The sequence below is a fragment of the Sardina pilchardus genome, chromosome 13 (assembly GCF_963854185.1).
Source record: "Sardina pilchardus chromosome 13, fSarPil1.1, whole genome shotgun sequence".
NCBI lineage: Eukaryota > Metazoa > Chordata > Actinopteri > Clupeiformes > Clupeidae > Sardina > Sardina pilchardus.
This window is the reverse complement of record NC_085006.1, coordinates 2,320,611-2,381,558: the sequence shown is the minus strand read 5'-3', so window position 1 is coordinate 2,381,558 and position 60,948 is coordinate 2,320,611. Positions and strand designations below refer to the sequence as shown.

At 40.0% G+C, this 60,948-nt stretch overlaps 3 protein-coding genes across 4 annotated transcripts; 2 read left to right on the top strand and 1 right to left on the bottom strand.

Moving 5' to 3' along the window:
• Positions 1-1,958: 1,958 nt before the first annotated feature.
• On the bottom strand, positions 1,959-15,439 carry eif3k (eukaryotic translation initiation factor 3, subunit K). 2 transcript variants are annotated; one of them, XM_062552930.1, is made up of 8 exons: positions 15,285-15,439; positions 14,705-14,803; positions 13,196-13,316; positions 12,538-12,615; positions 11,288-11,354; positions 9,590-9,667; positions 3,885-4,010; positions 1,959-2,081 (listed from the first exon to the last, which is right to left on the bottom strand). In XM_062552930.1, the coding sequence occupies exons 1-8, from the start codon at positions 15,344-15,346 to the stop codon at positions 2,050-2,052; spliced, it is 663 nt and encodes a 220-aa protein (XP_062408914.1). In that variant the 5' UTR covers positions 15,347-15,439; the 3' UTR covers positions 1,959-2,049. The 2 variants fall into 2 exon arrangements, with proteins under 2 accessions (XP_062408914.1, XP_062408915.1); XM_062552931.1 differs by having other exon boundaries at positions 12,538-12,612.
• A 1,185-nt stretch (positions 15,440-16,624) lies between these two features.
• Positions 16,625-36,629, top strand: LOC134099564 (mitogen-activated protein kinase kinase kinase kinase 5). The gene is made up of 32 exons (XM_062552472.1): positions 16,625-16,893; positions 22,094-22,151; positions 22,774-22,864; positions 23,215-23,279; positions 23,497-23,552; positions 23,767-23,814; positions 24,001-24,043; positions 24,168-24,240; positions 24,388-24,519; positions 24,727-24,789; positions 24,883-24,964; positions 25,161-25,277; positions 25,405-25,486; positions 25,606-25,664; positions 25,748-25,809; positions 25,902-25,946; positions 26,051-26,071; positions 26,251-26,296; positions 29,187-29,349; positions 29,462-29,562; positions 30,894-30,935; positions 31,214-31,292; positions 31,378-31,454; positions 31,583-31,643; positions 31,808-31,910; positions 32,034-32,092; positions 33,979-34,082; positions 34,191-34,368; positions 34,500-34,568; positions 34,902-34,994; positions 35,261-35,387; positions 35,536-36,629. The coding sequence occupies exons 1-32, from the start codon at positions 16,783-16,785 to the stop codon at positions 35,630-35,632; spliced, it is 2,607 nt and encodes an 868-aa protein (XP_062408456.1). The 5' UTR covers positions 16,625-16,782; the 3' UTR covers positions 35,633-36,629.
• A 2,756-nt stretch (positions 36,630-39,385) lies between these two features.
• Positions 39,386-54,024, top strand: zmp:0000000529 (WD repeat-containing protein 20). The gene is made up of 4 exons (XM_062552994.1): positions 39,386-39,766; positions 46,491-46,673; positions 48,675-50,054; positions 52,216-54,024. The coding sequence occupies exons 1-4, from the start codon at positions 39,386-39,388 to the stop codon at positions 52,273-52,275; spliced, it is 2,004 nt and encodes a 667-aa protein (XP_062408978.1). The 3' UTR covers positions 52,276-54,024.
• The last annotated feature ends 6,924 nt before the right edge of the window (positions 54,025-60,948 follow it).

Here is a 60,948-nt window from a genome sequence, read left to right as displayed (position 1 = left end):
TAGGTAATTGAGATTGTTAGGTGTTGCTAAGACATATATGGTGGTTGCTAGGTTGACGTGGTTTAATAAATGTTGATAGGCATATAGTTTAATAGACATAGTTAAAGGACTGTGTAGAGATAGACAGTTTAATGGATGTTGATGAGACAGATAGTTTAATGAATGTTGATAGACAAATAGTTAAATGGATGTATAGGTAGATTAATGGATGTTGATAGGAGGACACTAGTTTAATGAAAGAATAAATAGTTGGAAGTAAATGGATGGAGAGAAAGTGGAAATGGAAAGTTGAATTGAATGGAAAGTGGTCTTTGTTAACATTACTAGGGTGATTGCGATGATTTCTGTATTGTTGCAAGGGTAATTGAGATAGCTGTTAGGTTTATCATTGGGTATTCATAGTGGTTACTCTGCTATGTAGGTTGCTAAAGTAAGGTGGAGGTTCCTAGGTAGTAATTGAATTAGACATGAGTGTTGATAAACAGTAAGGACAATTTCCAAACTGATCATATATAGATAACACACCAGCATGGAGCTCGAACAGTCCAAAGGCAAACTAGGCCTAGTTTATTTTATAACCTAACATCGATATTATGTTGTGATATGAAGTCATGCATTTATGGTTTAACCATAAATGGTTGTTTTTTTGCTACAATCAACTCTGCAATTTAGGATGAGAGCACGAGGGATTACAGCAAGAGATAATTTGTGTGGATAAATGAACTTTTTTCGAAATGGTGAAATCTTCAGAGGTCATTATTTTACTGTCTATGGGTCACACAGGCTCACATTGCCTACGTTAAACATCATAATTGTATTGCATTATCGTGACTGTAGAAGAGCATTTAGCCAGTTAGGGTGCGCATTGCACACAAAAATCACAGTTTGAGTATAGGCGACGCCGACATTATTGGCTGAATGATTAGTTCTATATTTTTCAAACTGATAAAATATTCAATGGTCATTTCAGCAGACTGTGTAGCCGAATTACATTGATATCATATTGTGATATCCTCTTAAGTGTGTGTGATGTGTTCTGTTACCTGTTGAGTTCCTGAAATAGTTGTGTCCCTTTAAGGGGAACTTGGGGTGGAGTTTTAGGTTGTTTGCGTGTGTGTTTGTTTGCGCAGGTCCGAGAGTGAAGGAGTTGGACATACTGTAGTTAGGTCTGTTAATGAATGCTCTGATAAAAGCGTGAGTTGTGGCTAAAACAGCAACTCTGCTGTGATATAAGCTACTTGGTTGATAAATAAAGCACGGGAAGTTTCCCTCAAGCGTGACAAAGTGTCTGGAGTATCACAATATTCACCCTGGCTGTAGCCTAACTTTAGATGAAGCAGTAGGCTATATGAGTTTCACAGGCTATTAACGGTGGTAAACATTTAAATGTTATGCCTAATTGCCTGCCAAAAGACGGGGATCAACACCGGGAGTTGACATTGATTCAGTGAAGTTAGCTTTATTTACAGCTGAACTATCTAGGTCTCACGTGGTCTGCATTATTTTAATTCAAGTAGCCTAGGCTAGCAATTTTGCCTGGCTTGATAACGTTAGGCCAGGGATTCCCAAACTGTGGTGTGCGAGCTGCTTCTAGGGGGTGCGCGAGATGAAAAGGGCAATTGCGGACAGGTGTTAAAAAAATCTATCAGACACAGTATTTACTTGTAATGTCTTTGCTCTACCTCCATGGCACACACACTACCTTAAAATCTCACTTCCACTTATGCATATTGCATATGTCTGTTCCCAGTCTATAATCTGGTGATATGCATCTCATGACCATGTATGACCATCCTTTTAGTGTATTGCTCTATATGTGTCTATTATAACCTACTGGATATCTAAATTTCCCTCCTGCCTGCCTGTCTGTCTGTCAAAAACGTATATACAAATAGAAATAATTGTAATGCAACAAAACAAATAATCTTGTCAAAGCAACACAAAATAAAAAATCAAAACACTGTCAAACTGTAATGTTTATTGAAAAGATTTGTTTTCTTGATGAGGGCAAAATAGTTAAAAAGTCCAGAGATTTGTTGTAAGTGGGGTTCACTGTGATGTTGCCATTATGCTTGAGACACCTGTAGAGAGAGATTGGAATGGAGCATTATCAAACTGTACATTTAACATGTGCATCTGTACAGAAATGTCAGATGTAGCAGGCGGCGAGCTAGATAGTCCTACTGTGCATCCCCTAAATAATATCTACCATGCTGCATATCTAGGTTGAGGCCTGTACATGAAATGAGCTCATATCAATATAAGGCCTTACCTATGTCAATTTTAGACACCTACCAATATGCAGCATGGTAGATATTTGACTTAAGTCTTCATATGTGAAGTTTGAGTATGTAATAGGTAATCTAAAAGTTTGTAGGGTTTCCCTATTTTCAGGGCTACAACCCAACATTTTCAATGTTAACATTCATATTCATATTCTACACATCCAGACCTTTCAAAAAAGCATGATTTTGTTGCAAAAAGTGGTTGGGGGTAGCCTAGAAATCTAGACGCACCCTAGCAGCAAAAAAAATATTTTGCCTAGCGGGATAGTCTAGTGTCACACCGTTAAGGCCAATCCTGCGTCCGGCACCAAGTCAGCCGGTCCAATCAGAACGTTCTATCTGTGTACCGAGTCCTTGAGCCCGCCTTAGCGCGGTGACGACAGAGCTGCGCTACAGCGAGATAGCAGAACAACCATAGAGAACAACGAAGAGCGCTCGTTTGAATCGGTTGTGTCATTGACTTTGGAAGAGTTAGACTTGCACTCAAGTCATTAGTTTAAAAGAAGGATGTATTTGCCATTTTGCCGACCGGCTACGATTGGTCACAAGTGCTGGCCTATTACGTGCAGAGGCAGTTTGAAAGACAACGATTCATCCCACCCACAGGCTTGAGCTCTGAGAGTGGTCCGACTCCAGACTATACATTTAATGTATAGTTTGGCTTGCCAGGCTAGGTTGGGTGTGCATGATAGGTGTATCTAGGTTGTGAAAAAATCCTAGAATGTGCAGTGGTGATCCATTGATTTCTGCAGCGACTCTAGAATGATTTATAAGACTGAAAGGGCAGGAAATGTCAATTAACATTAATTTCAATGTGAGCGGTGGCTACGGTGGAGTCTCACATCAAGTCTCAACTCATATACGCAGCAGTAAATCAGCAGAGGATTGGACAGTTGAAGAGTTGAATTCATGAAATATCTTAGACTTAAGACTTTTCCTGCACTTTTGTAGCCTACTTGCCTTAATGTAGCCTGTTATGTTCACACATTTGATGGCTTAGGGATAGCCATAGGCTATGTGGAGAGAATCACTTTCTCTCTGGAAAGCGCAACAGTCAATTACTTTTTTCAAGGGGCAAATGACAGTGTCGTATGGTTGTGTAATTAATGTATTTGTAGTAGCCTATGAATCACTAGAGACCCAGCTTTCCCTTGACATTTTGAAACATCGACATATTAATGCCCCTGAAGCTACAGCATTTAGCTTTAGCGTTTGCTCAAATCAATGGTCCACAACTAAAGATGACCTCCTCATGGATTTAGGTTGTGTGTGTGTGTGTGTGTGTGTGTGTGTGTGTGTGTGTGCGTTCAATAAAACATAAACAATGTTTTATTGAACATTTTGCAAATAATTTCACCATTGGGATTTAAGTGTAAATCTTGTTGCTATTATTAAACAAATTAAGAAAAATGATTGAACTTCTACCGCAAAATTCAACACTTGCAAACATACCGGTGCATATAACATAAGTAACGTAATTACCCTAGTTAAAGTGAAAAATCGATTTTACATTTTTAACATCGTTCTAAACACATAATCGCGATTACGATTTAAAACCAATTAATAGCACAGCCCTTGTATGAGGCAGATGACACTCACTTTCAAAGTCAATCTTCTCCACAATGTTCTTGGGTTTGATGCTCTCTTCCTGGTTGAAGATGAAAATCATACCCTCTTCATCCTCTGTCCAGCCATATTTACTCATCCACACTTTCACCTGAGTGTCTGGAGATCAAAGAGAGGACAAAGGACTCAAATTAAAGCAAAAGAGGTGTCACTATAAATTACAAGTTAGTTTTTGAAAGAGAAAGAGCACTACATATGAAGTTTTCGGTTTCAATATGGTTTAATCTAGAGTTAAGTCGTGATTTTACATTGACTTATAGCAAGTAGGTTATAAAAATGATGGTTATGGTTATTGTTATTTAGCAGACGCCTTTGTCCAAAGCGTCATACAAATAAATAACAATGCAAATTAATTCAACAGTGAACAATTACAAAAAAAAATAGGGAGGAAGCAATATTATCAATAAATAATACAAGTTCAAGCAATAACCTAATGAGAAATAAACAATGAATATATAGGAGAATAGCAATTAAACAATAAGTCATTCAATCAATCATATAATAACAATAACTATGGCATTGTAAGGCTAAATTTAAGGAGAACAGCAAAAATAAAAACAACAGTGTCAAATTCAATCAATGGACTAATTATAACAAAAACAATACTATTATACAAACCATATACACATAAGAAACGCTCAATAGACTAAGTGCATATTGAACAAATATGCCTTAAGACCCCTCTTGAAAGATCCGAAACTGTTGCTAGAACAGAGGGTACTGGGCAACTCATCCCACCAATATGGAACCACTGATGAAAATAATCTAGAAATCGACCTAGCGTTTATGGTTGGTGGACACAACAGACGATCATCAGAAGACCGCAGTGGGCGGTTGGGAATATACATCTTGATCAATGAACTAAAGTAGCCGGGAGCAGATCCAGTCAGTGTCCTATTGGCCAAAGTGAGAGATTTAAATTTAATTCAGTCCACAATAGGGAGCCAGTGGAGAGTAGGAGAGGAGTTACATGTGTCCTCTTTGGCTGATTGAAGACCAGTCGTGCCGCAGCAACATTCTGAATCAATTGTAATGGTCTTAATACACAATCAGGTAGGCCAGCTAACAGCGAATTACAATAGCCCAACTTGGAGATAACCATGGCCTGTACAAGAAGCTGTGTAGAATCTTGTGTCAGATAAGGTCTGATCTTCCTAATGTTGTAAAGGGTATACCGACATGATTTTGCAAATGAGGCTACATGCTCAGAGAAATTAAGTAGGTCATCAATTATGACACCAAAGTTACGTGCTGATTAGGGGTGTCACGATTCTCCAAATCCTCGATTCGATTTAATTTTGGATTTTAAAGCCACGATTCGATTCTATTTTATCTTTTTTATTAATGCATTCCTTGTGTCATTATTATTATTATATTAATTTTTATTTTTTGCCCTCTTCCTAATCTGTTTGAGGGGGCTTTTATTTTGAAAGCAAGTTTTATTTTGAAACCGTTCCATCCGTGAGGTTGTAAACAAAAGAAACGTGACTTGATTGAACGCAAAAATACTTCCACACCCGTGATTTCAGAGTAACAAGAGGTTGATGTGCATTTTTTAACTGGCTGCAGCCTAAAATTAGAGGAGTGTTGATGCTTCAGTATAACACGTGTGTGGTTTTGCATCATGGGCATACATGCTGGACGTCACGTTGGGGGTGTGGCTGCATCGTCGATTCTACTTTTCAGTTCGAAGTTCGAGATTGAGATGTAATTTCGATCGATTTCGATTTAAAATCGAGATCGTGACACCCTTAGTGCTGATCTACACTGTAGTTGGAGTCAGTGAAGATGAGTCAAGCTGGATGTTAATCTGTTGGGGAATAGCTGTTTTTGCTGGAAACACCAAGAACTCAGTTTTAGAAAGATTAAGCTGAAGGTGCTGATCCTTCATCCAGATTGAAATATCCTGTAGGCATAGAGACCCGATGCAGAAATTACTATGGGGGGGGAATTCTTCCCTTCGCGCGTAAATAGCATGTAAGCTTTTTTTCACGTGTGTCTGTTGCGCACCTATGTTTTACACGCATTCTCCCATCTCCGCTTCTGTCACACCCACACCGCGCAAATTCGGAATCAAGGCGGGCTTATGAAAGAGGCGTGATTTATTTAAAAAAGAACCAGACTAATCTACCACCTCCTTAATTTAGGTTGATATGAAAACGTGGAACGTGGACTTTCTCATTGACCTTCTGAACGCCATTTAAGTCCAGAAAGAACACCAACCAGTCTTTGATTTTGAAAACGTATGCAAGGTGAACTGGATAAAGAACTGCCTACAGTAAAATGGTGTGTCATCACATAGTTTAACCCTATGAGCCCTACACTGTTTTAAGGGCATTTTCACTACCTCTAGTTAGAAGCGTTTATCCTGGTCATTGTAAGTGCCATTCACACATGCTATATATTGTTTTTTTTTCAGCACAGTCTAGGCTACCCAGATCTGCCATAATATCATGTATAAAAACTTGCATTGATTTGATTTAGATTTTTAAATAATAAAAATGTAAAAAGCATACTATACAAATTCTTACATTTTGACGTATATCTCACCACAGCAAGCTGACAGCTCAACCTGCCTTGCATGGTTGTGTAGGCCTGACTGCCCTGAGAATGTCAATATAAGAACCATGGTGGAGGTATACTTTGGGGCTGAGCAATTTACAGAAATATGTGGTGTGTGCCTTCCAGAAATAAATGGCAATTTTTATTTAGTGATGAGAAATGACTTTTTGACACTTTTTGCGCTCCATATTTGTGACACTAGCTGATCTGACCTGACTTGTTTGCGTGGTAGCACACATGAAGTGCACAGATGATGATTCTCTATAATATTTTTTTTTTACTGCATTGCAATAAACAAAGTGAAGGCAAAAAGTGTTTATTTGTCAAACAAATGTGGATGCAATATGAGTCTTGAATTGGATACCATACAGGAGTTAGCTAGGATCTCAAAACCATATTATGAACGTGACTTGCCATAGAGAAACACATGAGAACATTGGATTATGAACATCTATTATGCCACACAAAAACATGGGGTAAGTGGAGCTAAATGAAGTTGTTATTTTGCGGTCACTTCGTCTGTTTTATGGCCTAGAAGGTTGTATTTGGTATCTGTGGATAGCTCTAGCTCTCCTCTTTCATCTGAGATGCGTTCCATATCTTTCTGATGGCGGTTTCACGAGGAAATCAAACGAAAGTAATGGTAGCCAAAGCTATATGACATTATTATTTGTTTGTCACTTCGTCTGTTTTCATAACACAAAAGGATCGATGTCTTTGGTATCAATGGAAAGCTCTGTTTCTCCTCTTTCGTTTGATATGCGTGTCATGTCTGTGCGATGCCGGGGCCGTGAGTAATTCAAGCGAGAATCCCGGATGCGCGGGTGAACTAGAGATGCGCGGATGGACTATTATTCTATCCGCAACCGCATCATACAACTCATCATCCATCCGCCATCCATCCGCACTTACGTTTTTTATGTGTTTTTCAGAACCGCACCCGCCCGCCATCCGCTATTTGTTTAAAGCAAAGATCTCTGTTAAAAGGTCTATGGGTGATCCAAGACGCTGATGCGACGCGATAAAGCTCTTGTTCTAGAAAGATGCAGCTATTTAGTCTAATTAATGGCAATTACACTTTATTCTTTATACAAAAAGAAAGAAAGTCCGAATAGAATAACAACAAGCCATTCGCATTACAGGCCAATTAACTCTGCAGCTTGTCAGGGTGACGACTAGGACGAGCCTGTTCTGAAGACTCCCGTTAATTTTGATTGTACGAGTGCACGTCTTTTCCAGGCAGACAGTGCAATCCATATCAGCAGGCCTTACGTACAAGTTAAACTTCTTCTTTCTTATTGCACATTGCAGACGAAAACATAGGCTACATAGGCAACTTAATTTAAACTTGTTGTTACCTTTGAGTCACGCACATTCACTGGCGGCGTTGCCATCTCTGATAGTAAACAAAGCAGCATGCATTGCATAGACACAACTAGATCAAATTACTGCCTGATGAGAAAAGTGTGCATGTTTTTATCGGATGTAAGTAACAGTATTTAACAATGTAGCTTATATATTTTTTTTTCCATTTGATCGGTTCAACCGCCACCCGCCCGAATCTAATTAAAATATTATTTTTTGTAAGGTCATCCGCCCGATCCGCGGTTTAACCGCGGAGTCCGCGGCTGTAACCGCCATCCGCGCATCTCTAGGGTGAACGCAGAGCAATATAGACTGTAAATATGATATACTTTGATATAACTTCATGATTTTATTTTATTTTCATACTTGATCGTACAGACAAGTGTCTAGTCTCGTTGGAAAGCCCTGGTTCTGCTCTTTTGTGCAATATAGGTCTCATCTCGCTGTGACTAACAATCGCGGAGCAATGTAACAGAGAAGAATGGGTGTGTTTTTTGACGCACTTTGCGTCCGTCGGGCTCATAGGGTTAACAAAGAAATTACTTCACAAAATTTCACTTTTGCTTTGATGTTTGTTTATAAAGAGTCAAGACGTGCTTGAGGTGTGTAGATTTATAATTCAAAAACTCACGGTTGACAAAAAGGTTCAGCTGGCAGCTGCCTCGCATAATATCAATTTATCTATACTAAGACATATGTAGACTGACATCTGCAGCTTCGAACACAGCAGAGAGACTGACGTAACGAGTTCGATCTCCATTACAAACGAATTAAAAGACGAGAGAATAAACTGCTGCTCCACTTTACTGCAGACGTCTGTGCAAATGTATGGATGTCTTCAGTGAAGTTGGAAAGAACGAAGTATGCTATGGGATTATGACTTCTCGTCAAAACTGAAGATACATAATCGGTAAGATCCAATACTGAAAGTGGGTGATTATAACGGGATTTTCACTATGTAACAATGTAACCTATGAAGCCAGTGAAGGTAATGGTGCGAAATATGCCACTGTGTGACACTGTAATGCGGAAAACATGAAGCTGTATCAGCTTATAAGCATCACATTTGATACTGTAATGTCAATTTGTAAATTCCGTGTTGCCTACATGTATTTAGAACTAGGCCTTCTGCCGATATGAGCAATATGTTGTTTCACCTTGTAGTGGCGCTCGACCTTATTCCAGCCCTCCAGAGTGCGTAGCTGGAAAAGTGCTTAAGCCATGGCAGAATGCGCGCAAGAGTTGTATATATAAGAAACACCCAGATTTTGGGGTTGCTCCGCCCAAAACGCGCAACTCTCTACCACGCGTAAATGGCCGATTTAAGTGGATGGCAGAATTCACTTAGAGGGAAATGTGCGTAGTTGCGCGTTTTTTTGGACTTAAGCACCCTTACGCTCATGGGAGAATTCCCCCCTATGTGTACAAGCACATATAGCTGCTCACACTGAACTTGGCTGTCGAGTGAAGAGTTGTCACTTGGCAACAGGAGATGCCAAGGAAAAAATTGGAACTATTTTTTGTAGACGAACAATGAACGAACAAAAATCAAAACAAATAATGGAAAACACAATTTGGTTAACAATTTGGTTGGTATTAGAACTGAGGCACGTCCCATATTGCTTATACAATTTTCACAGAACTTTCACAGAACAAAGACCTTACTCAAATTGTTTGAACAATGATCTACATCGATTTGACCTAATAAATTGAGAAATAAGGACATCTATGTTCAGGTTGAGTCTTCTTACCCAATGGATCACCCAACATTTCAGCCAAAAGCCTGTGTTCAATGTTCTGGTAGGTGATCCCCACAACATGGCAGATAACTGAAAAATAACACAAAAAAATGGTACAAGTGTGTTAATATTTCCCAAGATCGGCTAAGATGATGTCAACTACCAGTGATAATCTTGCAGACTATATCAAATGTTCAAAATATAATCTTCCTAGCTGCTATACAGTTCTTCACACAGTTTGTGCACATATCACTCAGCTGTGGCATGTGACATCAACACTCAAACGTAAGGTGTAGGGCCTACTACAACAAGCATGCATGCCGCCATCTAGAGTTTAGGAGGGCAAGAGAGAAATGTTATGTGGCGAAAATGTTGGCGCAAAAATAAACATGAATCGATGCATCGCATTGTTTGCTATTAGGTCAGTGTTACACCCCTATTGTGACTAAAAAACTTGCTGTTGACTAATTTTCATGGTTGAATACGTTGACAAAATTGCGGCAGCTCTACTACTTACAAACTTTCCTATGCCTCATTTTATGAGCACAGACCCTTTTTGCACTACTGTAGAAGTTTCATACCATTCCAGGCATTATTAGTGGGGTAATTTACGAGACACAGCACTGGTTCTGTTAACACCTGCTCTTAGTTATCCGGCTGAAAGTGCAAACTCGACCAAGAGAAAAAAGTTTCCGGGGGAATGTTTGGCTCGAGGTCATGGTACAAAGAACCCTAAGGTGAAATTACTCCAAACTATTCAGCTATACTATATCAGCTGTGGCATGTGACATCCCAATGGCAATGCACCGAGCGAACCACAAGAGCAATTCACTTCATCTAGTCAAGGCCTGGGCATGCCTTCACACCACACCCTGCACATATGCCGTCTCTAGGAACACTACGTTTCCTGTTAATTTGTGTTCTCAGGGATTCAAACACATGTGTAGTGAAAAAAGAGACACAAATTACAGTCTCAGTGATCTAAGCGCTTGTGTCTAGCAGGATAAATGGAATTAACCTAATGGGAGTCTGCAAATATAGTGCCACTAGCTGACAAAAAATTGGCCTATAATTTTAAAATGTTCACATTTCACAGAATGTTTAATTTACTTTCTAATAGTTTGTGGTCCACCCACAATTAATTTAAGCAATAAGCCCAGAGAGGCCGTGGGTTATACTGTATAATCGAACAGCTAAGGGGCGTTGTTCTAATTCAACTCAAAGGTGTTCTGTTTGGTTTAGGCAACTGAAGAGCTCTTATCCAAAACAATATATCCACCATTTTAATGCCTTTTCATACATTTTTTTTTTTTTTTTTTCATTTTGTTTTCCAAGTAATTTCAGTGGAACGGTATTTGGGTTATTGTTATTTGATTTATCTTTCCTCAATCAAAACACAAAAACTACACTTTTATTGATATTACTCGAAATACACAATTAAATAACATGATTTATTAATGTTTTGAAAAAATGGATTTATAGCATTTTGGAAAAGAGCTCTTCAACTATACAAGTGTAAATACCACCCAGTCCATTACAGACCATTTTAATTACATTCTGTATGGCATTATGTAATTTAGTAATAATAATAATAATAATAATACCTTGGACTTATATAGCGCCTTTGATAGTACCCCAATGTTTTGAGGTGCTTTAGTAACTTAAACTAAATCAAGATAGACTACCAGAATTAGCAAAATTGTAACTCACACTTCCGTACTGAATCTTCAAATCCAGTGATGCCATCAATAAGCTCCCTGTTCTCCTCCAGACTAGTCTGTGATGTATTCACAGACAGACAGCATCCATGTCAAACAACAAGACAATATTTAAGAGAAAAATCCACAGAAAAATATTTTTAGACAACAGACGGGCATTTTGACAAGCATTAGCGCATGGAAATAAGTCGCTTTATGTTTTTTGTCTAAGCATTTTAACTTATCAGAGGCCTCCAACCTTTTCCCCCAGAGATGTACCGTAAAAATAAAAATAAAAAACATGGCCAAAAGCTACTAATGCTTAATATGAGTAGAACAGGGTTTTTTCATTTTTAAACAAATCTAACTGAAAAACGTTCTGAAGGCCAAATTAAATGGGACGCAGTCAGGATTGTTTGGGAGGCCCTGTGTGTGTGTGTGTGTGTGTGGACTGAAAGCATACTCTAAGCTGGCAACAAGATTTTAGGTCATCTGCTATCATAATGCAACTATACCCTACTCTGGCAATAGTTTTCATATTAATATCTATTGCTACTAGTAGTAAAGAGTGCATAGCAAGTATCAATCTGATGAACATTGCAAGCAGCATTAAAGTGCACATTTGTGTATATTCATCAAATAAACTTTGAACGTCTATTTTCTCTTCAGCAGAACTGCAGCATAAGGTAAGCCGTCTAATATCATTACCGCTCACAGAGCTACCCTAATTGCTACATTTTAAGAACTCTCAATGTTTTAACAATCTCACCTCTCCCTAGACATCTCTCCTCACCTATTACAGCTGACTATTTGGATGCACCTATCTCCACTAGTGGTGTTCTGATATATAAATGTTATGAAAATGTATTAAAATATGAAAATATGCACATCATGTTAACAAACAGGCTTGTTAGTGCTCATTTCTTACGCGTCTTCTCTCTCCCTCACTCCTTTTCAAAGTCACACACACAAATCATAGTAACATCAGTTTGGTTTGGTAACTTGAAAAGATTATGGACGTGATTGAGAATGCAGCCGTGTATTCCAAATCCATCCAAATGCAGTGCATTTTATGGCTCCCTTCAACTCCTTTACCTTCTGCGTTTGTATACTGGGACTTTAATTTGATAGAAGTTTTACAGATTTAACATCTTCCTTGAGCCTTTTGGAGAGCTACTCAGATAGAGGTGGAGAGCTACTGTATCAGTTGGAGACCCCTGACTTAAACATTGGCAGTGTGCAGGTACTTATGCAATGACGTACCCAGAATGCCTGGAAATGGCATGTCTCCAGAAGGTTACCCAGGTAGAGTATCTGTCTGATCGGCCGTTCCTCCTGCTGCGACACTGTAGTCAAGGAAATCAAACATCTGGAAAAGACTAAACTTTTCTCCAAGCAGTGTGGATACAGCTGTGTTTCCATCTAAATGATTAAGACATTTTAAGCGCATTGCTGAAAATGTGAGTATACACATTTCCATCCACCAATTAAAAAATTGACATTCTTCTTGGGAAAGCTGTTCAATCACAACCGTAAGGATGTCAGTTTATGACAACAGTAAAATCCAAATAACTGGGTTTATGCAAATGAACCAATTTCCATCCGCCTTAGTCACATTACACTTCCAACAAATAGCAACTGTATCCACCCTCCAACAGCTTCAAATTTGCACATTTTGTACATTTGAAATGGTTGATCAAAATACAAACTAGTTGGATGGAAACACACCTCCTAGGTAGTTTTGGGTGACATAAATAACAGATAAATAGCATGCCCCTCTATAAGTATAAGCACATTAACAGTATTCTTTTTAGTAATAGTGTTATGATATTTAATGATACTAAATACATTTAAAAGATGTTAACTTGTAGAGAAACATAACCACAAGAGCACACAGTATAAATAGGCTCCAAAAAGATACATGTGTCTGGTCAATCATGCATTTGCATAGGGTGAAGTCTGTGTGGGGGAGATTTGTCAGAGCCTTGAGTAAGACTTGCGAGGTGACTGTGGTCTGAAAATACGCTGGGTTGAACTGGTAGCTAAAAAGAGAAAACATTCAAGTTAATCAAACACATACAAAAATATAAATACAAAGTATTTCTTCCCCCAATTTTTCACAAATTACCAGAATTGTTCTAGTGTTACACCAGTTAAATTGACACCTGGGCAGCATATCTTAAAGGTGAAGTGATCATTAACATTATTGAACAAAATAAATGTTAGAAATAAGCATTTTGTGCATTAATTCATGAAAAATAGGAGAATGGTAACGTCACTTCTGTTGACGTTCAAACAAAACCTCAAAACCACCAGCAAAATGCACCATTGAGATCTATTGAGAAATGTGTTGTATAGAGTAACCACAGATGGCACTAAAATCACTGAATCACTGATAATGCAGGGGTGGGGACAAAACATATTGATCTCAATGGTGCATTTTCTCCATGTTCAGGGTGGGAAATAAAAAAGAAAGATTTGCATAAGAAAAGTCTAATTTGTAGCAACCATAAACTCTGAACGGGATGGTAGACTACCAAGCAAGGACTAGTGTTCATCAGTCTATGGTAAAATCTGAATGTAAATGGATAATCCCGTTCAAGTGTTTTCCATTCTTTAACTTTAGAGATGTAAAGCCTACTTTTTTCATATTTATTTTATTACGAATATACTATTTATGCAATTCAGACGCTTGGGGAAGGTTATAATAAGATATCACAAAGCTTATCGAATCCAAAATGTGCAGACTTCAGATCTTACTGTCTTGGGGCTATGACAGAATCATAACACCTCTGCCATGTTTATGACTGCCAAATCCTGATCAGAGCAATACAGAGTAATGTGTTCACTTCATCATAATGTAATATGCTGTAGGCTACATCTCCTATCTTTTTGTCGTCAAGTTCTGCATGGGGCAGTCACAGACGGTTGATCAGCTGAACTGATTGAAGTTCAGCATGTGTCAAACTATTTGTTTCTCAGCAAAAGCCACAAGAATCGGTAACAAATACATGTAAAGAGACAAAGTGGTCCACATGATGTGGATTCTATTTTTTCGTTTTGGCTAATAGTTCTATAATAATGGGATAATGTATGGAACACCGGTCATCCGCTGGTCCATTTCGCCCTGTCAGGATAATATGCTGCATTTTAGATGTCAGATTCAATTCCAACCTTGAAGCTGGGGTAGATGGACTTATCCCGAATTCAAAAGTGGGAACTCTGACCTCTAGTGCCGTTCTATTGTACCTTTTCCCCAGTAGGACGTTAGAATTATTGACACCCGAGGTTTTCTGGAATGAAACTGGGAGATTCCGACTAAAAAATATCTGTCTGGAATGATGCATTATTTTCCCGATAATGGCCGGTGTTGCTTTCCATACATTATCCCTTAAGTGATAACGTTGCAGGTAGTTGTTGAGGAACTTACAGTTTGAGAACAGCAAGATTGGCTTCCAGGTCATACGCGTTTTCTCTTGCTTGCGTTTCTACATACCGCTCCAGAGTCGCAAGATTCTCCGGGTTGTACCTGAGGATAACGTTTACGTTAGCTTACAAAACATACCAGTTGAAATGTGAGTAACATGCTGATTTAATTTAACTTATTCATTACCTCTAAAACATACATCACTAATGAGCACAGCAGAAACTGAAGTCACCACCCATCATCATACAAACTGTGATGAGAACGTTGACGTTATGCTGAAGAAACACATACATAGCCTAGGCGCAGATAACAGATAGCGTTATGAATGGTCTGAATGGTTGAATGGTTGTCTGAATGTCTGAATGGTTCAAATAATTCTGTTAACGTTAGTGTTTTCAAAGCTCGTATCACCTAATTAATTAAACAGCATACAAAGATTACAGCAGCGAGCTATTTAACTGTTACTGTCTCATGGCAGCTGGATCTAACTACCCTGGATGAGCTTTCATTTGAGCAGTTAGCTAACTAGCAGTCAATAGTTAGTTAATAAAATATTTTCTTCCATTTGTAACAAGAAAGTTACCTGTCAATACCACGAAGTAGCTTGGCTACATTTGCTCGCATCTGTTCGAACGACGTGCCCATGTTATCAAGAATGTGTTTTTGGTGAACGTTAGAATAAAATCCACACGTGTAACCACTGATACATGAGTAAAGCGACTCGCTTAGAGGAAACGTAACTGGAACGGAAGGATGTACTGCTGGATTTCACCGGAAGTTAGAGTACCTCCTTGGTGAACTTCTGAAGTTGTCGCCCCCGCCTGGATAACAGTGCAATTAAGCATTTGTGGTGGTCTGTTGAAAGGGGAACTTATTGGGAGCAAAGGAGTGAGGGATTATCTAAGAACCTGATTCATGTTGGAGATGAGTAGGCTATGTTGTTTAGTAAATTGATTGGATTACACTATTAAAACCTTCATCTATTTGTCATAGGACAAATTTAGGCATAGGCTGCAGGTGGATGGAACAGCAACAATCATAAATGAATTCATTTGATCTATATAATGTAATATAATTTGTATTGTTATTTATTTGTATGTCGCTTTGGACAAAGGCGTCTGCTAAATAACCATAGCCATAGCCATAATGTGTATAATATATATATATATATATATATATATATGTATATATATATATATGTATATATATATATATATATATATATATGGAGGAATGTTTTGAATAATGAAGCATTGAAGCAATGAAACATTACAGTATTCAAATTAAAGACGTAAAATGTTTTAAAGGTTTTTCTCCCTCAATGAACAGATATGTCCATGTACAGATATTGATGCAGAACCGTGTGTGTGTGTGTGTGTGTGTGTGTGTGTGTGTGTGTTTGTGTTAATAATATGAGTTATATGGAGTTATATGAATTCTTATTCCATTTTCATGTTTTTTCTTCTTTCTTCAGGTGGAGCTTGAGAGTAGGCTAGTTACAACCTTCCATTCTGCATGTGTGGACGAGAAGCTCCGGGACTAGAGCAATATTTCAAGTTGGCTATTTCAATCTTGTCAGTGTCACATTTCTCAGTGATGAAAAATTACAGGAAGTTAGAACGCTGCCATGTTCATTACAAACCTGTGCAGCCTTGCAGCAATTGGACGTTGTCTTCTGCAGACATGCATAACTATCACCAGAAAACCCACAGATTCACATCACAAGTAAGCAAGCACACACACACACACACACACACACACACACACACACATGCACGCACGCGCGCGGATGCACGGACACACACACACACACACACACACACACACACACACACACACACACACACAAGCAGGAAATAGACTGTAAATGAGCCATACAGAAACCATGTGAAAGGCAGAACAAGGGAGGGAACTCGTTAAAAGAAGAAGGAAGGTGAATGTGTGAGAGTGAAGCTCACACTTCAGTGCGTCGGGTAAGCACACATACACACACACACACACACACACACACACATACATTTACACAAACCCACATGCTTGGAGCTCTGATAAGTGTAGCAGTGTAGTATCATGAGCGAGAAATGATGGACTCCCACAACCGAGCTGCCTTGGACATCTCCACCAGAAACCCCCAGGAGGACTTTGAAATTCAGTTGCGAGTTGGTGGAGGAACCTATGGCGAGGTTTATAAGGTTAGATATCTTTTTTTAATTTTGTTTTTCTATGTGTAAGTGGAGACAAAGATAACTACTATATACGTTTTGTATGGTTTTGTTAAATTTTTTTTTTAAAAAAAAACAGTAAACCTGTGAGGTAATATTTTTATTCTGCTTTTGTCATCACGTTACCTTTGTTTGAATTTATAGGATTTGTAGAAACAAGATGTGACATGAGTACATATGCAGACTGATCAATATCCATTGGCCTCTCTCTTCACCATGGTTTGTGTGCTTTAGGGAAATCTGAGTATTTTCAGCCTTTGCAGAATTTGAATGACTGAATTGGATTAAGGTGCTAAAGGGCCTTGGCCCTTTGTTATATATTTCCCCTTTCTTTCACTTTTCCTTCACCTCAGTTGCTTCATGCATTATGGCTGCCAGTGCTGGATCAGAAATCATACCAGTCAAGAAATATGGCACAATAAATATCTGTAAAGAAAGAAATGTCATGGTTTTGGTATTTGGCAGACACTTTTGTCCAAAGTCCACATGATATAAATAGTTCATAAGTTATTACAAAAATGATTTCAACTGAAGTTGAAAAAGTGTACAAGTTACATGCCAAAATGTCTGTAATATTAGTCAATGATAAGTTATTCATTTTGTTTTGCATCATTTGAGAACCTTTACCTTTTACACAATGTCCTAGGCCTTATCCTAGGCATGTAGCAGTTAAAGAACCACATTTTTAAAAAACCTTTTGATATTTCAACATGATACTGTGGTGTATTGAGGTGATCTATCTTTCAACAATGTGAGCTTTTTAAAAGACAGTCACAAAGTCACTTGCACATACTGTTATAAGCAATACATTTATTCTGACTCCAACATCTCAGTTTTTTTTTAACTGAATCCAGGAAGGTCAAACCATGTAGATAAATAACTACTTCCTGCTTTTGCAAAAGAGATTGCTTTCAACTTTTGGCATGTAATGAACCTGGCACTGTTTCTTCTACAAATCTTATTAGAGCCAGGTTGACTTGAATTCACATTTACTACAGTGTAGTGCTTGAAAGGATCATTAATGGAAGACGTATGAGTAAACAATTGACAGCTACTATTAGTAAAACGTTGCAATGTGACATTGGCACCTTTAGAACAGCAGCTGTATGTCAGATGACAAGTAGATGCATTGAACTGAGTTGAAGTGCAGATGAGGCAGATGGAAGACTTCTGCAAAGTTAGTGAGTCAGAACTGAAATGGCTTTGATTAAGGCACAGTGTGACTTGGCTATATGTTGTTACATTCAAAGTGAATGTTGCCATTGAAATGTGACAGAGTTTGAAACAGGTACTTACAAGGAGTTTGAAACAGGTACTTACAAGGTTTTATGACCTTGGCATTTATACATCAAGTGGTGTGTGTGTGTGTGTGTGTGTGTGTGTGTGTGTGTGTGTGTGTGTGTGTGTGTTTTGTGTGCTATGCATCTGGTCTAAGCGAGATGGTCATGAATAAAATTGGTATGATTTTTTATGGCATGTTGATATTATACAAGTAGGCATCATATTATAGTGATATGCATGAAAATGAACTGATGGGATCTCAGTAGCAAGGCATACCTGTTTATCATACCGGTTTGTCCTGTTTAGGAGCAATGCACTGTCAGAATCAATGACATGCTTGATCAGAAAAAAACTTGGCTTATTCATTGTCATTGCACTTATGCGGTATAGCTTATATGGATTGTGTGGGTGTGTGTGTGTGTGTGTGTGTGTGTGTGGGGGGGGGGGGGTTCTTTGAGAGGGTCAGGGTCCCCACGGCAGAGTAAGACGGCTCAACTCTGTCAGTGGTTCCATTTCCCTTACACGCCCACCATGTTTTGTTTTGAGTAAATAACCATGGGGAAGCCATGTGGAGAGTTCCAACACAATGAGTGTCATTATAGGTGTGAATGTACATAAGACAGCAGAACAGAAGAAGATAATATAATTTCACATATAACATGACATAACATAACAGAACTTGATATGATAACATGACATAACATAACATGTGGAAAATCATACACTAAGTTAAGATTACTTTATTGTGTCCCAAGGGAAATTTGTCTTGGACAAACAGGCTGCTACATCACATATAACATAACACCAGAAAGTGCTGGCAGTGCAATCATAAAGTGCATACATACATACATACATACATACTGTACATACATTGCATTACAGAACAGGAAACCTCCGCTGACTGCCTTAGTTCAAGAGGTTAACAGAGAGTGGAATGAATGAGAATTTGTACCGGTTCAAATACCTTTTCTTATTTTTAACTGGAATGTTGTCACGTCTGCCAGAGGGTAGTAGTTTATATTCTGTGTTTAAGACATGAGAGGGATCTGCAATGATTTTTTTTAGCTTTTCTCAGTACAGTTTCCTCAAATATTGTTTGAATAGTGGGTTGATCCTTCACTCCCATCACTTTAAATGCAGTGTGAACTAGTCCATTGATTTGGGACTTCAACTTTACTGTTAAGTTGCCAAACCAGGCAGGGATTGCGTAACGAAATACACTTTCAATTACAGCATGATAGAAAACCAACATCACCTTCTGTTGTACACCAAACACCCTTAGTCTACGTAGAAAGTGAAGTCTCTGCTGGATATTTCAGAAGAACAGCAAATGAAAATTGAGGCATTGAAAAAAATCTGAATCACTTGACAGAGTTTATGTTCATGAACATTTAAGCATTTAGATCCGTTCTTTGTGTTAAACCACTGGGGATTTTTTCTAAGCTGGCAAAGCCCACTCTTGAAACAGACTGACTCAGTAGCAGGTGCACCTCTGAATTTAATGCAAAGTGCAAACACAGAAGTGAGAGAGGCTGCGATGTTAATCTGCGCTTCAGTGCACTGTGGGGGGTGGGGAGAGAGACGGAGAGAGATTCACTATCACCAACAGTCTGCTTCAATTTTCTATTTTAATAATTATCTAAAAGACCCACACCCGTAGACTTTTTAGATAAGACTGTGTCACAGAGTAGTTGAAAGTGATTCCTATAATGTTTACCCTGCCAATACATTTACTTCAGTGCTTGTTTGACGTCATCATTGAAACCACTGCACTGAGAGGCGGCCTCTTCGACCATGTAAACAGGTGTGGTCATGTCTATGCTGCTTTGACCACGGCCTAAGCTCAGGCGTCTGTAGCCCACATTTGTCTCCAGCCCCCACTGGGTTTGTTTTGACCCCAAAAACATGACTATACTTTCCATCGTTTGCATCTTTAGGCCCTTTGCACTCTGCTGTTTTGTAGAAGTTCCAGTTTATAAATAGCAGCTGTAAAACAGCGGTAACTCAGTTGCAGTTGGAGAAATGGGCGCTCATAGTATGAAACTTAAGCTACTCTCAACATTTCCAACCAGTTTCCAATGTACAGACAAAGCCTAACTTAGAAATAGAGATAGAAAGAAAGTTTTCTTTATATATAGTGTGTAGTGCATTAGAGAATGTATCAAGGGCAGTGGGGTCTCACTTAAATACCCTACAATTAACAAATCAATTATATTTAAACAAGACATCTAAAAGATTGTGGGCCAAAGAAGTCTTTTTTGCAAGTTTAATTGTCATGCCCTTGTTAGGTTAGGTCACATACACTGCCGGCATGATACATCAGGTGCAGCTGAAGCTCAAATCGCTGAAAATTGAGACATTACACAGCCATCATGCACACACACATAACACATTACCAGCAGTGATTAGGTCTAGTGGGTATATGGTCACTTTAAACAGGTTTTTATTTAGTACAGTGTGTATGTTCAATATTAAAGTATTTCAAGATCATGACATGCTACGAACAGTTATCGTTATGTGTCATCAATCCTATGAGGGAGGTGTGTGGGGTGGAGGGGGGGTAAACACCTTTGCTTAACACCTTTGTTAATTCAGATTCAGATACTTTTATTGTCATTATAAAAGGATACAACGAGATTCCATTGCACCAAGTGAGGATGGATCTCAAGCAATAAAAAAGTGAAAATATGGTTGATGTTTTCTGGAGGCAGCGGGAGGTGAAGATATCTTCCAAAGCAGGCATGTGTGTTGGTTATTCTCTGTGCAGCTCTGATTACCCTCTACAGGGCCTTTTTGTCAGCTGCAGAGCTTGTGCTGTACCACACCAGGATGTTGTAGGTCAGGACACTTTCAATGGAACAGCGATAGAAGCATACTAACAGATGTTGTGATAGATTGACCTCCTGAGAACCCTCAGAAAGTAGCCTGGGTGCAGCCGAAGTTTAGCCCTGCCCACAACATTTGAGGACGGGAAGTTCAGTCTGGCATTTCTCCGTTGTGGCGCTATTATGCTAAAACCAGATCTGTTAGGCCTGATCAAATTGTCAGGGCGGGCTTTAGACATGCTGTTAAAGGTAAAACAGCATGTTTGCATCCATATAGACTTTACCAAGTCATTGACCTCTTTGATAATATTTTCATGTGTTTCATAAATCATGTGGTATCCACTATGACTATCCTTTAATTCTAATAACACTGATGACCAATGATAACTTGCATTTAGTAGGCTACTATTTATCTGGTTACTTTTGTTTAGGCAGTTATGGGCGTACTAGCCATAGTGTAGTTGCTACAGCCTACACTTCTACACTTCTATATCTATCTGTGTGTATGCTTCAGATGTACAATGTTATTTAAGATAACAAGGAAGGGAATGGGAATGGGATATTATTAATGCACCAAAAAAATAATTAATAAAGACTTTGATGAGTCCTATATCTCGAGGCCCAAGTCTTCTGGGTATGATTCAGAATAGAATAGAATAGAATAGAATATATACTTTTTTGATCCTGTGAGGGAAATTCGTTTCTCTGCATTTAACCCAATTTAACCGAATTAGTGAACATAGTGAAGTGAATCACACATTAACCCTGAGCAGTGAGCTGCCTGCCCAACCAGCGGCGCTCGGGGAGCAGTGAGGGGTTAGGTACCTTGCTCAAGGGCACTTCAGCCGTGGACTGGTCGGGGATCGAACCGGCAACCCTCTGGTTACAAGCCCGAAGCCCTAACCAGTAGGCCACGGCTGCCTCAAGTCAGGTCTCAAGTTACTGTGTGTGCAACTGTGTCACTGTGGGTGCAAGTGTGACTCTAGTCCAAGTCGCCAGTGGCAGCTTTCATTTCCTGTGACCTTCAATCAAAAATGATTCATCGCTATGGTCTTATATTCTAGGCTCGAAATAAACAAACAGGTGAGCTGGCAGCTATCAAGGTCATCAAAATGGAACCAGGTAAGTGACTGATCTCAGCTTGTCTTGTCTCAGATGTCACACTCTGTCCTCTGGATGAATATGGTATGGATTAATTGTATTGTTTCAAGGGAATTATATGAGAATGTGCATATTTTCTACATTGTGTGTTTTCTACAATGTTTGCTTACATTGCTTCAGTCAGCCAGAAGGCAAACTTGAAGTTGAACACAGAGATGTGAGTGTTTAGATTGTGGCTGGAACAGCTTCCTTGAGATGTCCCATACGTCTAGCTCATCAGTTATATCTCACCGTATATCCCTCTGATGTAAAGCTTTCCCAACTCTTTCTGATGACTTTGTGAAAAGTGTTTCCATGGAGTAACTGATTACACTGACATGTGTGGTCACTGTAAAGTGAGAAACAGAGAGCACAATGTGGGAGCTGTGAGTTAAAGAAGGTTTTATAATAAGTTGCAAAAGCTGGCCAGGCCCTCGAAGGTTTTGGCTTTTACAGACAGTTAGCCTACTCATGGTCATGGACATACTCGTGGTCTTCTAACTAAACTGTATCTATCAGTGGAAAGAACAAACTGTACCATTATAATTTGCCTGCATGATGGAATGACTGTTAGAACATTCAGGGTCTTTGTGTCACTCTGCAGAGGATGACTTCTCAGTGATCCAGCAGGAGATTGTTATGGTGAAGACATGTAAGCACCATAACATTGTGGCATACTATGGAAGTTACATAAGGTAATACTTACAGCTTTATTTGACCAATATTTGTCATATCAGTGTTTTAACGGTTACTATAACTACTTCAGCGACATTTCATTTGCGGTGTTCCTTAAAGGAATTCTTTTAAACACAGTTTATTATCATTTTATGTTTGTATTTTTAGTACTGGCATTTTAGTATTGTTTATCACAATAATATATAACTACCTTATAACATCTTCACATTCTTTTTAAGGATATGTTCATGTGAATGAAATTTATGTAATTTTCAATATCTGTTGTATGCTACTATTTTCACAAAGAAATATCTTTAACAGCCAAACTGTTGACCGACCAAGCCAACATCCATCCACCTTCTCTGTTTAGGGCCAACAAATTGTGGATCTGTATGGAGTACTGTGGGGGTGGATCTCTACAGGACATCTATCATGGTGAGTGATCTAGGGTCTACTGGGCAGCTGACCAACGTCCTCTTAGACTAGAGGATAGAGGAAAAAGGAACCAGGCATGTGGCTGAAGAAAGAACACCTTCTCATTGTAGAACTTGTCATATCAAATCCATCATGCTTCCATCCTCCTTTGTGTTGCAACATGTCATTACTGCAATGCCTTACACATGTCTAATCAGGTATCATGTTGTGCTCTTAGTAACGGGGCCACTGTCAGAGAGCCAGATTGCATATGTGTGCCGGGAGATGCTTCAGGTGAGCCCTGCATTCACTCATAAGATATCAAAAGGACACTTCTCCACTTAGTGACTTAGGTAGACAGAAATGCACAATCAAGAAGTCAGTTTTTTTTTCTGATATTAGTTGTACCGCACTCTGCCATGACAGCCTTTGCTTTGGCATGCAGTAAACAGAAAATCACTTTGATGGAATGTATAATATCTAATCACTGTCATTTAATGTTTAATAGGGCCTTGATTATTTGCATGGACAGAAAAAGATTCACAGAGATATAAAGGTGGGTTGACATGGACAAATTGTATTGCTGACATGTACCAAATGTTGATTATGCAAAGGAAGCCTCACTGAAACCTTACAACTTGAGTACTCACTCACATATTTCCCTTTGGTTAAATATATCTGGTTATGTCATTTAAACCAAATGGCTTACTTTTACATTACATCATGTGCTCTGTCTTTCCAGGGTGCCAACATCCTTTTGAATGACCAAGGAGAGGTCAAACTAGGTAATAATGTGTGTGTGTGTGTGTGTGTGTGTGTGTGTGTGTGTGTGTGTGTGTGTGTGTGTGTGTGTGTGAAGGCACAAAAAATGTGTGTATCCTGAAATCTGCTTGTCTTCTTTGTGTGCAGCTGATTTTGGCATTGCTGCACAGATCACTGCCACATTTGCCCGCCGCATGTCATTCATTGGGACTCCCTATTGGTGAGATCAAGCCTACATTGACTGTAGACCATTTCCAACTCTGACACTGACCTTGATTGTAGTGTACCTACAAGCATAATATGGTGGGTCTCTTGCAGCAAAGTTGGTTAATAATTGAGTGTCTGTTTCTTTGACTGCACCTCACAGGATGGCACCAGAGGTGGCTGCAGTGGAGATTAAGGGTGGCTACAATGAACTTTGTGATATCTGGTCAGTTGGTATCACCGCCATTGAGTTGGCAGAATTACAGCCACCGTTGTTTGATGTCCACCCTCTACGGTACATTGTCCCTCTAACAGTGTATCTGTGTACAGTGTCAGTGTGTGTGTGTGTGTGTGCTTGACTGTGTGCCTACATGTTCATACATACCTGTATAGGGAATATCAAAAGTTGAGTTTTGAGTATGTGTCATTAGTGTGCATTCATGTGTGGGTATGCTGACACCAATAGACCTCTGAACCCATTAATGTACTTCCTTCACTTTAGGGTGCTCTTTCTTATGTCTAAGAGTGGATACCAGCCTCCAAAGCTCAAGGATAAGACCAAATGGTGAGGACCAAAAAATACAAATCTTAGTAGTGTACTTTTTTATTGATATGGCCTTCCCTATCGCCATGTACTTTTGTTGTGTGTTTGGCATAGGTCTCCCATGTTTTACAATTTTGTGAAAGCCATGCTCATCAGAAACCCAAAGAAGAGGCCGAGTGCAGCAAAAATGCTCACAGTAAGATCAGTCAGTTACCACAATAAGCCCAAGAAAACGCTGTGTTTGGTTTTGTGTGGTTGAGTCTGAGTGCACATGTCCCACTTTCTGCTTTCAGTGTTAAATCAGCATCAACCAGCTTTTACAGAGCTTTGCTCTTATCCAGTTGTTTTAACAATATCAACATCTTCACACAATGCATTATGTGTCCACGTAGCACCAGTTTGTGGTTCAGCCGGGCCTGAGGCAGGAGCTTACCCTGGACTTGCTAGAGAAGCTACAGCATCCAGAAAAGTTGAAGGACTGCTTACTAACAGAAGAGGAGGACATGGAGGTGCTCTTCCCCAAATATATTTTAGTTTTACATTATATTATATTATATTATATTATGGTTATTTAGCAGACACTTTTATTCTAAAGCGACTTATATTCTAATAATGATCAATAATAACATTATTCAGATACATGTTCCAAGTTCACTCAGAAGAATCCATTCCATTAACCGACACAATCAAGCAGAGAGGACAAATTCTGACATCAGTTGTGAGTATCTTCTATCTTTTTTTGTGAATTTGACTGGCGGATGTGTCACTCACCACTTTTCCGTATTAGCAATGACCTTTCTTAAGTGTTGAAGTGTGAATGTTGTGGTGTTTTTTTAGTGCAGCAGATCTATACACAGAGACCACTGAAAATAAAGACCGACTCCCCAGATACAACAGTAAGAAACAATATTGTGCTAAATTACACAGCATTCTTATGCATTCCTGTACCAAACCCAACTGCAAATTATGTTGTTTTTAGTTACGGTCAGAGGGTTGTCGATGGATAGCGTCTCCTGAAGCAGACAAAAAGTGGACAGTGAGGTAACATCTTGATGCCATATACAAGGACATAGAGAAACATTGTTTGAAAGTGTCCATTTAAGTGAAGTTATTTCTCTTCTTCTCTCCTCTAGAAATGAGAATGCTGGGTCAGATGATGACTATGATGATGTAGACATGTAAGGATAACATACACCTAAAGCATTTTTATGGGTAATATGGTAACATTCAACACAGTCACAACATTCACACATGTTTAATGTCTTTCTCATCTATTTGACAGACCCCTGAACTCCAGCAGCAGGTAAGTCTTCCTCACACTGCAGTACAGGAAATGGGCCAAGTGTTGAGCTCAGAGGACATGATTTATCCCTCATGTTAAAACGTTGCTGATGCGATGTTTTAGAACCAAAGTGTTTCATTTATAATATGGACTAAAGCTTACAATCTGAGACAGTGTTTCCTTCTCCTCTACTTCTACAGTGAGACTATTCCAGATAGTAATACTCCTCCTCCACTTCCTCCAAAGGTAATAGAAACAAATGTATCTCTAACATCATAGGCCTAGAATGATATTATACATATGTGTGTGTTTGTGTGTGTGTGTGTGTGTGTGTGTCTGTGTGTCTGTGTTCAATGAATCTTATCCATTGTTTTTCACTAAATCTAGTCTAACTAGATGGTTAAATAAAAATATTTTAATTTACTATTAAAAAACCTACCTCAGGTTAGCATCCCCTATTATATATTAAACAGTCCATATATTTTTTTAAAAAGTCTCAACAAAGTTGGGATGGGGGCAACAAAAGGCTGAAAAAGTTCTGTAAGGATAAAATCTTTTAGAAGTAAAGATGTGGAGGTGTTAATCACTCTGTGTAAACCTGTGGGCAAATGATAAAACAAGCATTGAAACCAGACCTGTTTCTGAAAAGAATCATTGTATCATCAACTCATTGTAACATTTGATGATGCTCCATTCACAAATATATACAGTCATGGTTGAAATTGTTGGCACCCATGCTAAAGAGGAGCTAATAGGAACTAAAATGTACCCACATCATCACACACCCTTCACCATACCTAGAGATAGGCATGGTGTTTTGTTCAGTTTTCTTCAGTTAGCTTATTAGCCTGTTTGATGCTCATTGAACTCAATGCAAATCAAACAAGCTAATAGGCTAACTGAACAAAACTGAACAAAACACCATGCCTACCTCTAGGTATGGTGAAGGGTGTGTGATAATGTGGGTACATTTTAGTTCTAACGACCAAGGGAACTGTATCAGGATGCATAGTATCCTGGATCCATGAAATAAGTGGCCTTTAAAAATAAAAAAAACTGCCTAACCCTATGTGTTAAATTCCCATAGGGTTACATAGGGGTGCCAATATATATATATTTTTTTAAAGATTATTTTTTGGGCTTTTTATGCCTTTATTTGGACAGGACAGTAGAGAGAATGACAGGAAGTGAGTGGGAGAGAATCGGGGTGGGATCTGGAAAGGACCACGGGGCGGGAATCGAACCCGGGTCGCCAGCGTACGGTGCAGGTGCCCCAGCCAGTTGCGCCACTGCCGGGGCCTGGGGTGCCAATATTTTTTACCCCAGTATTTTGGGAAGAACATGTATTTATTTATGATACATTATTCATTCACAAAGAAAATTGGTGTGTCCTTAAAGGTTGGATTTTTCCTAATTTTATTACTTAAGCCATTAAAATCAATGTCCAAAAGATGATTTTATATTCCTCTTTTTAGTCAACTTTAGCATGGGGTGCCAACAATTTCAACCATGACTGTATAGTGCAAACTTTGTATTCAGACATGATACAGACATGCAGCCATCTGGGCCTGCGGTACAGTTGTCAGGGTTGCGCATCAGGCTCGGACCCAAATGCAGGACAGGACTTCTAAGATTCACTCGGAACAGACTTTACTTGTGACAAAAACAGGAACACAACAACCGAGACACCACACAATGACCAAGCAAAGACTGACACAAATACAAGACCTTAAATACACAGGACACTAACGAGGCAACACAAACCATTACCCACAAGCAAGGAGACACAGATCGACAGGGCAAGGCAACATGGCACAGACAAGAACAAGGCAAAATGATTAGGAAACTAAACACGACTCTGGTGAGGGGCGGAGACACAGGCAACAGGGAACACATGGCACATGGCACATGGCAAAACAAACAAAGGAACACATGGCACTGGGCAGGAAGTAAGACAAACTACAAACTAAAAGTCCCAAAACAAAACCCAAACCCCAAACCGTGACAACAGTGCAAGACTGTTATGGGGTCAAAATGTATATATTTTTCTGGAAATCATGTACTCTGGGCTAAAAAGGGCAGGATCTGAGCAACATACTGCCATCCATTTTCAGGGAAGACATTGGATGTTTCAGGAAAACAATGAACTCTGCACATACTGTATTACAAAAGTGTGGCTCCAAGGATAGTCCAGGTGCTAAAATGGCCCATCAGCAGTCCAAACCTGTCAAATTGGGCGCGTCATTCAATGAAAAACAGGACTGTTGAGCAGCTGAAATCCTTTATTGCGCAAGAATGGCACAACATTTCATTTTCAAAATGTTCAAGTCTTTCTTATGAATTACAAAAAACAATTTAAAAGTTGTTAGTACTACATTAAATACATTACATTATTGAGAAATTGCCCCTCAGGGATAAATACATTTTGAATTGAATTGAACTGAAGTGAATTAAGGAGAATAGCAATATTAAACTAGTCTGGCTATCACATGATACTAAACTCAATCTTTTAAGATTGAACATTATGGTGAGGCTGTGCTTTGTTTCGACTGCACAAGAAGTGTGATCAGTGGGCATCGTTCAAATGACTCTATACGCTTGGATAGTCCTTCAACCAATCAGACCACGTGCATCTTTTGGAAAAGCTAGTTTCTGATTGGAGCCAAAGGTTCTGGCAGGGAACAGAGGACATACTGTACATGAGCAGGTTTCCAGCCTGAGCTGCCGGGCGAAATCCAAATTCGCCGGAAATTCAGGCAGGGTTCACCCGGCCTATTAAACTACAATGGTCGCGTTTCCCAGATTCGTTAAGAAGCTTCTTAGGAGCGCTCTTAGAACATTCTTAGAGCGCTCCAAAGAAGTTCTTAGCACTTAAGAGCTTCTTAACAAATCTGGGAAACCCGGCCATTGTCATTTCAATCAATAGCATAATGAAAATAACTAAATACTGTTGTTACTTGTATGTCGCTATGGACAAAAGCATTTGATAAATACCATAACCATATTGTCATTGATACATTGCTGTCTCATGTAATCAATTTGCATTAAGTTTTACCATTACTGTAACCCCTCATAAATGCCTCTGCCCTTATAATGATAATTCACATAGCAATAATGGAATCTTGTATCCACACAGCCCAAGGTTCGCACAAGTTCAGAGGAGAGTGTGGTTAGTGAAGATGATCACAGTCGCTCACAGCACGCCCTCCTTCCCCCTCTCCCGCCCCTGTACCGTACCGCTAGTGGAACCCACACACGCCCAGCCCCTCGGCCACGCTCCACAAGAAACACCAACTCAGGTAAAACCCCACATTGCAAAAGCAAACCACAGCAAGGCTGCCATAAGAGGTTTCCTCTTTTTTGAAAAGGTCAGATAACAGTGCCATTGTGTTCTCTGATTTCCATTTGCAGATCCTTCATCTTTTAAAGGATATAGAACAGACAGTCCGGCTGAACCCCAACCACCACAGCTGCCTCCAAAGAAAGACAGGAGGAAACGGCAGCCTAAACAGGTGCAGAAAGTCAGACAGATTTGTCAGAGTGAAATACATTTGAATTGCTGACATATTAATCTTGATATGAGCTGTTAGGGAACTGGTTTGATGTTACAGACTGAAACAGACTGAAACAGACTGAAACAGTTTGATGTCACAGACTGGGGCAGCCGTGGCCTACTGGTTAGTAGCCTGACTCTCGCCAGACCCTTGTAGTTCCGCCATGCTCCACCAGAGGCGTTTCGCTGAGCTCCACACAAGGGTCTGGACGCGAGGGCAATCCAAACCCCTGCCAGTGATAAAAAAATGAGCAACCAATCAGGAGCGCCGAAGCGAGTGTTTGATTCAAATAACAATGGCGGCACGCAGCGAGGAGTCTTGTGCTGACATTGATTCTGCTATTTTAACCGTTTTGTCGAATCTATCGAGTATTCATTCTTTAAAAGATTAACAGAGAATAGTTTTGAAGACATTTATTGGTGGCAAGGATGTTTTTACTCTTCTTCCGACCGGGTTTGGCAAGAGCTTGAAGAAGCCTAGCACGTCATTCAAGATAACAGGCAAGTGGTTTATCAAATCACATGCGAGGATGTTTTACAAGGACCCGCCTTCATAAATACATCTCCTATCGAGAAGTCCCAGATCCTTGTGTGAAGCAGACAGCGAACTACAGGATCTGGCGAAAGTCAGGTTAACTGGTTAGGGCTTCGGGCTTGTAACCTGAGGGTTGCCGGTTCGATCCCCGACCAGTCCACGGCTGAAGTGCCCTTGAGCAAGGCACCTAACCCCTCACTGCTCCCCGAGCGCCGCTGGTTGGGCAGGCAGCTCACTGCTCTGGGTTGTGTGATTCACCTCACTGTGTGTTCACTGTGTGCTGTGTGTTCACTAATTGGGTTAAATGCAGAGAACTGAATTTCCCTCACGGGATCAAAAAAGTATCTATTCTATTCTTCTTCTAGCAAAGCTTAGGTCAATTTTGCCTAGAAGATATTTTCCGTATTGTGTTAAAAGACATGTTGAAAGACATGGATATGATTTGTTTGGCAGAAATAGGGATAAGTAGACTGGGTAAACCAAGCCCGATCTGCCGGCGATTGGATTTCACCCTAGAGCTCAGGCTGGAAACCTGCCTCTTGTCAATGTTTACTGGAAACAATCACAAACTGGCTTATCCACCAGGCGCACTCGGATTGTTGGTCTGATTGGTTGAAGGACTATCCAAATGCGTACAGTCATTTGAACTATGCCCATTGATCATGCCTCATAAGCATATGCTTCCATGAAATAGAATGACTGAAGTAAGATGGACACGTTATAGCACATCAGTAATGATATTTTTTTTCTTAAAGGATCCAGGTGAATGTGCTAGCCCTGTATCAAGAAAGCCTCCAGTAAGTTGTTATTATTATTATTATTATTTTAGTCTAGTTAAATGTATTCACTCTTTATGTTATTTTTGATAGTTGTTCTATTTGTTATTTTTGAAATGTATTTGTCATGTTTTGTTGACACGGGTACGCTGGTGACTGCATGCTCTGTCCACCATCTTTATTTTTTAAGCGACCATGGGTATCTTGAAAGGAGCTTTATACTTAGTATTATTATTATTATTAATCATGATTATTGTTATTATTACTATTATTTAAACACTAGTCTTCTTTCTCTGCAGATTATATTTAGAAAAGTATTTAATGGATGCCCTTTGAAGATAAACTACTCAACCACATGGGAGCATCCAACAACTAAGGGTATGCAACTTATACAGATATCCCTCAAAGTCACATAACATTTCATGTTGTACACCAACCAAACCTTTGCACTGATGTTTTTCAGATCAGCATCTCATATTTGGAGCAGATGCTGGAATTTTCATGCTTAATCTTAATGGGGCTGAAGCCACAATGGAGCTAGTAAGCATTCCAGACTGTTTTCTACAGTACATTGTTGAGTATTATGAAAGCTATCAATGATTTTTGACCATTTTCTTTTTTTTATTCTTATCCCTGCATTCTGTCCTTATCCACCTCTCCCGCACTAGCTTTACCCAGGGAAATGCACTTGGGTCTATACCATAAGTAATGTGCTTATGTCAATATCAGGTAAGAACGTGGACAGTTATTTTGATGCATCAGTCTTAATCATAATTCCACAAGGAAACAGTATGAATATGTGTGTGTGTGTGTGTGTGTGTGTGTGTGTGTGTGTGTGTGTGTGTGTGTGTGTGTGTGTGTGTGTGTGTGTGTGTTTCTATTTTCAACTTCAGGGAAGTCAGCTCAGATACATTCACATTCTCTGAAAGAGTTGTATGAGCAAGCTAGGAAAGACCATCGCATGGTTGCCTTACCTACACACAGACTGCTTCCAAGGTAATTCCAACAACAGTATCAACAAGCTAGTCCCAAGTTAGGTGGTGGGCCATAAGAAATCCTAAATTCTAACTACCCCTAATCTTATGTATATTAATTAGATCTATTCCTTTTTTTCCATAGGAAATGTTTAATAACTACAAAAATACCAGACACCAAGGGATGCCAAACATGCACTGTCGGTGAGACTTGATAGACCTTTTCACCTCCTATTCAACTAATCTCAGGATGATAAGCTTTTTTTGAAATAACTTTAAAGTCTTATTCATTTCACTGCTATATGAATGTCTCAAATATAAGAATGCATGGGTCTGTGTAGCTCACCCAAACAGTAGTTAGAATGGCAAACTCCATAGACTGCTGTGTTTAAGATAAATGTTATTGGCGTTCTCTTGCTTGGACTTTGTAAAGGTCACTGAGAAATAGACAGTATACCAACAGCCGCAATGTTGTGACCAGGAAATACAGCTGAGGTTATTTGTGTGGTGTCTGCAAGCTAGTTTATGTTAGCAAGAAAACTTTCCACAGCTGCAAACAAAGTACTGCTTGATAACAAAGTACTGATTTAAAATCTTAAATGAACGTTAGAAGTGGAAATTGTGCCCTCCTCTTTCCTTCACTTCTCTGTGAAGGAATCGCTTTACAAAACCAAGGTCAAAAACAGCTTCACTGTCAATCATCAATCTTTTTTTGTCTTTTAAAAAAGAAAATAATAAAATAATACACCAGGGATGGAAATTAGCACCAGCCACCAGCCAAATGCTGGTAAAATGTGGGAGTGGCTAGTCATATTTTAACATTGAGTGGCTGGTTAATTTGACCAGAAATCTGCTATTGATACATTTTCATATTTTCAAATTTTAATTTCCACCCCTGTAACACACTGTACAGTCGGATAACCCAAATATATGAGTTTATTTGCAAAGCTTCTGTCAGTGAACTAGTATGTTCCTACTACCCACAGTAGACTGAATCACACTAGTTCTGTCAACACACAGGGCATGTTGACCAATCACAGTCCTTGCAGTCTGTATCACCTCGACACAAAGTTATAATTTTGAGGAGGTGCACGTCTGGCGCTTGAAGGAGGGTTCACAGTGATGCAGAAGTAGTGGGGCTGTGCATAAATTGGGCCTGTTTAGCATAGCTGCCTCATTAAACCGATGAGAGACTCTACATTTTGATGTTGAAACATGATCCAACAATATAAACATACCAATACATTTCCATTTCATTCTATGAAATGGGTGCCTTTTGCGTCCATTTGATGAGATTCATAAGGCACAAACTATAAAAAAAACATGTGTTTCTAAAGCCTAAAGCTAATAATTCAAGTGTCGTTATTAACATGATATACAAGAAAATACTATTGTTCAAGAATATCACACTATTTGTAACTTTTTTTTTTTTTTAAATGCTAGTGCATGGCCATTTCCATGTGTCTGGGTTGACCAACATGACATTTACATCTAAAATATCACCAAGTAAAAGTTAAATTTGAATCAAACTTTCAGAATTAAATATATTTTCCTGATGACATTAGACATATTTATTCAGAATAAAATCATGTTTTTGGTATGACTTGGTTTGACTTACCACCCTGTCACATTAACTTTTGTCTGTAGCATACAGTTACTTGGAATGAAATCAAAAACATAATTTTTAATAGGCCTAATGTCTGCCTGTAGACTCAGCTTAATCCAACACTATCATTGTTAAGCAAATTAGCAAGAACTTGACTATTGGATAACTAGAGACATTTTGTAATAAAATGTACCATCCCGTCACATACCACCCCCATCACATTTATTATATTTCAATCCATTATATTTCAATCTGAAAAAAGGTTTGCCTGAGATGGGCAAATATGATTTGGAGGTGAGGTCAGTTTAATGCTGTGGATGAATTATAAAAAAAAGTTTACTTTAGAAAATGTCATAGTGGAAAAGGCACCCGTTTCATAGAATGACCCTCCACTAATTCTCATTACAGATGCCTTGTAAGACCATCACATTTGAAACTTTCATATGAAATGTAAGGCTTATGTTGTGCTCTGCTTTGTCTTCAGCCAGAAACCAGCTACGAGATTGTGTGTTTCTGTGTGGTGCGTTGGATTCCAGTGTAGTGTTGCTACAGTGGTATGAACCCATGCACAAGTTCATGCTCATCAAGGTCAGTGGATCTCTTGCCTCTTTTAGTGAGCTCGTTTTGACCTTATCGTTTACTATTGTGATTTCCTCCACCTCTTTGATGTTATTTGGCATGATTTATGTTTCACAGACATTTGATTTCCCACTGCCTAATCCTTTGAGGGTGTTTGAAATGGTTGTGGTACCAGATCAGGAATACCCACTTGTTTGCATTGGAGTAGCCAAGGGTAACAGTCCAGACCAGCCTGTTCAGCTAAACACCATCAACCTCAACTCTAACACTTCCTGGTTTACTGGCACAGGGCTAGGTAAAAATCACAGTACATTCTCTTAACTCTACAAAGACAAAGAGGTTGTTTATGTGATGCCCTCAATGGTATTTCTCTCTCTCTCTCTCTCTCTCTCTCTCTCTCTCTCTCTGTGGTTCTGAAATTTACAGAGGCTTGCTGTGCAGATACAGTGCAAGTTATCCAGCTGGACATTAGCACACTACTTGTGCTCATTGATAGTAAGCTTTCTTGATTCTGATCATGACTGTTAATACTGATGAAATAGCAGGTGCAGCTACACATCACTGCAGAAGTCAGTGAACCACTGCAGGTATCTTTTATCTGCTTGTTCAAATATGGTTAAGGATGAATAAAGATGCAAGGTGCTTGAAAATAGTTAACTTTTGGCATAAATTTGCTGTGTGCTATACAGGAGACAAATTAGTGCTTGTCCTCTGAGTTTGTTCTTGGCAAAGGTTAGGGATCTGAAACAGGTGATTACCGATGTGTTCCGGTAGGACCCCGAGAGCAAATCTTGTTTAGTGCTGCTTTAACTGTAGCTCTCTTGACAGGCTCGGCTTATTTTGTGAACCTGGAAGGCTCTGTGAGGAGTCAGAGGAGGTTACAGTCTGAGGTTTCCTTTCATTTGAGTGTGGAAGCCATTGGTAAGATTAAGCATCAACATCCTCTAACTTTCCTTGTTATTATGTTTCTTTATGTCTATCTGAACTGTGCTGTTAGTACATTACATTATATTACATTATATTTGGCTGATGGTTTGTAACCAAAGCGACTTAGAACATGGTTAGAGCAATTCTAACAACAATTTTAGAAAGTGTTTAGAGCAGTAAGACTGAAGAAAGTAGAAAGTAGTGCAAGAAATAATGAAGGTACGGACTAGTTATTTATTCTCTCTCGCTCTGTGGCTTAGTGTATTTTGAAGGTACATTGCTGGCCTTGTGGCGGCATGGTTGGCAGCGGAGAGGAGAGAACTTTTCTGAGATTCTTCAAGAGACCACAGACCGTAGGAAGACCTATCGCCTAGTCGGGTCAGACAGGTGTGTGAGTGTGTGTGTGCATATTGAATATACACATTGATGTTAACTAAGCAACCCCCCCTGATGCAAAAAAAAGTTGCTAAATGTACATTGCACAAAAACATTGAATTGTTTGATGTAACTTTAATTTAATACTTTCCTTCCTCAGAATGGTTGTGTTGGAAACAAGACAAACTGAGGACCACTCTGGTCACTGCAACCTTTATATTCTGGAAATTGCTGAGCGCTTCATTCCTGTACCTTGAGGTGTTTATTGCATACAATTGGTATCATGGAGGAGTCCCTATTTCCCCCATGTTGAACTTTTACATAAACTGGGATATTATAATGATCTCACTGAACTGTATACACCCAATGGACAGAACACATTTGCTGCCTTAAGAATCCCACATAAACCAGCTTTGTCTAGTGTCAACCAAATGTACGGAATATGATCTATGTCTCCATTTGCCCTCTCACGAACATGCAACTGTGAGAGGCAATGGAGGGACTTGTTTTGGCTAATATGTACCTGGACTGCCTCTGGTGGATATCTGCATTTATCTGGAGTTGGAGCGGTTGTTTGTCAGTGAGGAGATGCTGAGTTTTTGTGGTCACACAGGAGGAAAAAGACCTTGAGAATGCCCACAAGAACACTATAAACATTCCATCTTCATGCAGTCATTAGCTGGATAGCTGCCTCAACATTTTTGCCTCAAATGTTTGAAGGCAATGCCTCACTACAAGTTAAACCTCATCAGTACCATCTACTTGTCCAGAAATTCCGCCAACTGTCATGTCATGACCAGTACTATTTTCATTAAGCCCTGATAGTTCCTCTCTGTAATTACACCAGCCACTGTGCAATGTTCCTTTTTCTAAGACCTACAATATAACCAGTATCAAGCCTCTTCATGTAGCAGTGTGATATCAGCCAAACAGGAAGCGGATATGGAAAACTAGTCCTACATTGGTTACTACACTGAGGGGCAGATATGCACATTTGTAAGTGCAGCATAAACAGTGACTTCACTAGTCTGCAGAAACCATACCCTGTGCCTCTTATTTCCCGAAAAGTAATTCTAATTAAAAAAATACTTAAAAACAATTTGTGCAGCTGTCACAAACATAACAAAATAACAAAAGTCAGGCACAGGTAAGTGGATGACATGCTGACGTGAAAGTAGTTTATGTCATTAAGAAAGAATAAAATTGAACGTTGCTTTTGATACAAATAAATAAATCTGATGCTCTGAAAACTTATTCCATTGTTTCTGAAAGTTTATCCTTTTCACCTTATTCCTGACACTGTTTGCATTCAAACTTCTCTGTAAGAGTTTCATCTTCCAAGTTCTGACTGGTCCATTCTGTTTACAGTACACACGTTGACTTATTGGCAGCATAGATATTTCTTATTAAAGGTAGGCTAATATCATCAGTATATTACTGTGGTATAACTTGGCTAACTGTCCCCAGCCACCAAAAATTATGACCATAGCCTATGTCCAGTTAACTTAGACAATTTACACACATTCAGAGGATTGACAAAGTTATTGGTTTAACCCATTCAACTTAGGGAATACCTAGGATGCACGATATATCGGCCAGCGATATATTATTGGCCGATAAGTAAGAAAATCCATATTTTATTTATTATTATTGTTCTGATAAAAGGACATTTGATTGAATCTGCGCTGAGAGTTATGGCTAAACATAAAACATTATATTGAAAGATTCAGACAGATCTACAAGATTGAACACGCCCGCGGACTCGACGTGTACCAGGAAGCCAAATGTTCTTCCTACAGATACTTGTTAAAACCTCTCTCTACAATTTCAAAGTTTACAATACTTTGGTTTGTCTGTAGAAACCCTCACCACACTACCACAGAAGTGTTATTATATTTTAAGCATTGTTAGTGGTATAAAAAGTGGCATGGCACCATGCTCTGTTAGCATCACTGTAAGCCCATTCAGTGCAAACGGTCTTGCTGAAAACGCCACCAATTAACGTTATTTTGCTTTCAATCAAAAGTTATAATTTGCTAATTGCCCTAAATAGATCCTATTGTTTTTTTTTTATGGAGTTACACTTTAAGCAAATACATCTTTGTTATGTTAGCTAACTGAATATGATGCTATCAGAGCAGTATTGAAAAAGAGATTTAAGTAGCACGGAAATTAGGCACCAAAAATTCACATTGTTATTCAATGTCATTACTATTGTTTTACATGCACACAAAAAAAACTGATTATTATTGGGGTTTTCTTATCTGGTAATTCAAGTACTCATGTAGCCTAAACTACTGCCGTTGTCGGTTTATACAAAATCCGTTTAACTTTCTGTCAATATTCTGATGCCTTTGAGATACGATTGAGACAAACGATTACTGGCAATGATCAGGTAACTGGAATAAACCGTTTAACCTTAGGCCAGTCAGTTACTGATCATTGCCAGTAATATTTGTTTTTAGTGTGAACGCACTGACAGACAGCCTAGCCCAGCCCAGCCCAGCTTCATAAGTATGCAGCTGCCAAATGGCTTAGAACTCTGCAAGGTGTTCGCAATCAAGACTTTGGCAGTTAGAGTCATAGACATACAGTATATACATAAACTATATATATATATGGTTAGAGTAGCGATGTCATCATGACATTCCGCAATTGAATAGCAAAAATTGTGCACATTCAACACAACTAATGGCTGCACTAATGGCAACAGGGTTAAACCGATATGGACATGTATTTTCTTCAACTGCATTTAAAACCTTCATTTACAAGAAAAATGCACTTCTGACACAATTTAGTAAGAGTTATTTAAGAGCAATTTAAGTTGCGCCCCTGGAAGTTGTAAAACAGGAGGTTTGGAAACGAGTGTCAGTGGAATCCTTTCCAGAGACCTGCAGAGCAAATTCAAGTTTGCTAACCGGTTTGTCTGGGTTCACAACAGGCTAGCTCTGTCCTCCAGTGGTAGAATGTGGTTTCATTCATTGTGTGGTCTGTTTGACCATACCATGTTTTAAAGTGTACTATAAAATAATGAGTAGGCTACAGTACATCTGGCCCTGAGTGCCGTAGGAGGATAGTGGTGGTGGTTTGAGGGGGTGGGGGTCCTGTGAGGGAAGTCCTTGTGGTGTTTGCTTGTGCTCTCATTTGTGTTTCCTGTCTCTTTTCCTGTTTGAAAGTGTGACTTCAAGTTGTGCACAGTCAAGCGGGGCACTGGAGATTAATGGGTTTTTTTTTTAAAGTAGGCTACTCAATACAAAAATGCTGCACAATTCTGAAGCTAAGATAGGCCTACTTGGGAAAATTCAGGCCTACATGTAAATTCCCTGAAGTTCAGATAAAGTGATGGGATTGAACTTGTTTAAAATATCTTGTTGAGAATGGGGAACCTCTAAGTAACTTGGATCAGGAGTAATTGAGGCTCTAATAGTCTCTACCTTCTCAGAAAAATAGGACAAAAATGTTTCACAATCAGCATCACTTTCAACTGGGGCACAAGGCGGGTTTGGGTTTACCAGATCTACTGTATTGAATAGCAATCTAGGGTTGTTCTTATTGCCAGAAATAAATTCTGAAAAATACTGTGATTTTGCGTTCTTAACCATGTTGTTATATTGGGATAATATAAGAGTAGCCTACCTTTTGACTGACCCCCTGGCCCTGGTGATCAATGATCATTTGACCAACACAAGGTGCTGTAGGCTAGCCTGTCTGTGCCGGTCTGTGCAGCAGTTAGTGAAAAGTGGGCGTTGGACGCCTGCTAGTGGTCACGGGAAACGCGATTCAGCATCTTGAGTGAAGCTCAGATCAATCAGTGCACGGATTCCACTATGGAATCAGAAAAACACAGAATTAATGCGACACAATCAACCGCAAACAAATTACTCGTGACAGTCATCGTCGCCGCTTTTGTCTCCAGACGGATCCAAAAAGCTCAATTTCCATTGTAGTTTTTAATAATTATTTCCAGGTCAGAGGATCGGAGTTTCCTGTGCGGCTTGTTTGTACTGAAGATGGCCGGTGATGGAGGCGCACTTAAGGATATCAATGAGATTAAATCGCAATTCAGGACCAGAGAGGGCTTCTACAAGCTGCTAACTCTTTCAGATTCTCAACAACGGGGCGGTCTACCTCGGGGTCCAACAGCAAGTACCACGGTGGGCCCCGGGTCAGGACCGGGTTCAATACCCGGTGGTGGTGTTGGACTAGTACAGGGGCCCGGGGCTGCCTCTTCTTCCAATGCCGCAGCCAACTCCTCTCCTGCGGGTTTCCTTCCTCCTGTACGGGTCTCTATGGTGAAGCTTCAGCCGGAAGACCCTAGCGAAGATTCAGAACGTGTGTGTTTCAATATCGGCAGGGAACTTTATTTTTACACTTACACAAACATCAAAAAGGTGAGATGATGAAGGAGCATCTATAATGCATGTTTACTAGGAAGCCTATTTGTGTCATGGTGGCTAAACAGCTTGCTAACTAGCCAGCTAGCACTAGCGTTCTTCCCCAGCTATTATTTAACCACCGGACTCTGTTTGTTTTGCGAGCTGTTTTGCCTTTATTACTACTTGTTTGAACCAAATTACTTGAAGTTAAATGATCTCATAACGGATTCCGTACTTCCACCATCCCTGCAACCTTTGCCCTGCACCTGCTGATGCTGTAACGTTAAGGCTAGCCCAGATGCACAGTGCATGCCTAGCCTGTGCAAGAGCTCACAAACAATGCATTTAATCTCTGATCTGGAATAGTCTAAGCCAATCCCATTCAACACAGTTTAGCATAGCGACCAGAAGATATTTGATGACCTGGGCTGTCAGATGATCTGGATTTCGTATCGTATCTCATATCTGATGTTAATAGCCAGTGGTACAATGCACTGCTTGGGCCTTTCCATTTGAATTCTAACATATTTATTGTGGACCATGGCGCAAATCTTCTGTAGTGGAGATCAAGCAAGAATTAGCCTATATTCATGGTTGAGTGTAGTGAATTCTTGAAAATCCCTGAATCAATTTCATGCATCCCTCCTACTCAGGGCTGCCAACTTTGACCAACTGTTCAACCACCCCCAACCCAGAAAGAGAAATAGATAGAACCAGGGTAGACTAGCAAATAAGCATATGTGATGGGACTGGGTATACATTTGGGATCTGCAGCAGAGCATCAGCAGCAGCAGCATACCGCCGTCACTCGATGTGCGTAGGGCACCAAGTGATGGTGGGAAGTTCCCCAATAAATTGAAAATTATGCAGGATACTTCTCATCAACAACTCGAGAACAGTCTGTCAACTCTGCTAAGGGCACACGAAGGTCCAGCTGCAGCTCTGAACATCACAACCTACTGTCCGAGTCATATGTTTTCTGTCTTTCACTTGAGAAGATTCATTCATTCATTCATTCATTCATTCATTGAACGTGTGCTGTGCTGTAATGGAAACGTATAACATAGCCAAGCAGCCTAAATTGAGTAATTTTGTACGGATCACTCCCAAAATATAGTTGGGAGTGATCCTGGAGTAATTTCAGACCTTCTCTGAAATTTCATCAAAATCTATTCATACATTTTTCAGTTATCTTGCGAACAAACAAACAAACAAACAAACAAACAAACAGACAAAAAAACAAACCCAGATGAAAACATAACCTCCTTGGCGGAGGTAATACAACATTAAGAAGATCTCTTTTATTTAATTGTGTTAAATTGAAACAAAACATTTTCTAGTGATTATGGACTGATAGCCTACTGGTAGGCATTTACTATCCCAGCTTGGGGGCCAGCCTGTATTTGTCCAAATTGACCACGCCCCTGGCTATTTTCCGAGGCCCGGCTATAAATAGAATCCCAGCCATAATTTGAAGATTTACGGTTTTGTTTTTGCGAATATTGCATTTACGATTTAATATGTGATTATTAAGATCTTTATTTCTGTATTATTCAACAAAGCCTTAAATCATTCTATAGTATGACCAACACAATATTAGATAAACTCACACACACAGACCTGTGCCTCTCCTGCATGTGAATTGGAACAAACAGTGCAGCACAAAATGTGGCCGAATGACCGTTTAAATTTAAATTTAATTTCACTTATAGAGCGCCAAAACATTACACATGTCTCATGGCACTTTACAGAGTGTTAAACATTCAAAGAGAGCCCATGAGTAACAGGGGCAAGGAAAAACTCCCTAGAATTGGAGATACATATAGGAAGAAACCTCAGACAGATCCACGACTCAAGGCCCCCAACCCATCTGCCTAGGGTCAGTTACAGTATAGTAAAGTCATTTCTAATATCAGAAGGTTCAAATAGTCCAGTGTAGGGAATAAATTGTCCATTAGTAATCCATTAGTAATTTCGGAAAGTAATGGATCCCTAGGATGTGTGAGCCAGGGATCCGGGCAGGGAACCACAGCAGGTGATGGTAGGGCAGTCATAGGGATGACGATGGCAATGGCAGTCAGAGGGATGGGACCTCAAGTGTGATGAGGGCCAGGCACGAAGATGCCTGATGACTGGTAATGGTTTACCTCATAGGTGAGGTATAGGAGAAAGAGAAGAGAAATAAGGTGGGTTAGAATTACTATAAGTCATGATGGTTGGTATTGGTAAGCATATCAATGGGGATATAAATTATTATACTATAGAGGGAAAAGGCAGAGGGGGAGAGGGAAGTAGAAGGAGTTGAATGACAGGACAGGGAGAGAGGTAAAGAGGGATAATTGAGAGAGACAGAGGGAGAGGGGAGAAGAGGAGTCGTACGGCATGACACATGAGAAGTCCATGACAGTGCTATGCTAAAGCAGCATAACTAAGGCATGGTGGAGGGTAGTCAGCACCAGCACAGGTGTGGTCAGTAGCCACCATGGGACGCATGACTGGGGCACCAGTCACACAAGCCCACAGCAGAGGTGGTCCATTCCAATAAGACCCTGAAGTGGTTGAAGTTGAACTCAGTGTGTTCAGGTTAGCATCATCAACACTGCATTTCAATACGCATGCATGCAAATTGACTAGTTTGTTCTCATCACAAAAATCAATTGCAGAGACACTTTAATCTTAAAACAGGTGCAAAGGAAAATTGACATCTACACAGTGAAACATAGGAAACACTCATTGGACACAGCTGTGCACCACTGGAGGCCAGATTTACTGTATAGGTAAATCTTTTTATACATCATTACATTACTGTCTGTCAGGCCATGTGTTTTCATCCACATAAAATATGCTTGACAGTTTATGGCAATTTTGCATGTAATGACTCAAATGTTAATGGGGTAGGACTGTGCTGCATGGATCCAGTAAAATGCATTTTGACCAACATACAGCACCCTCCATAATTATTGACACCCCTGGTTAAAGGTTGGGTATGGAATTCGTAAAACGGCCGGCAGATTTTGAAAAATCACAACCCAAATGGTTCCTCCCTCCGAAGAACATGGACGCGCATTCATGCACGTCTGTACAGCACTATCTCCATACAATCGCTCACATCAACTTCCCCGAGCAGATGACTTACATTCTTTATTCACCTCCAAAGGGTTGTAGGTAGGCTAATAGTTCCACAAATCCCCGAAGGCAGATGATTTTATACATTATCGTAAAAGCACCAAATATAGGCTAGCGCCCCTTTCGTTCAGAATTCTAAAACAATGATGCTTTTAATACACCAAAATAACATTTGATAAATGAACCTTGCATTTTTCAGTAGCCATAGGTGTGTATATTTGAACAGAATCTGGTTTGGTTCTTACCGGGGCTTTTACCTCCAGAAATATCCAAGTTTAGTGCTGGCCCGGTTGTTCGCGTATTCCACTGGAGCTCCAAGCGGTTAAGTTTCGGTTTCAAGTTTACAACACTCTTCGAGTCACGGTAATTTTTTTTTTTTTGCTACATAGCTTATTTATTGCGTGGGTGCTTCAGCTAGGAATCAGCTGTCTTAGTGAAATGAAGTGACACGTACAACAAGAGGGGAACATAGGGGACGCAGTAGGCCTAGTTAGTTTCAATCTAGGACTTGCTGTTGCTCGCAGCTCAACAGCTTTGAATATGTGCACCAAAGATTCTAGAACAGAGCTCTGTTCTAGAATCTTTGATTTGCACTAAAGGGTCATGCGCGCGCGAGGAGGAGGAGGAGGAGGAGGAGGAGGAGGAGGACGACGACCGTTAGATTGATGAACGAGCTGTGAAATGATTGTATGGGGTCAAGAATGTGATTGGCTGGAGTTTTTCAAGCCCTGCCCGTTCCACAGATTATTAACGTGTTTAATTTCCATTTCAGTGCTTCCAACTCAGTGGCTATAAGTGGGTTAGGAATAGGATTTCAAATGATTTAGCAAAAATGGCCAAAAAAGCGAATTCCATACCCTACCTTTAAGATACATTCTGTTTTTTTTCTAAATAATATAGGACCACTATGAAAATAAGAGTAAAATCCAACCTTTAATTCAAGTGCATTTATTCAGTAGGGGAAAAATCCTACATTAAGAAATAATTATTTTTGCATAAAATCATGGGTGCCACAATTATTAGCACCCCTGATGTTAATTTGTACAACTAATACTTTTGCCAACAAAACAGCTCCACATCTCCTATAATGTTTCACAAGATGGGAGAAAACTGAAAGAGGGATCTTCAGTCACTTCGAGGGATATGTTTCGAGTCATTATCTTGCTGAAAGACCCAGTGACGACCCATCTTCAGCTTTCGGGCAGAGGCCACCAGATTTTGGTTTAAAATGTCCTGGTATTTCAAAGCATTCATGATGCCATGCACCCTAACAAGGTTCCCAGGGCCTTTGGAAGAGACGTTGATTTATCTCACCATCCTCCTCACCGTGCGTGGTGGCAAAATAAACTTGCGTCCTCGTCCTGGCTTGTTTACCACTGTTCCAGTTGTTTTAAACTTTAACGATTCCTCTGACAGTAGATTTGGGCAAGTGTAGGCAAGTGTCTGTTTTCTAGTAGCCACTGCTTCACTTGTGAAGGTCAACACACATCTGCCTTACTTGAATGATGTGTTCCTTTGTCTTTCCCAAGTTGAAGAGAAATGGCCCCTGTGTCGTGTTATTTGTATACCCCAGGAAAACAGGAAGTTATGAATTACTAATTAAATGTTCCTATATACTCTGATCAACTTTGTAAACTACTAATGACAGAACTTTAATTACATGTAGGAATTGTTAGGGGTCCCAATAGTTGTGGAACAATTAAGGAACCCCCCTTAAAATTCACTTGAGGTGAAGGTTATGTTTTTCTACAATTTCCAGTGTGAGAGTATACCTCTGCAATAAAAACTGAATCTTAACAAGGGGTGCCAATAGTTATGGAGGGTGCTGTAACTGACTGAATAGGAGTTGAAAACGTAAAAAACCAAGACCTTTGTACAAAATCAGTTGCATAGATGTACTAAAGCATTTGTTCTTTGTTCGAGTTTGGGATAAATTGATTTTATGATCTGTACAAGTGATTAAGTGATATGGAGTTTGAACAAACAACTGAGAATTTAAAATTTTCAGAAAAAAAATCTGATCTGAGAAATACACCAAAGCGGCTGATAACTGTAATTCTCATTTCTCTACTTTTGTGCTCCCCTGTGCCCCCCTCAGGCTTTGTGCAGTAAGTGCATGGGCAATGCAAGCCAGTGGGGTATACCAAAGATAATTAAGGGCGGAGCAAGATACTTCATGAGAAGCCACTTCCTGGAACCCGAATCGCAAGAGGGGGGGTCAAAATCCCCCTTTATGCAGAGCAGAGGCAGCAACTGTTCCATTGAAGTCTATGGACATAGATCAGAATTTCAACTATATGCTAAAATCTCCATTCTCTAGAGTTAGGAATGTGAATTTTGGGCACGGTTTCATGACCCTCAACCCCTTCTGACCACTTCAGGTACCTTTTTAGCATTTTTGAGCATTCCCGTCTGGAGAAAATCGACTTTATATCAGGTGTGCCCCTCTTGTTTATTCTGCTTATTGGCCGGTTGCTACGTACGCTCTACCTTGACAACATATAGCCAGCCAGCTGAACCAAATCCTGATTTGTGCTAACGACGATCAGATGGCGCTGGGGTAACTTAATGAGAGCAGCGACATATTTCCATTATTCCATTGATGTTTTTATTCAATTCCTTGAGATGTATGCTTTGTGTGTGTTACTTCCATATTAGAACTAATAAATGTAGAGGGCTTGAAAGAGCAGCAAGATTATTTTGGAACATCATCAAGCATTGATAATCGAGTGCTTGATTTTGTACACCTGTGGAAAGGGACCTGACGAAACCCATGAATACGTCTGACACGCAATGACGCGCCTCTTTATGCAGAGGAAGTGATCCCCGTTTTGCGCCCATAGACATGAACTACGACGACGTATCTTGCTACGCCTTAAGGATCTTTGGGTATACTACAAAGAAAGTAAGACATACAGTATCTAAGCTATTTAGGCATATCAAGGCTACTTAAAGCCTGTCAAGAAGGGAGCTTGGCAACAACTACATACACTTTATTGCCAAAAGTATTGGGTCACCTGTCTTGACCCCCATATGAACTCAGTCACATCCTATTCATAATCCAGGGTTTAATATGACATCGGTCCACTCTTTGTAGCTATAACAGCTTCAACTCTTCTGGGAAGGCTTTCCACAAGGTTTAGGAGTGTGTTTATGGGCATTTTTGACCATTCTTCCAGAAGCGCATTTGTGAGGTCACACACTGATGTTGGGCGAGGGGACTGGCTCTCAGTCTGCACTCTAACTCATCTCAAAGGTGTTCTGTTGGGTTGAGGTCAGGACTCTGTGCAGGCCGGTCAAGTTAATACACACCAAACACATACAGACATGGATGTCAGAATTTGGTGCAGATGAACTTGACTGGTCTGCCCAAAAAGAAGTTTTGCACGGGTGACCAAACGTTATGATAGAGATCATGGTATTTTGAATTTCTGAAGGTGACCTGTGAGCCTCAGGGTGATTTGACATTGATTGGCCCCTAGGTGTCAAGCTCATTACATTTAACAGCTTCTCAAACTGTCAAATCTGTTTTTAAAGGAACATTGCCTCTTATTTCTCTTTCTTTCTCTCTCCCCTTCCCTCTATTGCATCCCACTCTGTATCTTTATCATAGGCTGTTGACCTCAGCAAGCCCATTGACAAACGTATCTACAAGGGTACCCAGCCCACCTGTCATGACTTCAACCAGTACTCTGCCACAACAGACAGTGTGGCCCTGATTGTGGGGTTTTCTGCTGGCCAGGTGCAATACCTGGATCCCATCAAAAAAGAGACCAGCAAGCTCTTCAATGAGGAGGTTGGTGAATGTAGATGCATAGGGATAAGAATGCAACAGTAGTGATCTCATTAATCAGTGGTGGTCCGTTATCTCTGTTAGGTTCTCATTCTGATAATATTGAAGTTATTCAATGTATTTCTTGGAGACCAGGTCCAGATTAATTATTATGACCCATATTCATAAAACATTTACACTACTGCTAGGCTACTATTAAGTCACACTAAAAGTTGAAAGTAGACTGAACTATTCTCAAAGCTACTGCACTGCAAAAAATCAAATCCAAGCAAGTGCTAGTAATTTTATTTTAAGATGAAAATATCTAGTAGGTATTGTTCTCTTGAAAGATGATGATTTTGACTTCATTGACTACAAATGTGCCTAATGCACAATGCGAAAAATATAATCTGACCAAGACTTACGTAGCGCTCTCTCAAAAGATCATTTTGACTTTTTTTTGAATTTAAGAATGCTTTGACTGATTTTAAGGAGTCTTATCAAGATAAATGTACTCAACACAGGGGCAGACAAATTTGCTTGTTTTCAGGATGAGGTGTCTTCACTCTTCTTAAATTCTGTCAAATGATTTTACGTGAATGCCCTAGGTAAGTGTCTTTATACTGAAAACAATACCAACTAGATTTTTTTGATCTTGATATAAGATTTATATTTTATTAGATAAGCAGTTTTTGCAGCCTGAAATGAACTTTTAGTAAGAAAAAAGATACAAATGAGATACATTTCTTGAAAGTCCCAAAACTCAAGAACATAGAACATTTAGTAACGTATTGGTAATTTCACTACGTACGAAAATGATTTAAGCCATTAACTAGGCTCAAAAAGCAGAGGTGGAAAAGTCCAGTTTCGGAAAGTAAAAATCCACCTTCGTGAAGGTGGCAACCCATACGTTGAAAATATGAATAAAAGTGTTTTGATGCGTTTGTGCATCATTTGTGCACTATTTTGCAGGCAAAATAAACATTTGTGCACAGATTGTTGACCTTGAACTCTGTTCAATTGGAAGTGTCCATGAAATAAGATTGGTGCAGCCCTAGAAATAATGCCCACTTCAGGTTAAATCACACTGGTTTACAATCTTCTGATTACTTAACATCCACAGCCAGTTACAAATCTCAGAAAATTGCAAAGGGTATGGCTTAAATGTCTGATACAATGGAAGTACCTGTCATACAGCAGGCCTATAGTTTGTCTCCCCATTTAATGAGTGTGACCTATGGCTGTCTCTTAGGCTGGGTGAACCCTGCCTGACCTTTCGCTGGGCAGCTCAGGCTGGAAACCTGCACATCTATCTCCCCTGCTTCCTGTCCACAACTTTTGGCTCCAATCACAAACTAGCTTATCCAAAAGATGCACAGGATCGTTGGTCTGATTGGTTGAAGGACTATCCAAGCGTACAGAGTCATTTGAACGATGCCCATTGACCACGTCTCTTGTGCAGTAGAAATAAAGTGCAGACTACCCATACTAATGTTCAATCTTAAAAGATTGAGCTTAGTATGGTGGTAGCCGACTAGCTGTCTCTGACAATGATGCTGGGTGTGAGTTCAAAAACGTATATATCAAGGATATGAATGGTAGCAACCACTGAATGAGTTCCTGGTCATTGGCGTTTCCAAAGTTCCAGAGTTGTCAGTTCAGTTGTGTCATGTTTAATAATGTTTAGTTTAGTTCAGTTTAGTTTACTGATTTGTTACATTGGTTAAACTCAGTTATTTGGCAATTTCCTTGCCAGTTGCCTGTTGAGAAAGATTGAGAAAGTGGTGTTTTCCTGTGCATGTAAGGGTTAACTGCCTTATCCAGAAAATGTAAGAGTTTGAGTGGCCCAGGGGATTGTTCTGCATTTTAATTTCTTCAGTAGTTTTTTTTGTCTGATTTTTATGAAATATTATCAACATTTATAACAGCATTCTGGATCACAAATATACTGTCCTCTGCTCTGTGATCTGTTCTCTTGTTTTCTTTCACACTGATATCCCGGTGTTCCTGTCTCTATCTCCCCAGCGGCTGATTGATAAGACCAAGGTGACCTGCCTGAAGTGGTTGCCCAAGTCAGAGAACCTGTTCCTGGCCTCTCATGCCAGTGGACACCTGTATCTGTACAATGTAGAACACCCATGTGGTACCACAGCACCTCAGTATTCCCTACTGCGCCAAGGTGAGGGTTTCGCTGTCTACGCCTGCAAGAGCAAGACGCCACGCAACCCACTGCTTCGTTGGGCAGTTGGGGAGGGAGGGCTCAATGAGTTTGCCTTCTCTCCAGATGGTGTGCATGTAGCCTGTGTAGGCCAGGATGGCTGCTTACGTGTCTTCCACTTTGATTCCATGGAGTTGCAAGGTGTAATGAAGAGCTACTTTGGGGGGCTCCTGTGTGTCTCTTGGAGCCCTGATGGTAAGTACCTGGCCACTGGCGGTGAGGATGACCTGGTCACCGTGTGGTCATTCTCTGAAAGTCGTGTGGTGGCCCGTGGGCATGGGCACAAGTCATGGGTCAACGTGGTGGCCTTTGACCCTTTCACCACAAGCTTGGAGGAGGAGGAGCCAGGTGAGCAGAGTGGGAGTGAGGAGGACCTGCACCAACCGGTTGGAGGGGGAGGGCTGCATTTTGGGAGAGTGCGCACCAGCAGCACACTTTCCCGCCTCTCACGCCACAGCTCTAAAGGCAGCCGGGCCCCGTCGGTCACGTACCGGTTTGGCTCGGTGGGACAGGACACCCAGTTCTGTCTGTGGGACTTGACTGATGATGTGCTTTATCCTCGGCTGCCCCTCTCGCGCGCCATCACCAACACATTTGGGTCGGGGGTACCCTCCTCTGGCAGCAGCAACATCAACAACACAGGGGGCACTGTAGGGGTAGAGGGACACCATCATCCCACCACCAACCCACACCAGCCTCCTACACTTCCTCTCCCACGCTCACTGTCTCGCTCTAACTCCCTTCCCCACCCAGCAGTAGCTAACACTTCCAAAGGTCAGAGTGGTGGGGACGGTGGCAGTGGGGGAAGTGGAGGGGGCGGTGCTGGGGGCAGTGGTGGCTCTGCATTTAGCATTGGTCGCTTCGCCACCCTTTCCCTGCAGGAACGCAAGTCAGACAAGTCAAGCGGGAGTGGCAGTGAGAAGGAGCACAAACGCTACCATAGCCTAGGCAACATCAGCAAGAGCAATGACAAGATCAACATGGCTCCCCGCAGCAGCCGCTTGGATGCGGCCAAAGTGCTTGGCACTACACTGTGCCCGCGCATGAATGAAGTACCCCTGTTGGAGCCCCTCGTCTGCAAAAAGATCGCTCATGAGAGGCTCACGGTGCTGGTGTTCATGGATGACTGCATCATCACTGCCTGTCAAGAGGGACTTATCTGCACCTGGGCACGGCCTGGCAAAGCGGTAAGGCTCCATGCATGGTTGTTGCACAAATTTATTTGAAAAATATTCTAACTGTAGGTCACTCCCTACTGACACTCCTGTGATCCAAAGCAGCCTAACTAGTCCGGGAGCCAAATGCCATAATTTAGGTGAACCTGGCTTTGTCGGTTAAAGTTTTTTTTTTTGCAGAATCTAGTAGACTAGGGGTACCTCTTTAAGATTTAAGAGGGTGCCCGGTGATATCCCTTGGGCCATTTCATATATTAAGCCTTTCTTGTCCAATGTGTTGACTATAAGGCGGATATACTACAGGTGAATAGGGTAAAAAAATTAACAAGCAGATATCACTATGAAACTTCACCAGTTGATTACTTAGATCAATATGAAAAATAAATGTATTACAAGTTTTCTGAAATTTAATGTTTGAATATGCAAATTAGGTATGATGTCATTAAATATGCGCTTATTTGCATAAACGTAAAAAGATCAAATCTGAACATTGGACAAAGCCAGCTTAAATTTTTTTCTTTTCATTTTGTTGGCATAAGAGATGAAAAGTATTTTAGAGAGGGAATTATGGATATCTCATTTAGTTATTCAGTAAATCAGAAAATACTATACCAGCCTTTAAAAAATCCATTTTCGCCATGTTTTTTGGAATAAAATGTCATGTAAATCAGGCTAAGAATCATATATCAACAAACCCCTCTGCAAAATCCTTCTAAACATGGTTAGGTATAAGACTGAAAAGTTTGGTGTATGTAGATGCTTGTGAAGTGGAGATTTTGTTCTCCGAGTGAGAGAGGAAACTCATCCATATCCGCCTTATATTCAACACATTGGACAAGAAAGGCTTAATATACAAAATTGCCCAAGGGATATCACCGGGCACCCTCTTAAATCTTAAAGAGGTACACCTACTCTACTAGATTCAGCAAAAAAAAAAACTTTAACCAACAAAACCAGGTCTGACCTGGGTTGGTTGCAACCTGACCCCATGGCTTAGTAACTGGTCTGGTCTGCCAAAAGCTCACGAGAACCTTAAAGGAACACTTCACTTTTGTCGGTTAAAGTTTTTTTTTTTGCTGAATCTAGTAGAGTAGGTGTACCTCTTTAAGATTTAAGAGGGTGCCCGGTGATATCCCTTGGGCAATTTCGTATATTAAGCCTTTCTTGTCCAATGTGTTGAATATAAGGCGGATATGGATGAGTTTCCTCTCTCACTCGGAGAACAAAATCTCCACTTCACAAGCATCTACATACACTAAACTTTTCAGTCTTATACCTAACCATGTTTAGAAGGTTTTTGCAGAGGGGTTTGTTGATATATTATTCTTAGCCTGATTTACATGACATTTTATTCCAAAAAACATGGCGAAAATGGATTTTTTAAAGGCTGGTATAGTATTTTCTGATTTACTGAATAACTAAATGAGATATCCATAATTCCCTCCCTAAAATACTTTTCATCTCTTATGTCAACAAAATGAAAAGAAAAAAATTGAAACTGGCTTTATCCAATGTTCAGATTTGATCTTTTTACGTTTATGCAAATAAGCGCATATTTAATGACATCATACCTAATTTGCATATTCAAACATTAAATTTCAGAAAACTTGTAATACATTTATTTTTCATATTGATCTAAGTAATCAACTGGTGAAGTTTCATAGTGATATCTGCTTGTTCATTTTTTTACCCTATTCACCTGTAGTATATCCGCCTTATAGTCAACACATTGGACAAGAAAGGCTTAATATACGAAATTGCCCAAGGGATATCACCGGGCACCCTCTTAAATCTTAAAGAGGTACCCCTAGTCTACTAGATTCTGCAAAAAAAAAAACTTTAACCGACAAAGCCAGGTCTGACCCCATGGCTCCCTGACTAAACCACCTTTTCCCTTCTCTTCATAACACATAGAGATGGCCATTTTTTATGTTAATGTTGAAAGTAAACAGCCTGTTGAACCTAAATCACAGATTACCTGTAATTCTGCATTTAACAATGAGTTACCATTAGTTAGGTTTCTGTCACAGAAATCTATGAGTCCACATTATGGAAATCTCTTGTTCCTAACATGAAATTATTTTTTAAAGTAAGATTTAACCCAATGGCATTTCTTTTCTGTTTCTCTAACAATGCCCCCCTCCCCTCCCCCTTTTTTTGGGGGTGTTAACAGCATCCCATCCAGTCATTGGGAGCACAGAATGGAAACTCACCCAGTGGCACAGTGGTTTAGTTGGGAGAGGACTATTGCACTGCTGCAACTCAACCCAGGCACACCCTTCCTGTCCTTCTCCTGAGCTCCCGTTGGCCAGATTGCCAGCATAAAAGGATTGCACCAACATGTGGCCAAGCATCCATCAAACAGATTCACATACAATCAACTCGTATGACAGACCATCATTTGATATTTTTGTCTTACCTTTCATTGTTTTCATTAATAACAACGGCCCTCTTACTTATGCCATTGTCCTTAAGACCCTTAACCTCTAAGAAAGGCTTCTGGAGCAATTGGGGAGAGAGTACTCTTCAGCAATCTGTTCAGAAAATAGTGTGTAATGCCATGGTCATTGTATTTTATTTATTTTACCACAAGACTGTACTAATTTATAATGTATATATTAAGAATATTAATTGAAGAGGACTATGTGTAACATCACCACTCATTAAATAAAAACAGATCAAATTAATATATGAAGATCCTATATTGTACATATTGACACTTAAATTGAATGTTTGAATTATAGGGAATGATGTAGTGTTCTAGTGTGCTAGAGTTCTTGGAAAAGATGGTTTTTTTTATGTATGACACCCCTCACCCTTCCCGAACAAAGGTGCATTATGGTTTTTCACAGCATTTAAACACTGACATTCTTTGCAGTGGCTGTTGTGCTCCAATAGCAGACTGGTTTATGCTCTATTGCAAGTGTACCCCCAAATCTAAACAGTGCAAAGACAGACACTACACACAGCTGTAGAGCACGCATTTAGACTGAATAGTGTAGCATCCAGTAAGCACCATTCCTTGTACACCTGCAATGCCTCTTGCAAAATTTTGCACATTTTACAGTTTAAATCAACGCCTACTATTGTGGCATTAGATGCAGAGGTTTCAATGTTACTAGTTTTTATTAATTGCTGTTCTTTGGTCTTTTTATGTTTCATTTTGTTGTTTATTTGCTGAGGCTGCATTGTCAGAATAGGCCAAGCTAGTAAACAGATGTATGTATATTCTGATCAATCACGTCTGTAACTTCCATGTTTTTCTACATTATTCAGGAAACGGTTGTCATGCTGTGTGTTATGACATTAGTTTTTTTTTTTTTTTTTAAGTATATTTTTATTTGCTAATGCTGTCTGTTCACCCTGTGTTAATATGCTACCTGTCATATCGGAATTGTGAAATTTTTGTTTTCTGTAGACTTATTGTTCTTACTAATTCAGCAGACCATGTGTTTTATTGGATAGTACTGCAGCTTGTGGGAAAGCAAGGAACCTTAATATTACCATCAGTCATTAGTAGTGATTTAAAGTCAGACTATACCCTGGACACCCCAAGTTCCACGCCTGCTAACCTAGCTCCGTGAAACATTAATGGGATTTGACTTGATGTAGCTGTAAGACGATTGCAAACATGATCGTAATTGGTTGAAAACGTATCAGAATCTCAGAAATAATCACGTTAGCAGTCATCTTAAGATGGCTTCAAGTCCAATCCCCCTATTATTCCACACCGCAGGAATGGACCATTCCATCCCACTTGTCTCATTATGTGAAGGAGGGAGGCAATGATTCCAACTTATTTATTTTTATTCAGCAGTTTACAGTTTCTGTAGCATGTTGATGTTTTATTTGTTTTTATTTGTATTCTAATTATATGCATAAAATCCACAACTACGTACATTTCTGAGGTGTTGAAGTGATGAGACTTACCACAATTTGAAGTTAAAATATGAAGATCTGTTATTAAAAGTCTTTCCCTCAAACAGACCATCTCTTCTCTGAACTCTTCAGTTACATTATAGTGGTGTCTTGGTTTGTATCATGCTGTAAACACATATTTATGACCGCCATGAAAACAGTCACATAGGTTTAGTAAGGTTTTTTTTTTTTTTTCCCGGAATTTAAAATAAATATACAAATCTTCAGTCATTTTGTGTAGTGATTCCCCGGGTACTAAAAGACCGGGCTGCACGAATCTTGGTGGGCATGTAGCCCCACAAGGATGACACAGAACCATTGATTTTCATTTTGATGCGTTACATAATTTTGTCTTAGTTAAAGTGTTTAATGACCTCCTCATTGCTGCTGATAACGGATATGCATCAATATTAGTCCTCCTTGACCTCAGTGCTGCTTTTGACACCATAGATCATGACATACTACTTCACAGGCTTGAGCATTCCATTGGTATCAAAGACTCTGCACTTGCTTGGTTAAGAATAAGATCATACCTTACTAACCGCCAACAATTTGTACAGGTCCATAATGAACCATCCGCCCAGACTATGGTAAAATATGGAGTGCCTCAAGGCTCAGTACTAGGGTCTTATTATTTTCTCTTTATATTCTTCCCCTAGGTTCTGTAATTAGAAAACATGGCATTAATTTCCATTCTTATGCAGATGATACACAATTATATATTTCCATAAAGCCCGATGAACCAACCCTGTTAGCCAAACTCAACACAAGTCTGAGAGACATAAAAATTTGGATGACTAATAACTTCCTGTTATTGAACTCAGATAAAACAGAAGTTATGGTTTTAGGTCCTAAAAAGATTAGGGACATCCTATTCACATCGCAAGTTACATATAGTGATCTCTCACTGACCTCATCCACAAGTGAACTTCTACTCAATAGTCCCATAAAGCAGATCACAAAAACTAAATTTTTCCATTTAAGGAACATCTCAAAGGTAAGGAAGTCCTTATCCTTACCAGACGCTGAAAAATGAATCCACGCTTTTGTCACTTCCAGGCTAGACTATTGTAATGCGCCATACGCCAGCTGTAATAATACCTGTCTAAAAAGCTTACATCTTATACAAAACGCAGCTGCTCGCACACTCACGAGGACCAAAAAATATGAACATCTTTCCCCCATCCTAGCATCTCTACATTGGCTACCTGTTAAAAGTCGCATTGACTTCAAAATTCTACTCCTAACATTCAAAGCCATAAATGGCAAGGCACCCGAATATATTAAAGATCTTCTAGTCCCATATAATCCACCTAGATCCTTACGATCACAAAATAGGCCTACTGGACTTCTTGTAAATCCAAGAATTTCAAAAACTACAGTAGGAGGCAGAGCTCTTTTTTTAGCAGACACACTCCCTATTTTTAATATGTTACTTAAAACATATCTCTTTAGTGCTTCCTATAGTTAGATATGGTGCAGTGTGGAACTTCAACCACTTCAGGGTCTTACTGGAACGGACCACCTCTGCTGTGGGTTTGTGTGACTGGTGCCCCAGTCATGCGTCCCATGGTGGCTACTGACCACACCTGTGCTGGTGCTGACTACCCTCCACCATGCCTTAGTTATGCTGCTTTAGCATAGCGATGTCATGGACTTCTCACGTGTCATGCCGTACAACTTCAACTTCTTCTCCCCTCTCCCTCTGTCTCTCTCAACTCTCCCTCCTTCCATCTCTCCCTGTCCTGTCTTTCAACTCCCTCTCCCCCTCTGCCTTTCCCCTCTATAGTATAATAATTTATATCCCCCGTTGATATACTTCTTAATACCAACCATCATGACTTCCTGTGAGGTGAACCACTACCAGTCATCAGCCATCTTTGTGCCTGGCCCTCATCACACCTGAAGTCCCATCCCCCTGAGTGCCATTGCCATCGTCATCCCTATGGCTGCCCTACCATCGCCTGCTGTGGTTCCCTGCCCGGATCCCTGGCCCACACATCCTAATGACTCATTACCCTCCGAAATTACTAATGGATTACTAATGGACTGTTTATTCCCTATACTGGACTGTTGAACCTTCTGATACTACAAATGACTATACTCTACTGTAACTGACCCTAGGCAGATGTGTTGGGCCCTTGAGTCGTGGATCTGTCTGAGGTTTCTTCCTATATGTATCTCCAATTCTAGGGAGTTTTTCCTTGCCCCTGTTACTCCTGGGCTCTCTTTGAATGTTTAACACTCTGTAAAGCGCCATGAGACATGTGTAATGTTTTGGCGCTCTATAAGTAAAATTAAATTGAAATTGAATTGAAATTTTGTGCGGTGTAGCACTGCCTAGTTGAGAGGAAATTGAAAAGACAACCGTTCATCCCACCCCTCCGATTGAGCCCTGCTATGGTAAGTTTCTAGACCTTATCTTGATGTGGGTCCAGCTCGCTAGGCTAGAAGTTGATAGCTTTACAAGAACTAGTAAAAAACTTAATTCATTTAACATTGTTAATGTAAAAGTGGTCCTTGGTCTGAAAAAGTTATAACGATATAAGGCTACGTCTACACATGTCTGGCTATTTTCATGAACAGGCGTTTCACCCTCTCTGTTTTCAAAAATAACATCAGGCATCATGTTTTTGAAAAATAATCATGTACAGTATGTGTAAATGGGGCCTAAATAACTGCATGGAGTCAATTGAATTCAGTCTGGAATATGACCATCACTAAGTGACTTTCTGATGGGGGAAATATAACACTCTTCACCAAACCCACTGAAAGATATACTGTAGTATCTTGCACGACACGTCTCATCACCCTATTTCCCTAAAAAAGGTTTGCCATTTCAGTTCCTCAGGCTACAACATATCTGTGCAATAATTTTCAAGTTGAGGCCCACAAGTTTCTCAATAAGTTGTTACAAAGAGGGTATCCTCATGAATTCTTAAATGAAGTGTTCAACAAAGCACATGGGAGGGATAGGTCTAGCTTTGTCAAGTAGATCATTACTAAGAGACAAAATTCCTTTTCTACTTTTCTTCCTTTTCTCCTTTTCATTTTTCATCCGAAAATGTTGTTTGCGACACACTGGTACATGCAAATACACACAGAACATTGCAGCTCAGGCTGGAAACATGCACATCTATCGCCCCTGCTTCCTGTCCACAACCTTTAGGTCCAATCGCAAACTATCTTATTCAAAAGGACTATCCAAGCATTCAGTCATTTGAAAGATGCCCATTGATCACACCTCTTGTGCAGTAGAAATAAAGCACAGACTCCCTAATGTTCAATCTTAAAGGTGAACTATGCAAGTTTTTTTTAGCTTAAAGGAACACTTCACCGTTTTTTCATATTAAACTACTTTATTCCCCTAATTAAAGGAGAATTCCGGTGTGATATTGACTTTAAATGTGTTGAAACATGATACCGAGTGTGAGCGATTGTCTCAGAGCTGATTTCGACCTGTCAGCTGTTCTCCGAAACCTGGCGGGAGCTTAGAAATAGTCAACCAGGTTTTTAACGTTTGTGCCTCGGGCATCGAACTGCCGTGCAAATAAATCACTGTTTTACACCATTAATGAGGCTCAAAGTAGCTCCACACTTTATTGGTAGACTTCTGAGGGCCCTGACATTTAAAACGAGACATCGAGAACTTTGAAAAAGCATTGGTTGTTTACTTACATGACTGTTTATTCAGGCAGTCACTTTCGAAAGTTTACCGGTCGCAGCCATCTTGAATTTAGTCACGTGACTGATTCATGACTAGTGCACGCATAGACATAGCGATTACGTGAACCAGTCACGAATCAGTCAACATGTCGCACGACAAGTCGGGTGCGTGAACTGTACCGGGGCCTTAACGCTGCAGAACATCAGACTAGGGTTCGAGACAGTCACGAAATACAAGGAGTTGTCCCGGATCTCGAATCCTGACCTAATTGTCCCGAAGATTATAGCCTACTATAGCATAGTTTGGAGTAGCCTCGTTATTGTCTGATACATTAAAAACATTGAAGGTGGTTGGCTGCTCATTGGGACCTGATGAACATGCCGCTAAAAAGCAGAAGTTGCAACCGTGAGGACAGGGAAAGTGCAGGCAGCCACGAAAAGTGATTGGTCGTAGGCTATACAATGAATTTTGCTGATGTCTCGGTTACACAAAGTTACAACAACAAATGCATTATGTTTTCTTAATGACCCACAGTTTAGTTTAGGCTATAGGCTTAAATAATAGCCTAATAATAAAGTAGCCTATAGCGTACAACAAGTGTTACGGAAAGATCTGACTACACGCACTGTAAGCTCTATAGGCTGGTTGCATGTCGAATGTATCCATGCGTCTGTCTTCACAGAAAATGACACGTGTCTTGGTGCGCTTACATATTTTTAAATTATATATAATCCATTATTCTTGGGGGTGCTACGGGGGTGCTATTGCCAATCCAGGGGGAGCTGTAGCACCCCCTTGCTCCCCCCTGGCGCCGCCCATGGATTATGGTAATAGCCAGATAAGCCAGTCCATATAGGACATGTCCTTAATTTAAAAAAGACTTTTGAAACAAAGGAGTGCCTTGGTCTGAGAAAACTTTTTCTCTTTTTTGACTTTTGAATAGCCAGATAAGGTTTGATAAGGTTGCCTCATGCTACTGCTCTTTTGCAATGAAGTCCTTATGGACTGAAACGTTTTGCACTTTTGCACACTGTGGGTAAAAGCTTTGAACAAATTTTGGGGAAAACACATGGTTTAAGAACAGATCCAAAACAGGCCTTGAATGCCAGGAAGGCAACGCCAAACTGAATTCTGTACATATTAGACTAAAATGACCTGTCTGCAGTCCAGACCTGTTATATTGGGTGCTCCTCACCCCCCAGATCTCCTCACACACCCTGCGGTCTACAAACATTAACACCCTCTAAATCCCCAGAACTAAGCTCCACAGGATGGGTGATAGGGCTTTCTCCGCTGCTGCTCCCAGGCTGTGGAACGCCCTCCCTGACCACCTGAGGGCCCCACAGACCACTGATGCTTATGTCTATCTTTTTACAGTTTTTCTCAGTCGCTTTGGTACATTTCTCAGATCAGAATTTGAGAATTTGAAATTCTCAAAACTACCTGTTCAATCTTTACATCATTGTGTCACTTGTGCACATCAAAAAAGCAGTGTCTCATTCCTTTGATCAAGTTGCAAATGTTTTGGTACATCCATGCAAATTATCATGCACAATTCTCGGCTAAATAGTCTCACCCCCCACAACATTTGGGCATTTAAAGGGATAGTTCGGGTTTTAAGACACGAAGTTATATGGGTTCCCTGTCAGCAACGTTGTGCATCAGCACTGACTTACCCCCCGACAGCGTCCTGTGAGCCGAGATCCAGCCGGTTTTTGATCGTTTTTGATGCTGAAGAAAGTAGTCCGGCAAGTTGCTGGGGTCACGAAAGTAAAGTGTTTTTCTTCTCAAAACCATATGCGTTCAAAAGAGTGATATATTTGCACCACAAAAACGTTGTCCAGCTGTCAGTAGCGCAGTGATAGGAATCGAGAAAAATAGTGCCAAGTGATAACGAGGTTTGAATTTTTCCTGGACAACGTTTTCTACAGCACAGCATTTGTAAGTATACTTGGAAATAATAATAATAAGAAATAAAGCAAGTTATCATATCTAGTTATGGTTATTTATGTATGTACAGTATGTATGTTATGCAATACACATTGGAAATTGCCACTTATTCCGCATGTTTATATTGTCAATGTCTTTGGGTGAGGAGGGGGCCAGTTGGACATTTTCCATAATAGTTTAAAGTGTTATTCTGGCGATGAGCAAACACTTCCAAAAAAGCATTTTAACCAATAATATTAAAAACAGCACCAAACCTCATCAGTAGCTTGCTCAGGGTCCCTACACTTAAAAGGAAGCACCAACAACGTAGTTAGCGAACCTGGAGTTTATTACAGAAAACACTTACCAACTTGTCCTCTACCAGCTCCTCCAACCCAGTATCATAAGGTTTCGTTGAACTGTCACATTTGGTTAATCTGTCATTCGTGCTGGGGTTGGAGGAGTTGGTAGGAGGACAGTTGGTAAGTGTTGACACTTGGAAAGTAGATTGTGTTCAGGTGGACTCATTTTGTGGTCACAGCTTTGTTCATTAGTAGCAACACATGATAACAAGACTTTATTTTGCATATGTGTCTTCACAGGACGCTGTGACTGATGGGACCATCTCATGTGTTGATGTGCTCACTGTTCTTGGGGAGATTGACGGCTAACATCATTTCCAGGGTCGAAGCTGCTGTCAGGTGTTATGGTGGCACCTTATTTCTGCTTGATATAATATAATATTCATTTTCTGCTTGATATTACTATGTAATAATTATTACTATTATTATTATTTTACTGCGGAGTCCAAGCACTCTTATTTTACTTTAAATATGTTGAATGGCAGGGTAGTTTGCTATGTGAATGCTGGATAAATAAAAATAAAAAAAAATGTGATTAACCTAAACCAACCTTCTCATTTCTTCCACTTCTTTAGGTGGGATTATTCGCTCTCATGGATTTGAATATCATTGCTATGCGGACGACACTCAACTTTTCCTATCCTTCCCACCTGAGGACTCTAGTGTTTCCCATCGGATCTCTGCATGCCTGAAGGACATTTCAATCTGGATGAAGGATCAGCACCTTCAGCTTAATCTTTCCAAAACTGAGCTCTTGGTGTTTCCAGCAAAAACAGCTATTCCCCAACAGATCAATATCCAGCTTGATTCATCCTCACTGACTCCAACCAGATCGGCACGTAACTTGGGTGTCATAATTGATGACCAACTTACTTTCTCTGAGCATGTTGCCTCAATTGCAAAGTCATGTCGGTATACCCTGTACAACATTAGGAAGATCAGACCTTATCTGACACAAGATTCCACTCAGCTTCTTGTACAGGCAATGGTTATCTCCAAGCTGGACTACTGTAATTCTCTGTTAGCTGGC

What these genes read in the sequence shown, in the direction of transcription:
- eif3k (XM_062552930.1), bottom strand. Translation starts at nt 15,346, where the DNA reads ATGGGCACGTCGTTCGAACAGATGCGAGCAAATGTAGCCAAGCTACTT. An exon ending in GCATGATTGACCAGACACAT is followed by an intron (nt 12,616 to 13,195) that starts GTATCTTTTTGG and finishes ACTACAGTGTCG; the next exon opens with CAGCAGGAGGAACGGCCGAT. An exon ending in GGAGAAGATTGACTTTGAAA is followed by an intron (nt 2,082 to 3,884) that starts GTGAGTGTCATC and finishes CTCTCTCTACAG; the next exon opens with GTGTCTCAAGCATAATGGCA.
- zmp:0000000529 (XM_062552994.1), top strand. Translation starts at nt 39,386, where the DNA reads ATGGCCGGTGATGGAGGCGCACTTAAGGATATCAATGAGATTAAATCG. An exon ending in CTTACACAAACATCAAAAAG is followed by an intron (nt 39,767 to 46,490) that starts GTGAGATGATGA and finishes TCTTTATCATAG; the next exon opens with GCTGTTGACCTCAGCAAGCC. An exon ending in GGGCACGGCCTGGCAAAGCG is followed by an intron (nt 50,055 to 52,215) that starts GTAAGGCTCCAT and finishes GGGTGTTAACAG; the next exon opens with CATCCCATCCAGTCATTGGG.
- LOC134099564 (XM_062552472.1), top strand. Translation starts at nt 16,783, where the DNA reads ATGATGGACTCCCACAACCGAGCTGCCTTGGACATCTCCACCAGAAAC. An exon ending in GGAAACGGCAGCCTAAACAG is followed by an intron (nt 29,563 to 30,893) that starts GTGCAGAAAGTC and finishes TTTTTCTTAAAG; the next exon opens with GATCCAGGTGAATGTGCTAG. An exon ending in TGTGCTTATGTCAATATCAG is followed by an intron (nt 31,644 to 31,807) that starts GTAAGAACGTGG and finishes TTTCAACTTCAG; the next exon opens with GGAAGTCAGCTCAGATACAT.